Genomic DNA, 72,089 nt, shown 5'->3' with positions numbered 1-72,089 from the left:
CAAAAATGAAAAAAGGAGAGAGAGAGAGAGTCCTAAGAACTCTGAAACATGTGCTTTTGAGGTCACAGATTTGTGCACCTGGGAAGGTCCAAAATGTTCTCTACGTCTTGTGGTATGAAATGGTGGTAGAAGGGCCTTTCCTTTGTGGATGTGGGGGATAAGAGGTTCTCCCAGCATATGTTGTTCTCCTTGTTGCCTTGTGGCATGGAATGAGGAGGAAAGGCTCTTTTCCTTGGAGGTGGTAAAGTGAAAGGGGATCCCAGTGAGCAGAGTTACCAGAGGAAGAGGGAATCAGGAGACACCTAGGATGTGGCACTATCCTTGAACATGGTGCTACTGTGTTCTCCATCCCAGTAGGGTTCTCCATCATCCCCAGCAGGTGTTCCTAACAAGTCCTGGCCTTCTCTCACTCCTCTTTATCAGGCTTAATGAAACTTACTCTCCTCTCCCTGATCTTTTTATCCCACTTCTGGATTGTGGATGCTAGGTTGGTAAACACTTCATCTCTTGACTTCCTTTTCCTCTTGCATAGATTGGACAGGCTTTCACTCAGTATTAGCACACCTGTCCATGTTTGCTGAAATGTGTCAGGTGCTATGGGGGAGAAGGGGAGAGGAAGAGAAAAAGAAAAAGTAGTTATTGTCCAAATTCTAGTCTTTTTGCCAACAATGTTTTTTCCTTGATTTTTGGAATATCATTCTCATAGGCTCTTCCCAGTCTTGGGTGAGCCTGGAGATGGTAAGACACTTTCTAAAGCTCTTCCCTGTTTGTAGAGGAACTCTGGGTCTGTGGTGGGATGGAGGCAGGCATTGGGGCACCTGAATGGATTGTTAATAATTCCATGAGCAGGCTACAGGTGGCTGATGGGTGGGAGGAGGAAGGGTGACCAGCAGAAACAGGCCTTTAGTTGCATGTGTAATTTCAGGTTGACAGTGGGATGGGTGTTGATGGTGGGTGGGCAGCAGAGGCAGGCTAGTAACTGCATGTCCTCCTCTGTGGGCCATTGTTATGTCAGAGGATGTTATCCTGAAGTACATCCCCAAAAGGCAGAGAAGGATTGGCAATGGGCAAATTGGGAAGATATGCCACATTTCCATTTGCCAGGGTGGTGCCCCCAGAGCTGGTGCAGGAGTGGAAGGGAACCACAAACTATACAGGTAGTGCCAAGAGAGCTGCATTGCTGTGCAATCTTCATGCCCAATTAGAACACTATCTTTGGCTTAAGTTCTCTTGTTTTAACACTGGTGGGTTAGCATGAAATGCACAGTAAAATAAATAGAATTCTGCAGTAACCTGAAAGGGAGAGTGAATGCTTTAAAATCTCTTTGCTATTTGAAATGTTGCTGTCAGTTGAGATGGGTGATTTTTTTACCTCATAATAACTGGATTGGCTCAAAGCTGAGGTCATTAATGCAACTGTGAGCCGAAAATATCTAGAGCTTTTTCTTTCTCTATTTACTGCTACACTAAATGTGCCTTCCATTCAATCCATCTAATGTTTAACCCATATGGTTCCACCATCTTGAACAGGAGGAGGCTTGGGCCACGTGGTCGACCGGCAGGAAAAGAAGCAATAAGCACTATGGTAGAAGGGTTATGAGTGGCACATGGCACGTTTCAGCTGGAGGTAGACATAAATGGGACTGATATATTTAAACTGTCCAGCACAGCTGCCATTTTAAGCAAAGGTGTGGAGTATTAAAAGCAGAGGAGGTGGAGGGAGGGCAGACCAACATGGCGGTGCCCTGACGATACTCAGAACTGTGTTGTTCATTTTCCCCTCCCACAGTTTTAAGGTAACAAATAATACCTCCTGGAAGAAGTCCCCTCCACTGTTTGGTCCTCTGCCTGTGATTTGGGAGAGTCTGGGGTCTCCAGCACTGTGTCTGCCTCAGACTTCAGTAAGTTGTGCAGGTCTACAAGATCCTGGGTTTCAGGATCAACCTTCTTTGGCTCGGTCCTGGTTGGCATCTATGGAGGTGTCCTTGGTTGTGTCCACAAAATACCATGATTTAGTGGTGACATCTCTGCCAAAAATAGAGTCCAGCTTCTCCTCATAGTGAAGACCATGCTGAGAAAAACATGACTACCACTTTCTCTGTAGTTAACAGTTCCTGGAGCCTCATTTCTCCTGTTTCCTTGTTCCCCTTTCTTGACACCCTTTAACTGCAACCCTGGGTAAACACGTACAGCTCTACTGACTTTAGTGGAATAATGTTTGCATATACAAGGGCTGATTTAGGTCCTGTTTTTGGACATTGAATGTAAAAGATGGACAAATGACTTATATACATGAGTATAATCCATTTATGCATTCAGCATCAAGGCAGAAGGTTTTCACAGTTCTCCATGATGTCCCTAAGTGCTGGAGGTTTCATTTGGATCTCTGATGTAGTGGAAAGATGTATAAAATCACATGTCTGGCGGCAACTCCCTATTGACAATGCATTTGAGGAGACTTTTTGTCAATTTTTTATTTCATGATGCATATGGAATACGATACACTCAAGAAATTTGGAGTCTGAAGGTTCTGGTTTGTGATAGCAGACTCTGAACATTTGGGATGTATGATTAAGGTTGCTCATGTGAAGTCAAACACATTATTTGGGGTGGATCTTTAATTATTCTAATGTACAATTTTTAGGAGTTGAGGACCCCTCAGTTGAGTGTGTTCATCTGTATGGCTCTTTCAAAACACTGATTATTCCACTTTCTGTTGATATCCATGTGCATATCCAAACCCAGGATTTGAACTGATAAATAAATACTTGACTATTTAACGTAATATGCTTTTATAGTCTTTAAAAATGGAATACCGCCATATATACTCGATCATAAGCCGGTTCATTTATAAGCCGACCTCCCCGAAGATGGATAAGTAAAAATGGAAAATTTTTATGACACATTCATAAGCCGACCCTATAATTCAGGGATCAGCAAACTTTGGCTCCCGGGCCATCAGGATAAGCCGCTGGTGGGCCGAGATGGTTTGTTTACCTCGAGCGTCCGCAGGCACGGAGGTAAACCTAAGTAAACAAAGTGTCCAGGTGCACCAGCTGCTTACCCTAATGAGTGGGGACAGCAACTGGTGGGGAAATTTTTTTGGGGGGAAAAGCTGGGGGTCAGGGGAGTAACCCCTGTGACCACCCCCCACATGACCCCACCCTAGCCTGGGACTCCCACACTCTCCCCATCCAATCCCTTCCCACCTTATCTGGGGAGGGCCAGGGGAGGATGTTTCTGGCCTGGGTGGAGCTGCTATGGCAGGCTGGGCAGCGCGGCTGCAGCCTGCTTCGGCAGGCCAGACCGGGCGGCGCAGCCGCAGCATGTTCCAGTGGGCTGGGCCGGTGCGGCCATGCCTGCTCTGGGGGGCAGGGCCGAGCAGCACTGCTGCAGCCTGTCAGCCCCGGCGCTGCAGCTGCTTCGGAGGCTGGGGGGAGAGCAGTGCGGCCAGAAGCGGAGAGACTCTGGCCCCGCCTCTTCCCTTCTGTCTGCTGGCTGTGCTGCCTCTCCTTGCTCCCTCTGTTGGGGGGAGGGGCTGTGTCCCACCTCTCCCTCTCTATACCCGTTCATAAGCCGACCCCCTTCTCTGGTGCTTCCCTTTTTTACTAAAAAAATTTGGCTTATGAACGAGTATATACGGTATATTGATTTTATTTTTTATAATTTCAATGAATATTGATGTTTATTTTTAGCTTTTTTTCAATTTGTATTGATTTAAATGTTCACAGTTGCAGGAAATTAGAACATAAGAATGACCATACTGGGTCAGACCAATGGTCCATCTAGCCAGTATCCCATCTCTGACAGTGGCCAGCGCCAGATGCTTCAGAGGGAATGAACAGAACAGGGCAATTTCAAATAATCCATCTCCTGTTGTCCAGTCTCAGCTCCTGGCAGTTGGACGTTTAGGGACACCTGAAGCATGGGGTTGCATCTTGGCTAATAGCCATTGATGACCTATCTTTTAAATTATGGGGAGTCAGATAATGGAGGGGTGGGCAGCGGAGCTCAGACAATAATTATTTAATAACTGCAGATGTTGAGATGGAAAAAAGTCAAAGCTTTATAATGGTTAAACCACAAATTGTTAACCTCACATGTCAAATACATACAATCCTTAAATCAAACTCTAATTTCTTAAGCAGCATTTTTCTTACTTTGCCTATATGTAATTTTTGACCTATCAATGGACATATTTTTTTATCTGTTTGTTTGCGTACAGTGAAATCAACCTTTATCAACACTTACCAATAAAAATAGAATTAAATCCTGTGAACATGGACTGCATATGTTATGGTGAATCAGATGATGAAATGTGACATCATATTTGTTGTTCCTACCTTTTCATCTGAGAAATAGAAGCTTCTGTTCTTTTCTGTGGTTTGGATCAGATGTCTTTTTCAAATTTATATTGATTCCAGAATAGAGTGTTTGAAAATAATTATTATTGATAATACTTTTTAGCTTTATATAGTGAAATTCAGAGGGATGCATTATTGGTTGTGATAACAATGAAGTTGGTCCAATAAAAGATATTACCTCACCTACCCGGTTATGACAAGTCAAGCAATAGATGTTTTTGACATATTAATATAGAGCCAGATTCACCCCTGGACTACACCAACTTTAGCCTCTAATTGTGGAGTTCCTACGAACACAGTTTGAAGCTTCTATCCTGTAACCCTACAGGGTAAAAACCTTGAGGGAGGGCAGTAGTGCAAATGTTATCTGTCCTCCCCTCGTGGTGAATTCTTGATGTGAAGTGATATTAGTAGCAGATGATGTAATTTGCACTGATCTGTGCCCAGAGGGGTGACTAGAGCCCATAGAGTATGCCTCCAGTGATTATTCCCCCCTCCAAACACTAATATCAAGACTTGCCACTGGCAACTAAGTCAGGAAACAGACACCAGGCAGGCTAGGTAAATTCCTGAGAACAGTTAGTGGATTTAAAATTATTTTTTCCTTGAAATTATTTTTTCCAACAAACTCAGGCAGTTTTCTAAGAACAGGACCCTCCATTGCCAGAAAATCCCCAGGACAAACAACAACTATGCACCCCTTGAATGCTTCTGTTGTTTGTTTATTTGTTTTTATTATGAAGTCCTCCACTATATTTGTCTGTATTCATTCATTCACCTCCAGGCCATCTTTGTTCTGCTTTGAGGATGCCTTTATATTTTCTTGCTTATGGGTTGTGTTGAGACATTTCAGTGTTGCTGTGAAGCACAAAGCTCTGTCACATCCCAGAGACAAGTGCAAGTGTCTGCAGGCAATTGAATGAAACAGACAAAAACATTGACTGTACTGAGCACTCAGCGAATTGCACTCCTGGTGACTGTGCAGTTTACCCTCCCCTGAGCTGACCTTTTCTATAGGCCCTCCATTCAGATTCATTGCATTTGCAGGACATACCTGGTCATGTTTCAGAGTAGCAGCTGTGTTAGTCTGTATCCGCAAAAAGAACAGGAGTACTTGTGGCACCTTTGAGACTAACATATTTATTTGAGCATAAGCTTTCATGGGCTACAGCCCACTTCATCAGATGCATAGACTGGAACATATAGGAAGAAGATATATATATATATATATATATATATATATATATATATATATATATATATATATATATATATAAAATACAGAGAACATGAAAAGGTGGAAGTTGCCATACCCACTCTAAGAGGCTAATTAATTAAGATGAGCTATTATCAGCAGGAGAAAAAAAACCTTTTGTAGTGATAATCAAGATGGCCCATTTCAGACAGTTGAGAAAAAGGTGTGAATATACTTAACATGGGGAAACAGATTCAATTTGTGTAATGACCCAGCCACTCCCAGTCTCTATTCAAGCCAAAGTTAATGGTATCTAGTTTGCATATTAATTCAAATTCAGCAGCTTCTTGTTGGAGTCTGTTTTTGAAGCTTTTCTGTTGCTACCTTTAAGTCTGTTACTGAGGGTATGTCTACACTATGAAATTAGGTCGAATTTATAGAAGCTGGTTTTATAAAAATCGTTTTTATACAGTCAATTGTGTGTGTCCCCACATAAAATGCTCTAAGTGCATTAAGTCGGCGGACCGCGTCCACAGTACCGAGGCTAGCGTCGACTTCCGGAGTGTTGCACTGTGGGTAGCTATCCTACAGTTCCCGCAGTCTCCGCCGCCCATTGGAATTCTGGGTTGAGATCCCAATGCCTGATGATGCAAAAACAGTGTCGCGGGGGGTTCTGGGTACATGTTGTCAGGCCCCTCCCCCTCTGTCAGAGCAACAGCAGACAATCGATTCGCGCCTCTTTACCTGGGTTACCTGTGCAGACGACGTACCACGGCAAGCATGGAGCCCGCTCAGCTCAGCTCACCGTCACCATATGTCATCTGGGTGCCGGCAGACGTGGTACTGCATTGCTACACAGCAGCAGCTCCTTGCCTTTTGGCAGTAGATGGTGTATTACGATTGGTATCCATCATCATCGTATTCCTCAGTGAGTTCGGTCAGAGGCACCTGGGCAGACATGTTTTGTCTCCTGGAGACTCAGTCCTGCCGGCAGTCCTATTGAACCGTCTTGATGATGATGGCTAGCAGTCGTAATGCAGCATTTTCTGCCAAGCACCCAGAAGATGCCGATGGCTATCGGTCATGCTGCACCGTCTGCTGCCAGCCTAAGATGTAAAAGATAGATGGACCAGATTTGTTCTGTATTCATTTGCTTCCCCCTCCCTCTGTGAAATCAACGGCCTGCTAAACCCAGGGTTTTGAGTTCAATCTTTGGGGGGGGGGGCATTCTGTGTGACAGTTGTTTGTGTTTCTCCCTGATGCACATCCACCTTTGATTTTAATTCCCTGTAAGCCATGTTGTCACTCACCCCTCCCTCCCTCCGTCAGACAATAGTTTCGCACCTTTTTTCAGCCCAGACGCCATAGCACTGGGATCATGGAGCCCGCTCAGATCACCGCGGCAATTATGAGCACTATGAACACCACGCGCATTGTCCTGGAGTATATGCAGAGCCAGAACATGCCAAAGCAAAACCAGGCGAGGAGGCGATTGCAGTGCGGCGACGAGAGTGATGAAGAAATTGACATGGACATAGACCTCTCACAAAGTACAGGCCCCAGCAATGTGCAAATCATGGTGTTACTGGGGCAGGTTCATGCCGTGGAACGCCGATTCTGGGCCCGGGAAACAAGCACAGACTGGTGGGACCGCATCGTGTTGCAGGTGTGGGATGATTCCCAGTGGCTGCGACACTTTCGCATGCGTAAGGGCACTTTCATGGAACTTTGTGACTTGCTTTCCCCTGCCCTGAAGCACCAGAATACCAGGATGAGAGCAGCCCTCACAGTTGAGAAGCGAGTGGCGATAGCCCTGTGGAAGCTTGCAACGCCAGACAGCTACTGGTCAGTCGGGAATCAATTTGGAGTGGGCAAATCTACTGTGGGGGCTGCTGTGATCCAAGTAGCCAACGCAATCAAAGACCTGCTGATATCAAGGGTAGTGACTCTGGGAAACGTGCAGGTCATTGTGGATGGCTTTGCTGCAATGGGATTCCCAAACTGTGGTGGGGCGATAGATGGAACCCATATCCCTATCTTGTCACCGGAGCACCAAGCCACCGAGTACATAAACCGCAAGGGGTACTTTTCAATGCTGCTGCAAGCCCTGGTGGATCACAAGGGACGTTTCACTAACATCAACGTGGGATGGCCGGGAAAGGTACATGATGCTCGCGTCTTCAGGAACTCTGGTCTGTTTCAAAAGCTGGAGGAAGGGACTTTCTTCCCGGACCAGAAAATAACCGTTGGGGATGTTGAAATGCCTATCGTTATCCTTGATGAACCCTCCTCCCCCCCCCCCAGTTCACTCTACTTCCCTGTAAGCTAACCACCCTCCCCTCCCCTCCCCCCTTCGAGCACCGCTTGCAGAGGCAATAAAGTCATTGTTACTTCACATTCATGCATTCTTTATTAATTCATCACACAACTAGGGGGATAACTGCCAAGGTAGCCCGGGAGGGGTGGGGGAGGAGGGAAGGACAAGGACACACTGCAGTTTAAAACTTTAAAACTTTAACTCTTATTGAAGGCCAGCCTTCTGATGCTTGGGCAATCATCTGGGGTGGAGTGGCCGGAGGCCCCCCCACCGTATTCTTGGGCGTCTGGGTGAGGAAGCTATGGAACTTGGGGAGGAGGGCTGTTGGTTACACAGGGGCTGTAGTGGCGGTCTCTGCTCCTGCTGCCTTTCCTGCAGCTCAACCATACGCTAGAGCATATCAGTTTGATGCTCCAGCAGACAGAGCATCGACTCTTGCCTTCTGTCTGCAAGCTGACGCCACCTATCCTCTTCAGCCCGCCACTTGCTCTGTTCATCCCGCGATTCAGCCCACACCTCTCCTCTCGTTCATATTGTGCTTTTTTGCACTCTGACATTGACTGCCTCCACGCATTCTGCTGTGCTGTCAGCGTGGGAGGACATCTGGAGCTCCGAGAATATATCATCCCGAGTCCTCCGTTTTCTCCTTCTAATCTTCAGTAGCCTCTGCGAAGGAGAAACATTTGCAGCTGGTGGAGGAGAAGGGAGAGGTGGTTAAAAAAGACACATTTTAGAGAACAATGGGTACACTCTTTCACGTTAAATTTTGCTGTTCACATTACACAGCACATGTGCTTTCATTACAAGGTCGCATTTTTCCTCTTATATTGAGGGCCTGCCGGTTTGGTGTGAGAGATCACTCAGGCAGTGCCAGGCAACAGAATTCGGCTTGCAGGCAGCCATGGTAAGCCACAGTCTTTTGGCTTTTTTAACCTTCATAACATGTGGGAATGGTTTCAAACAGCAGCGCCCTCATTTCCCATACCAAGCACCCGTTGGGTTGACCATTTAAAATGGGTTTGCAATGTAAAAGGAGGGGCTGCGGTTTCCGGGTTAACATGCAGCACAAACCCAACTACTCCCCCCATCCAATTCTCTGGGATGATCACTTCACCCCTCCCCCCACCGCGTGGCTAACAGCGGGGAACATTTCTGTTCAGCCGAGCAGGAACGGGCACCTCTGAATGTCCCCTTAATAAAATCACCCCATTTCAACCAGGTGAACTTGAATGATATCACTCTCCTGAGGATAACAGAGAGAGAAAAGGAATGGATGTTGTCTGCATGCCAGCAAACACCGGGACCATACGCTGCCATGCTTTGTTATGCAATGATTCCAGACTACGTGCTACTGGCCTGGCGTGGTAAAAGTGTCCTACCATGGCGGATGGGATAAGGCAGCCCTCCCCAGAAACCTTTTGCAAAGGCTTTGGGAGTACATCAAGGAGAGTTTTCTGGAGATGTCCCTGGAGGATTTCCGCTCCATCCCCATACACGTTAACAGACTTTTCCAGTAGCTGTACTGGCCGCGATTGCCAGGGCAAATTAATCATTAATCATTAAACATGCTTGCCTTTAAACCATGTGTAATATTGACAAAGGTACACTCACCAGAGGTCCCTTGTGCGCCCTCAGGGTCTGGGAGCACGCCTTGGGTGAGTTCGGGGGTTACTGGTTCCAGGTCCAGGGTGATAAACATATCCTGGCTGTTTGGGGAAACCCGTTTCTCCGCTTCCTTGCTGTGAGCTATCTTCATTGTCTTCATCATCATCTTCCTCGTACCCCGAACCCGCTTCCCTGTTGCGTGATTCTCCATTGATGGAGTCAAAGCACAGGGTTGGGGTAGTGGTGGCTGCACCCCCTAGCATGGCATGCAGCTCCGTGTAGAAGCGGCATGTCTGCGGTTCTGCCCCGGACCTTCCGTTTGCCTCTCTGGCTTTGTGGTAGGCTTGCCTTAGCTCCTTAATTTTCACGCGGCAGTGCTGTGCGTCCCTGTTATGGCCTCTGTCCTTCATGGCCTTTGAGACTTTTTCTAATATTTTGCCATTTCGTTTACTGCTACGGAGTTCAGCTAGCACTGATTCGTCTCCCCATATGGCGAGCAGATCCCGTACCTCCCGTTCGGTCCATGCTGGAGCTCTTTTGCGATCCTGGGACTCCATCATGGTTACCTGTGCTGATGAGCTCTGCGTGGTCACCTGTGCTCTCCACGCTGGGCAAACAGGAAATGAAATTCAAAAGTTCGCGGGGCTTTTCCTGTCTACCTGGTCAGTGCATCTGAGTTGAGAGTGCTGTCCAGAGCGGTCACAATGAAGCATTGTGGGATAGCTCCCGGAGGCCAATAATGTCGAATTCCGTCCACACTACCCCAAATCCGACCCGGAAAGGCTGATTTCAGCACTAATCCCCTCATCGGAGGTGGAGTAAAGAAACCGGTTTAAAGGGCCCTTTAAGTCCAAAAAAAGGGCTTTGTCGTGTGGACGTGTCCAGGCTTAATTCGATTTAACGCTGCTAAATTCGACCTAAACTCGTAGTGTAGACCAGGCCTGAGTGACCAGAGAGGTTGAAGTGTTCTTCTACTGGTTTTTGAATATGATTCCTGATGTCAGATTTGTGTCCATTTATTCTTTTGCATAGAGACTGTCCGGTTTGGCCAATGTACATGGCAGAGGGGCATTGCTGGCATACCTGGTCATACCTGGTCATGTGGCACCAAAGCTGTTACTCTTAGAGACGTATAGTTATGGAAATGTGAGCACATCTGACAAAGCTGGTGCAATTTAAGTAAACACACCATACTTCTTGAAAAGTACAGACAGTGTAAAGAGAACAGACAATGACTTTAAAAAATAGTCTAGATCTCTTGCCTTTTCCACTTGTGAGGCAGCCATTGCATATAACAGCTCAAATACATCCCTGGCAAAGTGCCTCTGATTTACATCAAGGAAGAATTTAATGTAGAATCTCTCTTGGGGTTAGAGCATTTCTGGAATACTGTAACTGTTCAGAAAACAGCTGATAGTCTTTATTGTTCAGTGAAGCAGTTTATTGAACAGTTATGCCCCGTACTCTAGTCCACTTAGCTTTCAATGATACTGTTATGAGCTGGGTGAAACCTTGTAATGGGATTGATTTAAGATTGGCAGGTGTGAACATATTCTTCAATTAACATAACTCTAAGTATAAGCCCCACCTAAAACAAAAGGGTGTGTGAACACACACAGGAGTTTTTGGATGAGTATTGTTTTCAGTAGGTGTGTATGTGTGTGTGTGAAGAGATCTCACAGAAACTGAGGTCAGACAAGAACAGACGAAGTGAGAGAGACAGCCGGAAGGAACAGCTAAAAGCAGGTGGCTGACTCTGGAAGAAACCTGGGGAGAGGGTTTTTTTGAGTCAGGGGTTCAAGCTGAAAAGAGTGTTTTTGGTGCTGTGAGCAAAATAAACTGTTTCCTGCTACTTTATTCCTTCTGTGTTCAGTGAATACATTCTTTGTAAATAAACAAAATTGCATCAAAGAACTACCTGACTACCACCAATTTGTACTCCCAACTGGAATACCACCTACAGGTCCCCAAACTTTGACTAGGCCTCCAGTAAAAAGGGGCAACAATACATTTCATATTGACGTGGGTATCCTATTTTAAATGGGTTAAAGCATTGTGTAAGAAAAAGGCAAGAAAGGAAAAGTTGGGAAGATAGAATGGATCACAGTGCTTACAGATTTGTTAAGTCTTGTAAAATCAGTTTTCAAAGACATTGTTTGGGTGAATGACATTGAATTGGTGACAGTAGGTCTTCTGAATTTCTTCAGAGAGCTATATTTAAAATTTTTATTGACCAAAACATGGGGCACCTTCTTTTTCTTCCATTGACTTTTTTTCATTCCAGATATGTGTAGCTGTTGGTTAATTCATTTGTGTTGAATTTGAATTTTTGGCATGTGCTTAGTAGACTTGGGGGCAGTCTACTTATTGATTATAATGTGAATTTTAATCTTTTGTAAAGGCACTTTGATGGGCTTCTGTTATTGTTAACTAAAATAATAAAATAAGCCTACAAAACTTTCAGTGTTTCCAGTTTACCTCTGTGCCAATTAGAAGATTGTTTATGGATTGACTGCTCTGAGGAGGCCTAAATGTTGCATAGCAGGAATGTTGTAGGTCAGGATTGAAGTGTATCGTCAGGGCTGTCTGAGGAAAGCTTGCACAGTGTGGAGGTGGACACTGGATGAAATCCTGCTTCCTTTACTCACTTGTGGAGTCCCACTGCAGTGGGACTATGTGCTAGGTAAGGTAAGCTGGATTTGACCTCCTTATGAGCCAGATTCTCTAGTCCACCTCCAAGTTCACTTTGCGTCATTGGCCGGAAATCCACACAGGAGAATTCCCCCATGTATTGGGAATCTCTGCCTCAGCTGCTGCTCTACCCCTGGTGTAAGGAGAGGCCTGGGGTGGAGTAGGAGGGGGCAGTAGTAGAGCCAAGGTCTACCAAGCCTTATCTGCAAATGGCAGAGTAGCTCCCATTCTACTTGAGTGCCCACCTGGGCGAGGCAGCTGGGAACCAGGGAGCCACAACCAGCTCCCTGGGGCTGCAATTCTCTACTACATCTGAGCCCAGCTCAGACATAGAGGAGAATCAGGACTGGTGTGTTTACAGTTGCTAGTGCTACTTGTCTGTCACTTTGCCAAATTTTGACCATCTTTAAAATTAATAAATAATCTGTTAACTCCATGACCCACATTGAGTCTCATTAACCTCTTTTCTATTTCATTCATACGCAGTGCAAATCCAGCGTCACAGCCCCCTTAGAGCTAGTTGGAAATCTGACCCTGGAAAAGATGAACAACCATTTCTGTCTTGCAATCCCAAACCTAAAATATTCCCCCTCTTCTTTTCCCCTTCTAGTTCCTATTTCCAGCCACATATTTCACTATAGGTACCAAAAAAATTGGAAATTCTGCATGGTACTGAAGTGAATAACATTGTGCTTCATAGCGTATGGTAAGAGTGTAATACTGTGAAGATACAGCTGCAGTAGAAGTGTCTGTGTATCTGTGTAAACATATGTTGTAATTCTTTATATATTGGGTTAAGATCTAAAATGTAGAACTAAGTAACAGGTAGGTAGTTCTTGATCCACTATCACAGTTCCAGTGACTCACTGACACAGCAATTACAGAACGGCGTATTATAGATTCTGACTCAGAGAGGTGTTTTGTTCCAAAGGCTTCCGGCAATGGCTATAGTTCTAGCTCTACCGTTATGAGGAACTCATTGTTTATATATGGAGATATACCTATCTCATAGAACTGGAAGGGACCTTGAAAGGTCATCAAGTCCAGTCCCCTGCCTTTACTAGCAAGACCAAGTACTGTCCTTGACAGGTTTTTTTTGTTTGTTTGTTTTTTGTGCCCCAGATCCCTAAATGGCCCCCTCAAGGACTGATCTCGCAACCCTGGGTTTAGCAGGCTACAGGGCCGGCTCCAGGCACCAGCCGAGCAAGCTGGTGCTTGGGGCGGCAGATTGTTCGAGGCGGCATTCTGCCCAATCCTAGGGCGGCACGGCCGCTTTTTTTGTTTTTGTTTTTGTTTTGTTTGTTTGTTGTGCTGCTCTGGCCGCCCTGTAGGGGGCGGCGGCACGGAGGTCGGGAGTGCCCTGCAGCAAGCCTGGCAGGGCAGTCCGCGTCCTTCCCTCCCAGACGACCGGAGCGGTGCGGAGCCTCCCGGCAGGTGGCGCACCGGTCGGGTCCGCGTGGTAGCGCCCCGCTGAAGCCCTGGCCGCCCCCCTTCTCTATCTCTCCCCCCCCCGTTTCCTTCCCCCCCCCCGCTAGCCGGGGCACGTCCGCAGCGCAGGGAGTCCCCCTGCACCCTGGCTCCGGCCGCGCCACAGTTTTTTTTTTTTTTTTTTTGCTTTGCCGTTCTGGCCGCCCCGGGTTTTTTTTTTTTTTTTTTTTTTGCTTGGGGCGGCCAAAAAGCCAGAGCCGGCCCTGGCAGGCTAATGCTCAAACCACTGAGCTATATTGTTATGGATGGCATGGTAGCATAAAGAGACTGAGCTAAGGATAATGGAATGAGGATTGGACTTAGTGAACCTTTAAAGGAGAGCTTTGCTTTGGATAAGCACCCAGAAGTCTGGATGCATGAACCTTAGCCCCTTGCTTGGGTCTGCAAAATTGGGCCCCAAATCTAACAAGAAAGACTCTTTTTATGGTATTTCAGGACGTCACTGCCAGACACAACCAGGAAGTATAGAGGAGTCTAGAAATTAAAAATAATTTATAAAATAACCTAGACTTTTTATATCTGCAAAAAGGTTTTGAATGGGCTCAGTTCCATTTTTCTGGAGAAAAATATATTTTTTTCTCATTCACACATGCACACATGAATACTGGACCTGATTCTCCATTACCATAGTGATTTACACCTGTGTAAAGTGAGTGCATAATGCTGTCATTCTGATTTGCCAAAGTTTTACCACTGCTTTTCTCTGGTGAAAATGACTACATACATTGCAGGCCAACAGAGAATCAGGCATCTAGTGCTGGGAACACTCTCTAATGTGTACTGTGGATAGTCCTGCACCCAGGGTTGTATAACAAATCAGTTCAGAACTCTGAATAGATTCCAGACCGTCTGACTCTCTGTCCTGCGCTTTCATCGCTGCACCCCATTTTTTCTGTTTAGGAAATGGTAAGAAGCTCTGAATAAAATCGGTATATTTACTTTCCACCATTTCACATTTCAGAATTTGAAATGCTCCATTTAAGTTAACGTGAGGATCATGAAACAGAATAGTCAAATGAAATTATCCCCAGTATTGTGCAGTATTTTTTAAATGCCCCAGTCAGAAAACAAGCACAGAAGAAGGTTTTTGATCAACATCTAGCAGTTCAACCGACAAGGGTTTTCATCCAGATATACAATACACAACTCTAAAATGAATTAGGAACTACAGGTAGGTTAGAGGAAGCTCACTTAACCAAACCTCTTAGATAGCTTTACATTGGATTATTATGTAAACTTTTTTGCTACTGGCATTGCTTTTGGGGAGTTTCAGCTGTTTTCTTTCTGCAGGTTGACTGGACCAGAGTAAGATATTAATGAACGGATGGACTCTGCTGGTAAGATCGGCCATCATACCATGACAGCTGACATGTCAGAAGCTGGGGGATTGTCTCTGGAACCTCTAGTCACTTGCAAGCTATGTCTCTGTGAACATTCTCTTGATAAGATGACTGCTCTTCAAGAATGCAGCTGCATCTTCTGTACAGCGGTAAGCAGAGGCAGCACCTTAGCCAAGAAATAGAGTAATAGACTGTGGAGGTACAAGGGACCTATTATATTGTTATGTCAGGAGTCAGGCAATGATGTCATTTAAGCCCATCCATGCCAATACAGGATAGTGTCCTGGAGTATTCTTGCTACTGCTTTGTCCAGTCTTTCTTAAAAGAATGTTGACATTAATGAGGCTTTCATCAGCTTGGAATTCTAACAAAGATACACTCATAGCCAATAAAATGCATATTGGTGGAATCATAAATTACAGTAGGCCACCTTCTCTTTTTATGGTTAGCTGAGCAAGTAAACAATGCATATTCAATCAGCATCTTTATTTTTCCTGAAGAAAAATATTAATACCACCATAGAGTTCTCTTTTTTTAAATGCTTCTTCCCCATAAATATTTTATAGATGGTGTAAAGAAAATAGGCCTCAAACTCTTCAGGTGCAGTCATATGTGGAGGTCCCAGGTAGCATTTTTTGTCAATTAAGTGTTGTTGTTTTAAAAATCTAATTTGTCAGTAAGGCTGATTGAGGTATAAGAACATAAGGTTAAGTGGTTAAGAGGTACAAGATTAAGTGACTTGATAAAGGTCATACAGTGGCCCACCCAAAATTAGACCTCAGTATTCTACTGGCTTCTTTGCCAATAGGCTAAACAAGACCTTTTATACATGTATAAACTGTAGAGCATGCGTAGAGACCATTGGACGATATTTTTTTAACAAATGTCTTTATTGATTTAAAATCAAAGATACAAATCTGTTCAGAAGAATAACTAATTATGGGTAATTACGAAAGAAACACTTTACTAAAATAAAGATCTGTACTACTATATCATTTCACCGCATAAACCAGATTCTGATCTCTGTTTTGTTGTATGAATCCAGAATAACTCTAGTAATTTCAACTGAGCTAGTCTACATTTATGTCAGGGTAAATAAGATCAGCATGTTTTATAATGGACAGTATTCAATGGACTGAAATAGAATCTGTGAATGTGGTTTTTAATTACCAAAAGTCCAACTGCACTGGGCTCATAAGGAACTATAGAAACTTCTAAAAATGACCATTGCTGTATCTCAAAATGTTACTGCAAATTCCAATGTCAGATGTTTCAAGGACTAGAAATGATTTCCATGTCCAGTTGGGAATGTGGGATTGCCCCTTCCCAGGGCTATAAAACTCCTGTGTCTAGTCCTGCAGGGATATGAGATACCAGATTTCAAAATGGAGTTTTCTCTTTTAGATGTAGAAAAGCTGCTAGTAGCCAAGTACCAACAAAGTCATCCTACAATGCTACACATAAAACCTATTTTGGAATTGTATTAGAATTCTAAACATTTTAGTGAGCCAGTTGGAGGAGTGGGTGACAAAGACTATTTTATTAAAAGGGTTTGAAGCCAGGCTGCCTTTGAACAATGACTAAAATTACCCAATATAGCTTTTCTCTCTATTAACCCTTTCAAGAGGTATATTTTATAAAGAGCACCGTGTGTACCAAGTTTGGCTATCTGGAAACAGCCGAAGCCTTACAGAAAATTATGGAAGAGTTTGTAGCCTAGTAGTGGTCTTGGAGATGGGTTTTTTCTCTGCTATCTGGTAAGGTCCATGTTGCACTGGTGGAAATGATGACAGCTGAAAGCAATTACTGTTGGGGAGGATGCAGGCTTTGTGGGGGATCTAATAAGCAGTGGTGCAAGTAGAAATCATTTCTTGCCGGTATTGCACTCATGGGAGGGACACAAGGGGGGGAGCACGTGACCTCCCCATGTGACGCTCCATGTGACTCCTCCCCACCCCGCCTTCAGCCCAGGGTCCCCACGCTCTCCCTGTCCCCTCCGACTCCCCCCTTTGTATATACAAATATCAACATGCTTAACTTCTCACTTCCCCCCACATATGTAGTATTCAGTCTGTTTATATGGAATATGGGAGTTGGGTGAGGAGCCATTTCAGCATATGTATGACTTATTAAAAGACAAATTTTAAGTAGAACTGTATCCTAAACTGCTTTATGGTATTGTACCCAAACAGTGCATTTCAATGGGGGATTCAACTTCCTTTATAGGAAGAGACTCCTGAAACTCTTACCAGTCCACAAAAGTGGTCCATAGTCATGCAAATAGTCCCATTGTCTTCAATGGGATTGATCAAATGATTATGGGTTTGCAGGATTAGGTTCCAAGTTTGTAAATTGTTCTGGATGAAACTGACAATGCCTGAGCTGTCCTATTAGAAGGAGCTTCATTTGAATAAAGGTGGGCAGATGTGTGATAAGTCTTAGTTCCGCTGCTAAGATGAGGAACATATTTTCAGCAAAGTTCTTGGCAGATTCCTGAGGCAGCTGGTTTAAGGCCATCAGTGTCCAGCATTATAATCTTCACTTATAGTTCTCTCACCCACAAAGATGGAAAATGAGGCACTTGTTTTCTTTGTTTTGCTGCTCCAGTTAACAAAATGCATGTTAGACTAGGTTGGGTGCAAAGAAGAATTCTGTGTACACTGAGGACAATACCTGATTCTTGTAAGGCTGCAGAACAGGGCTGACATCAGAATCCAAACATCCTCTGGTCAGTGCAAGCAGAGGCATTCCTCTAATGATTTGGACTTGATGTGATGCAGTATGGATGTCATGGATAATTCAGACCAATGGGGAGAAACCGAATAAAAAACATGGTTTAAACACCTTCCGCCCCCCCACCTCTTCCCTCTTGAGGACTCCTGACCAACATAACAGCACAATACATATGCTAACAAACTTAAACAAAGCCTTTGTTTAAGTTTGTTAGCATATGTATTGTGCTGTTAAAACCATTTAAAGAATGAATGCCCTCCCTAGCAGCGTTCTGCTCCTTTAAGGAGCAGATTGCAGTCCCACCCCCGCTACAGAGGATGGGGGGTGGGGGGGGGACTAGCCCCGAGTCTTTCCAGTACCCTGTACCCACTAAAAATCTCTTGCCGGTAATGCATACTGGTAGGTACCACTGTACTTGCACTCCTGCTAATAAGAATGTCACAATATCAATGCCAAATCCTGCTCCAATCCCCTCTTCAACTTTTTTTCCAAATACTCTGATCTTCGGTATTATATAAGTGAGTTTAACTGCAAATGACATGCCTGCTAAAGTCACCAACCAGCTATTAATTTCAAGTTGTATGCTACTTACCAGAACAAGGTTTTGAGCTGTCTAATATGCACAATAACAGACCAATCTTGCAAAAACAAAAGATAATTTCACATCCTAGCTTCTGGGTGTTGGCACATGTTTATGCAGCAATGGTATGACTCATCGTTCATGTGATCTTATGTTTTTGAGAAGTGTGTGAATTAACTAAAATGGAAAATGAGAGAAACAACTGCTACTATAACAATCCATGTGTCATCACACACACACTGGTACAATAGTTCTGTGTAAAGGAGAATAAGATTTCCCCTTCTAAGGTCTGGGGGACTTTAATAGACAATGACCATGCAAGTGAGAGTACATTTAACCTCTCATCTTTTTTGAACTATGGTGAGAAGAATCTTCTACTTTGGGTTTCATTTCAAAGGGTGTCGTGAGAGCCCAGCTTGAGATGGGCCCTGAAGCCATTCTATCCTGTTGTCTTTCCCCGATCTCAGTTTCCTCCACTATACTGCTGCTGTGCGCCACTGAGCGTGTGCGAGTTACTGCAGAGTCAAAGGGGCTAGTCATTTTCCCAGGACTCAGCCCACAGACATGGAGACATCTTGATTTATGAAACACTCTGTGCATCTGTTGCTTGATCTGCAGGTGTTTGAGAGAGGAGAATTTTCTGCTGTAGCTAGTGCATCCCGGGCAGCACTGAGCAGCACAATGGAGGAAACGGATGTGAAAAGACAGCTGTGTGTGTGTGTGTGTGTGTGTGTGTGAGAGAGAGAGAGAGAGAGCAGAGTGGGAGAGAGACAACTTAAAAACAGGCGAGAGACAACCAAAAGGTGGAGGTGGAAAATGAAGAGGAGGAAAGAGACAACACAGGGCGAGGGAAGATTTCTACCTGGACCAGTGTTGACCCTGAGTCACACTCTCTTTTCCACACATTGTTTCTCTTTCACACAAGAAAATAATGGCCCATCTCCAAAATCCACACACCTGTGCCCCAGTGAGATAATAGTTTTCAGTTCATAGCAGTAGTTAAGGGTCTGATTTCCTCTTGCACCAGTGTAAATCTGGAATAATTCCATTAAAGTTAATGGAGTTTACATGATGTAAAACCAGTGTAAGATGCAAATTAGATAAAAAAAATCCAAATATTAAAGGCCATCCTCTTTCCTCTTGCTAATTTCAAGCAAAGATTCATTCCTTCTCCCCACGCACCACTTTCTTATACTCCTCTCTTTAGGTATAGGCAGATCAAACATTCAGTCCCTGTGCCACAATGCCCCAATGATTTTAAATAAAGCTCACCTCAGATTGTTTTCCATGTCTAACCAGCAACTGTCATGTTGTGGCATTTGGGTTTCTTTCCAAGCTTGAAATGCCTCTGAACTAGTACATAAAAAACGTGATAAAATTGGCATATATAAAATAATACTTAGCACATGTTCAAAGCACTTTATATGTTCAAAGAACTTCGCATAACATCCCTTTGAAGTAGGTATTATCCATTTTATAGATGGTGAAACTGAGACAGAGACATAAGTAAATTGCCCAATACCCAGCAGTAAATCAGTAGAGGAGCCAGGCCTAATAGAACATAGGTGTCTGGACTCAGTTCTTAGTCCAGAAAACACTGGGACCAGCTCTAATATGACATGTCACTTTGTTCATGACCTCAGGTATATTCACTCTCTGGTGCTTAATGATAGCGATCCCACCACATTTGGGGTACCAGAAGCCAATATGTATTTTTACAGTATGGCTCTCCAGACTTTGATAGCATAAACAAATCAATTTAAAATTGCATGTAAGAATGGTGGTTACTATAAGCAGATCCAATGAAGGAACAAATCCCAATAACTGCATTTATCATGTTGTGTGTAAGAAAGAGCCACTAAACGAAATACTTGTTACGGAATGATGAGCTAGAAAGCAGCATATACTGCCCTGTGGTCACACTTGCCTGTTGACACTCAATTGCTTTCAACATTGGTGTGCCATTTGTGGCCAGATGGTCACCAAAAAAATGTACACAGCCACTGATTTTTCTGACCACAAGACCACAATGTGCTCATCAAACTATAAAAGGATTTTTCACTCTTTTTGCATGTGTCTTACTCTGTAAGAGTCTCTTATAGGGCCTCATCCATTGTCCACTGGTGTCAATGGAAATGTTACCAGCAACTTGAATGAGCATTGCATCAGGCCCTTAAATGTTAAGCTACAGAGGTGGAAAATGAAATGGTGCTGATTTTTTAACCACAGTTGTTAAATCTATCTTGACAAATACTTTAAATTGTGTATTTTATAATAGCTGACCATATATATACCAGGCACTTGAATAACATGATGACAAGCACATTATAAAACCTTAGATAAATATACCTATTATTCCACACACTGCAAGTACTTTTGAATGTAAGTGTATATGCACTGGCACTGACCAGGCACATCTGGTGCCAGGCTGCAAATCCTTACTCACTGTAGTGAATATTCATAGAGCTCATATGAGTAGACCCATTGACGTCAATTGCATTGCACATGGGTATGCATTGAACAACTGGGTTCTTTATGAATGGAAAGAATTAAAGAAATAAGCATTATATCCTACATGATAAAAATAGATAGTGAGTACAATGGAGCCTTGCTCCCTGATTAAAGCCACTGCATGCTACCACAATACAAATAGTAAATAAATTGTAACTTGTGGAGCTGGTTGGGAAGTTACTCCCCCCCCCCCCCTTTTTTTTTTTGTTTTGTTGAAAACTTTCTTTGACTTTTTTTGGTTTTAATCAAAAGACTAAAAACTAAAATAATAATACAGTTTTTGGCATATAAACATTGAAACATTTTAGTTTAAAATGAAAAATGTCAGTTTTGTGGGTTTTTGATGAAAAATTGATATTTTTTTCATGAAAATGTAAGTTTAATTGAAAAATCATTTTCGGTCTAAATTGTTCTGGCAGAGCATGTTCAGTGAGTTCTCCTAATTTTTTTTGCATTTCCACTACCTTACTGTAATGTTAAGCACTGATCATACCGTGATCCCAATCACAATCTTTTAAATGATATAATAATTGCAGTGAAATTTTGTAAAATTACATAGTCCAAACTCACTACCCAATGTTAACTAGACACAGGGGTCAACAGTACTGCCTATAGGACATGATATTGAAAAGGCTGTACTGATTTCCTTCCCACCCTCATCCTTTAACTGACTGTCTCCTTTATTTTCCTTAATCCAAAACTAGATATTAAAATTTGTCACGTCAGGTTTGTGGTTTCCTTTCCTGTTTTCTATCAAAAGCGATAAAGGTTACAATTAGTGAGCTGGAAAGCTTTGTACAAATTGGAGTAGAGAAAGTTAATAAAACACATTGAATGTGCTTGATGTACTTGAAAAAGCAATATGCAGTAATGACTGGGCCCAGTCTTTTGTCTGTGGCAAGGAGAAGATTATTTGAAAGTGGCCTTGAATAGAAATATGGATTTGTAGTGAGGGGCGTACAAGTGCCCTTGTCATGTCATTGCCTAGCAACATGAGATTTAAATACATTGCCTGAACTAATTTAAAAATCTAGAGGTAAAAATGTGCAACTGTGCTAATGCCCTATATAGACTAAAGCCCACACTAAAAACCTTTATCTCTGGAAATATTTTGTTTAATCATGAAGCTAGAACAGTTCCTATGGGAAGTGCTGTACTTATTCATAGTTACTGTATAAGCACCTATTTCCAGAGGTAGACTGAGAATGTTATCATAACAACGCCCTCTAGGCTGAAGTTTGCATGAAATGTTTTACTGCAAATGAAATTTTGTATGTTGTTAGTCCAGGTTATAGGACAGATCTTTCCAGTGCATCTCTTAACAGTTTCTTCGTTTCTTAAAATAAATGTCATATTGTCTCCACTTGAGCTGTATGTGTATATAATGAGTATGTATCTCCTATGTATCTATATGCTCCCTCTCTCTCCTTATATTTATGTATATATATAATAGAATATAGTGGAGTGTTTATATTAGACATATATACCATAATATAATCTCTCTCTCTCTCTCTCTCTCTCTCTCTCTCTCTCTCTCTGTATATATGTACATAAAACAATATGTTTAATCAAAGCACTCTTATAAACTTTAACTAATTAAGCCTCACAACATCCTGGGAGGTAGGTAAGTATTTATTATCCCCATTTTATAGATAAAAAATCTGAGGGAATGAGAGGCTGAAATGCACCTATGGGCAGAAGAGTGGTTCTGCAAAAATGGCACATCTTGCTCAACAGATTTGCTTGGTCTTTGTGTGTCTTTTGAGCCATAGCTGCTTGCTTTAATGAGAAAATATTTTGTCCCCTTCTTTTTTGGGAAAGATTTTTCCAAAGCACTAAGCATTGGCCTAACTCTGTTTCCACTGAACTTAATGGAAGTGCCTCTGACTTCAGTGGGAGCAGTTAGGTTAGCAGCAAACTCTTTCAATAATCCCCCTCTTAAAATGTATCTTACTTCTGTCACCACTGCAAAATTATGGGAGAGGGAACTAGATTTTATTCTAGCTCATGTATCATGAACATACATCTCTAAATTCCATTTTCTGATGATAATATGCAAGTCAGGAAGAACACAACTTGACCAGGGTGAATTTGCAGGTCTGGCAGTTCACATTTTTTCATTAAATTGTCTCTTGCTGAGAAACAATGCTATTCTTAGGAAGTTACTTTCAGAATAGAGGGTAAACATGTTTTGTGACTTGCTAATGTCACACACAGGGAGAAAGTGGCAGAGCCATGAATACAACCCAGAACTCTTGACTACCTGTCATGTGCACATGTCTAACCACTGCTTCCTGTGTTTCTGCAATGATCCTATCTTTAAAGAACTGTATTTACTTGTACACGTGTGCTCTCTCTCTCTCTCTCTCTCTCTCTGTAAGATGCCTTAAAGGGTTCTAATTTTCAAAAGGGGTTGGATGTCCACTGTCCACTTCTGAAAATCTTGGCCATAGTTTCCATACACAGGAAATTGTATGTTTAATGTATATGTATCAATAGATTTTCATAATTGTGGTGTTTGTCTAAGCAAAAAGTACAAATTTTCAATGCTTTTGTCAACTTTTGATGTGTTTCTGGGGTGTGGAAATGTTTGTATGATGCTGCAAATGCAAATACGTATTTTACTGTATAAATTTATAATTCTCTTTGCCCTGTCTTCACCACAGTCATGGCTTGCATCAGTGCTTCATTTTCAGCTACTTTATAATTAAACTAAATTAGCGGTTGAGTTTTTAAATAAATAATAATAAAAGCTTAAAGCAGTTCTGCTGTGCTAAAAGTTACAGTACATTTTAAAAATTTTCTTTACTGCTAATTTTGGGAAGAGGAGAGGTGAGGTTCTATTCCTGGTTCCCAGACAGACTGATGTGTGATCTCTAGGCAAGTCACTTAAGGCTTTGTACTGGAATGTGCTGGGTGCCACCTGGGTAGCACTCAGCACCTTCAACTCCCCATAGCAACTGACTGGATCGGGCCCATGGTCCCTCAGCCTCAGTTCTGTGATCTGTAAAAGATTTAATGTTTGTAAAAGTTATGTCACAGGGCTGTTATTTGTAAAGTACTTTTGAGATCCTCCGCTATTGGCTTTGGATCCAAAGCCTGTTGAACTCAGTCTGTGAAACTACACAGACACACTAAGCCTTGGTTGACCTAATCTGGATTTGAACCAGCAAACTAGAGGAGAAAGATTTCATATCATGTTATCAAGCTTTTGAACTATCTAGTCCCTTGAAGGTGTATCCCTAAAGGTATATTGTGTACAGAAATGAAATACAAAGTCTATACATGTATAGAACTGTTGCCCAGCTACATAAGAGCTGCATGCACATTCTTCCACAGGAAAATAATTGTTAGTGCTGAGGTCAACTGGCCCTAGCAGTCTAAATTAAGAAAAAGCCGTTGGGCTTCCATGAGTCCTGCAGTAACTTCTCAGCCTTTGTCCTCTCTCCTTTATGGGGTGGCCTGAACTGACCCTAGAATCTGAGTCTACTGTATCTTACTGTCAAGGTAAATTACTAAACATAGTCACCCATCCCAGAAGGGACAGGAGCCGGGGTTACAGTCAAAGAAAAGGATTGTTTTCCAACACTAACTGAGAGACACACTGAGGAGAGTTCAACTCCTACCCTGAAAGGGGAAAGATGAAAATCTACACTCCCCAAAGCTCTGAACAATGGGAGCAGGATGCAGGGAGCATGTGCTGGGCCCATGGGCACCAGGGCCGGCTCTGGTTTTTTGACCGCCCCAAGCAAAACAAACAAACAAACGAACAAAAAAACGGGGCAGCCAGAACGGCAAAGCAAAAAAAACACAAAAAAAACCCTGCGGCGCAGCCGGAACGCGGATTCAGGGGGACCGGCTGGGGGGGGAGGGGGAGGGAGCGGGCGAGAGAGAGAGAGAGAGAGAGAGAAGGGGGCGGCCAGGGCTACAGCAGGGGCGCTGCCACGTGGCCCCTCCTGCTGCACCGCCGCCTGCCGCGAGGGCTCCGCTCTGGTCGGTGGGGAGGGAAGGAAGAGGACTGCCCTGCAGGGCGCTCTGGTTCTCCGCACCGCCGCCCCCTACAGGGGGTTTCTGTACACAACCCCCCCCCCCCAAAAAAAACGGCCGTGCCGCCCTAGGATTGGGCAGAATGCTGCCTCCAACAATCTGCCGCTCCAAGCACCAGCTTGCTCAGCTTGCTCAGCCCCACCCCCACTCCACCTCTTCCCCCAATGTCCTACGCTGCCCTGCCTCTTCCTGCCCAGTTCCGGCCCCTCCCCTGAGCACGCCCCATCCCTGCTCCTCTCCTTCCCCCCAGCACCTCCTGCACGCTGTGGAACAGCTAATCCACGGCAGGTGGGAGGCGCTGGGAGGGGGAGGAGTTGATCGGCGGGGCCATCGGCAGGTCGGAGGTGTTGGGGGAGAGGTGGGGAGCTGGCTGCAGGTGGATGCTAAGCACCCACTAATTTTTTTCCGTGGGTGCTCCAGGGCTGGAGCACCCACGGAGTTGGCACCTATTGCTGGGCCGTCCTATCCTCATGAGCTATGCAGCCTTCCTCCACCTCACTGCATGTGGATTTTTGGGGGCAGACTTTGAAGTAGAGAGTTTCCTGTTGGGGTCAATGATGACTATGTTACTTCCTCTGTTTCCATCTTCTTTTCTATGCAGATGGGAGGTGTCTTTTGTAGCTAGGCCATTAAACCCACTTTATGTTTCAATTACTGACTCTTTATGGTGTTGTTTCTAGGTGCCTTTTGGCAAGGAGCATTAACTATATTATTTGAATGAATAAAGGGACAGTGTCTGGTTAAGTCTAATTAAATTCCTCGTGTTACTAATAACACTTTAAGTTATTAAAATTGTTAGAATTGTTATATTGCTTATTTACTTTTTGTCCTTTGCTCACCTTGGAGTGTGAAAATAGACTAGACAGTTCTATTCTTATATCTACTAGTATCACTTTCTAGTTCTCATGCAGGGGACTGTTTAAATTTAAACAAATAAAAGTTGATTGAAATTTAAAACAAAAGTCATAAACATATGGGGCTGGATTGAAACCCGGGAGCAGGGCAGAAACCAGAGTGTGTCTCCCAGGGTCACATCTAGTCCCTTCTTCCCCCTTGATCGGGGGGCAACCTATTGGTGGCACAGATTACTTCATCCTCTGTGCCCGCTCAGTTGTGCTTACCAGCGCATTGGGGAGGGGGAGAGCTAAGACTCCCACCTGATGGGCGGGGCAGTAACAGTCCAGTGGCAGCCTAAACTTCAGGCTCTGGAAATGCAGGTAATCCATGCAGGGACTTAAAGGGGCTCCTTATACCTTATTAGACTCCTGCAGGGGTTATAATTTGACCCGTTGCTATTAAAATTAGGCTTTTGAAACTCTTAAAAAATTAAATCCCTAAATTCTGGTAATAAATTACCTGATGCTCTCCCTTTAAATACAAATTAAAAAGAAAATTAAACATCTCATTGGAAATCAGATGTTATTTTAAATGCCATGCCATTTGGTGGAAGATCTATTCATTTTCATTTAAAATAAACTGTTTAAGTGACTACAAGGATTTGGCAAGTGTACATTTTGCTGGCATGCAGGGTAGAGTTGAAATTGCATCATTTTGAAGTATACATTGTTACATCACTTTTACCTGGAACATTGGTCAATGTTTTTTTACAGCACATTTTGGGTTCGCTACTTCCTGTGTATTTTGGAATTAGAAAACTCTGTTACACCAGTTTCATACTGGTTTAAATTCTTTGACTTCAGAGCAGTTGCACTGGCATAAAACTAGTGTAACGGACTGGAGAATAGGGCCCTTAAAATCCAAATTGGATATGTCATAATGGGAACAAAACAGTCATGATCTGCTCTTCCTCATCCTAAGAAAAAATACCACACAATTATTTTTGTGCAGCGAAGTGATGTGGACACATGCAGGATGGCCTCTCTGTTGGAAACGGACTTTGAACACTTGCTCAGTAGGCCAGTGGTTGATGGCAATTTATGGAAATGACATAATCTATTTAGAGGAAAGTTGATAGCCTCACTATTTCCAGATCCGTGCTCTGCTAGCCAATCTATAAGCTGCCTTCATTGCAGATTGCTGAGAAAGCAACTCTCCTGCTTGTAAATGAGGCCCTATAATGGTGGCCACTAGGTGAGAGACTGAATTAAGAATACATGAAAGGAAAATAGAAGACCAAACCTGTTTTAATTAGAGTGAAATATAGCCTGTTCTTTTCCAAGTCTAGGCTTAATATAGAGAAAATGTATTAGCACAGAAGGACTTGACTTGCTGACTTGAGTAAACTCAATATGCGATGGATGAAGTCATACATAATTAATTGTGCTTTGCTGCATTCTTCCCAAAGTAATGGTTCTTAGCATTCACACGTATGATAATTTATGTTTTCTCTATACTAGTGCTCTAGGACAGCCAATTAAGGAAGCGGAGGTGGCACCTGTGTAGTGCAGTGTTAACATCTACGTGTTACTATCATGTGGGTTGCAACTTTCCATCATTTTTTTTTTCTTTTCTCCTTTCTAGTGCCTAAAGCAGTATATGCAGCTGGCAATTCGAGAAGGCTGTGGTTCTCCCATCACTTGTCCAGACATGGTGTGCTTGAACCATGGGACCCTACAAGAACCAGAGGTAGTGACACTTGTCTTCTCTCCTCTTTTTATTTCCACCTTCATTTACATAATAAATACAATATTATTCGGTTTCCTCCTCTTAATTACCTTTCATGAGTCTGTGGCAGGAAGCCTGCCTGATCGTAGGAACTAGAGACAAATAGATGTTTTTATTTTCTTTTCTGTCTTGAGGAAATGCTTACTTGGGATCCAGACAATTTCTGAATTACCCATGCAGGTGATTTAACCAAAAATATCCTGCATCCAGGAACCACTAAACATTCACTAGCAATGACTGTTGGAACGGCTTTGATATGGATACCTACTGTGGGTGAAATCCTGTCTCCACTGAACCAAATGGCAAATCTCCTACTGGTTTAAGTGGGGTAAGGATTTAACCCAGTGTGTTTATATTGGGGTGAAGCAGAAAAAATGAGGACACTTTCTTGTGTGTCAGTCTTTCTATAAATTGTGAGGGAAAGCTGGGTGGGAGTTGGATTTGACAAATGAGAAGAGTGAACAGAGAACTTTCCAAGAGATGAGACTTTGGGAGCCCTGAGGCTAAACAAGGAGGTTACACTAGTGTGTGCACACACATACACACGTGTGTGTGTATACACCCACAAATACGTATAACACACATGCAGAGGAACATGCATATACACTTCTAAGGTTTGAGATAAAGAAACCGAGGTAGCATCCAATTCTCAGTTATATGATGTCTCCTTTATGCCATTCTGTCTGTGTAAAGTGGTCAGAAATGGCTCCTGGTCAAATGGCCTGCTTGGCTATTATAGAAATGATGTAAGGTTCCTAGACTGGCCCCACTCCCAATCCATGGCACAAGAGATGGGTCGGTAGTATGGCTGGAGTGTACTACACTGCAGTAATTCTCTGCTTCCCAGAGGCCATGGGAAACAGTGTCAGAAAGAGCAGCCCCAAGGCTGTTCTTGCTTATATGGCGAATACAGGGAATGCAAACGTGGCTAAAAGCTTTAAAACACCTTTGCTCACACCATCCCCATCCCTTCCCCAAGTGCAGGAATGGAATAAATGAGACGCAAGCCCTGAATTTTCTTCCCCTGAATTGCACAAAAGCAAATACTTATTTGTTATCCTGTGGGCATCCTACAGCCCTATATGCAAAGATGGCATAGCTGTGCTCGCTGTAACCCAGCTCCAACATGGGCATTGCCAGCGGAATTCTGTCGTGGATCCCCCAGTGAATGTGACCCGTGAGTGCCTTTGTTCACAGCGTTTGCACTGTACAATAGCCAAGGTAGTGAACCCTGCTTCGTAAGCTAAGCCATTTTGACATCTGTTTTAAATGTGGTTTATTGTGTAATGTAGACAAGGCATTAAAGTAAACTTCACTTCACCTGTGGTAAAATGTCATTCTCCAGTAAGCTGCTATTCTAGACCTCTTGGAATGCAGAAACTATAACTTAGTATGAGAATGGCAGTGGCACCCTCCCCCCGCACCTATTTGGAGTGAGCAAAGGAAGCAGAAGAGAAGGCTTGGGACTATGGGGCAATATGAAGAAGACCCAACTCTTTGATGCTGCTTCCCTGATGAGGGAGGTGTGGAGAGCATAGGCGTGCGCAGCACATTTCATTAGGGTGTGCACCCAGGGAGCCCCGCCCTAGCCCTGCCCCTGCCCTGCCCCCAGCCACTCCCTCCTACTTCCCGCCCCCCTGACTGACCCCCTCAGAACCCCCAACCCCCCCTGCTCCTTGTCCCCTGACTACCCCCTCCTGGGACCCCTGCCCCTAACTGCCCCCAGGACCCCACCCCCTATCTAAGCCTCCCTGCTCCTTGTCCCCTGACTGCCCTCCTAGGACCCTACCCCCTACCCACGGCCAGCTCCAGGGTTTTTGCCGCCCCAAGTGGCAGAAAAAAAAAAAAAGCCGCGATCGCGATCGGTGGCAGCTCCACTGCGCCGCTTTCTTCTTCAGCGGCAATTCGGCGGCAGGTCCTTCCCTCCGAGAGGGACCGAGGGACCCGCCGCCAAAGAGCCCGACGTGCCGCTCCTTCCCCTTGGCCGCTCCAAGCACCTGCTTGCTGAGCTGGTGCCTGGAGCTGGCCCTGCCCCTACCTGTCCCCTGACTGTCCCGACCCTTATCTACACCCCCACCCCCAGACAGGCCCCCGGGACTTCCACGCCTATCCAACCGCTCCCCGCCCCCTGACAGGACCCCCAGAACTCCCGACCCATACAACCCCCCCGCTCCCTACCTGCCCCAACCCCTCTCCACACCCCTGCCTCCTGACAGGCTCCCCCTTGAACTCCTGACTCATCCAACCCCCCCCAGCTCCTTGTCCCCTGACCCCCCCCTCCAGAGACCCCCCCCACCCTAACTGCCCCCCCAGGACCCTTCTTGCTCCCCGTCCCCTGACTGCCCTGACACCTAACCATCCCCCTGGGATCCCACCCCCTATCCAACCCACCCTGCTCCCTGTCCCCTGACTACCCCCACCCTTTATCCAATCTCTCCCCCGAAGCCCCGGACCCCTTACCATGAGGCTCCTAGCAGCATGTTTTGCTCCGCGCAGAGCCAGACACTCTGCCCCAGCCCTGTGGGTGGCAGGTTTGTAGAAATTTTGGTGGTGCCCAGAACCCGCCTCCCCAACTCCACCCCCCACCTGCCTAAGGCTCTGGGAGGGAGTTTGGGTGGGGGAGAGGAGGTCTGGGGTGCAGGTCATGGGCTGGGGATTAGGGTGCAGGAGGGGTGCAGGGTGCAGGCTCTGGGATAGAGTTTGGGTGCTGGGTGCAGGCTCTGGCCTGGGGCAGGGGGTGGGTGTGCAGGAGGGGGTGAGGGGTGCAGGCTCTGGGACGGAGTTTGGGTGCAGGCTCTGGGCTGGGGGTGGGGCGTAGGAGGGGGTAAGGGGTGCAGGCTCTGGGAGGGAGTTTGGGGGCAGGAGGGGTGCAGGGGTGAGGGCTGTGGGGCTGAGGATGAGGGGTTCATGATGCAGGAGGGGGCTCAGAGCTGGGGCAGAGGATTAGGGTGGGGGGGATGAGAGCTCTGGCTGGGGATGAGGGGTTTGGGGTGTGGGAGGGGTCCCAGGGCTAGGGCAGAGGGTTGGGGTGCAGGGGGACGAGGGGTTCATGATGCAGGAGGGGGCTCAGGGCTGGGGCAGAGGATTAGGGTGTGGGGGGATGAGGGGTTCATGATGCAGGGGGGCTCAGGGCTGGGGCAGAGGATTAGGGTGCGGGGGGATGAGGGCTCTGGCTGGGGTTGAGAGGTTTGGGGTGTTGGAGAGGCTCAGGGCTAGGGCGGAAGGGCAGGGTAAGGGCAGCCTGCCCTGCCATTAGGGGTTGGGGGGCACTAGGACCCTGGGGCAGCAGACAGCAGTTGCTGCCGGGAGCCTCTCCACATAGGAATGTGTTACACCGGCAGCACAAGCAGGCATGGGAGAGGTGCGCGCCGCTTTCTTCCAGGCAGGGACGTGGCAGGGAGGCGGGGGGAGAGCCGCAGGGGGTAGTGGTGGCAGGTGGGAGCTGGGGGAGAGACCCAGCTCCAGATATTGGTGGAGCAGGGCCCCCAGCCCTGAATATTCCTGGATCATGGCTCCAGGGGAGGGGGAAGCCGGGGGAGGGGCTGGCGACTTGCTGCGCCGGGAGAGTGGAGCCATTTGCCCACCCCTGCATTAGGGTGTGCCTGGGCACACCCGGCACACCCCGTGCGCATGCCTATGGTGGAGAGGAGCCTGCACCCAGTAGATGAGAGAAAAGGAGCTGTGCTCACAGCTGAGGAGTGAAGAAAAGACCCAGGGGGTGTTGTTCTCCCATAACTCATCCTCACTCATCCTATAGGAAATGAGGATGAGCCAACCTAGTTCTGTGACTGCCCTCTCCTACTAGCAGACTGGAGATGGTATCCCAGGGCTGCTTTCCTCTCCTTTGAAAAGCCAGCATGTGCATATTGTAATAGGAGCATGTTGCAAGGCCCCAGTTCAGCAAAGCACTTAAGCACCTGGTTAAGTCCCAGTACATGCTTAAATTAAGCATGTGCTTAAGTGCTTTGCTGAACTGGGGCCTGAGAACCACATCTGGGGTTCTTACAGCATATGGGCATATGATGGAGTTGTTCTTTACCTTCCACAATAGCTGGGAGCAGCCAATCAGCATCTTCTCTTCTCCTCCTTTCCTCTGCATGGAAATAGGTGGGAAACTAGTGGGCCTTCTCTCATCTTGGGAAGTAGGCAGCCAGCCTTGAACAGAAAAGAATGTTTGCTTTAAAGTTGTATCAAAACACTTAACAAATGTTACAAAGAGTTTTATTCTATTAAGCTATGTTTGTGGAGCTGCAGAAATTCTAAAGACTTATTTCCCATTAGCTAATCAAGAGGCCACTCCAGGGCATGCATTAACGGCCATTAACGTATTCCTTGGGCGCTTTGTGCGGCTAAAGGCTGAGTGACTAAACAACCCAAGAAGTGCATTAATGATCCATGAATGACAGAATGATCTGAAACTCCCTGTTGGCATTGCTATTAGAAAAATGAACCTTTTGCATTTTAAAAGTCTGTTAAAATGAAATGTTTTATGGGTTTCATTGAATAGATCTTTCTGCTATGAAAAATAGTTCATAACAGATAGGAGAAAATAGTAAAACCATTCTCCTGTTTTCTTTAGTGATCTAAAAAGTTATTTTGTAAAACTTGTAGGTTATATGTGGAACCTTTTATTTCTGTTTTTCTTTCTCATCTACAGTGACTGCACCACTTAACTATTTTATATATTTTTTTAAAGTTAATTTGGATAGTATAGAATGCTTTTATTCCAAACTGCATGCTATCATAGAATATCAGGGTTGGAAGGGACCTCAGAAGGTCATCTAGTCCAACCCCCTGCTCAAAGCAGGACCAATCCCCAACTAAATCATCCCAGCCAGGGCTTTGTCAAGCCTGACCTTAAAAACGTCTAAGGAAGGAGATTCTACCACCTCCCTAGGTAACCCATTCCAGTGCTTCACCACCCTCCTAGTGAAAAAGTTTTTCCTAATATCCAACCTAAACCTCCCCCTCTGCAACTTGAGACCATTACTCCTTGTTCTGTCATCAGGTACCACTGAGAACAGCCCAGCTCTATCCTCTTTGGAACCCCCTTTCAGGTAGTTGAAAGCAGCTATCAAATCCCCCCTCATTCTTCTCTTCTGCAGACTAAACAATCCCAGTTCCCTCAGCCTCTCCTCATAAGTCATGTGCTCCAGCCCCCTAATCATTTTTGTTGCCCTCGGCTGGACTCTTTCCAATTTTTCCACATCCTTCTTGTAGTGTGGGGCCCAAAACTGGACACAGTACTCTAGGTGAGGCCTCACCAATGTCGAATAGAGGGGAATGATCACGTCCCTCGATCTGCTGGCAATGCCCCTACTTATACAACCCAAAATGCCGTTAGCCTTCTTGGCAACAAAGGCACACTGTTGACTCATATCCAGCTTCTCGTCCACTGTAACCCCTAAGTCCTTTTCTGCAGAACTGCTTCCTAGCCATTCGGTCCCTAGTCTGTAACAGTGAATGGGATTCTTCCGTCCTAAGTGCAGGACTCTGCACTTGTCCTTGTTGAACCTCATCAGATTTCTTTTGGCCCAATCCTCTAATTTGTCTAGGTCCCTCTGTATCCTATCCCTACCCTCCAGCGTATCTACCACTCCTCCCAGTTTAGTGTCATCTGCAAACTTGCTGAGAGTGCAGTCCATGCCATCCTCCAGATCATTAATGAAGATATTGAACAAAACCGGCCCCAGGACCGACCCTTGGGGCACTCCGCTTGAAACCGGCTGCCAACTAGACATGGAGCCATTGATCACTACCTGTTGAGCCCGACAATCTAGCCAGCTTTCTATCCAAAATAGATGACAGTACAAGCGCATTGTACAAACAAGAATATTGAAGGTGTTTGGCATGGAAATATGAATCAAACATTACACATGATTCAATACAGGATCTAAAATGCAAGTTCCCATTTCAGGCAGAAAAATGATAACATCCATGAATTCACAAAGTGGAATATTCTAGACAGTTGATCTCCAACTTTTGCCTATAAAGACTCAACCCTGACATAACTTCATTATGTGAGACCATGTGACTCAGTTGGCCACACCCTCTCTGCCATTGGTGGAATAGACCTTAATATGATTTATTTCTCATTTGAGTATATGCTTCTTTAAAAGCACCAATAAAAGACAAATGAAAACAAAACATATTTTTATTTTATTGAACACTTGAATAGCCTTTGTCTAAACCAGGAAAAAGGATTTAAAACAAATCATGTTAGTGGACATTTGAAACACCATTTAATACCTAATCTAAACACAGTTTTAACCTCACAATCATCTAACATGGTTTTAAACATGTTAAACTGTGTCTACACTAGAGGCTAAGTGAGATTTCTATAGCTAACAATTAACCCCCCACCTTTTATTATAGACAAGGTCATGGGGTGAATTTAGGACTCAATCCAAAGCCAACTGAAAAATTGATGGGAGTCTTTCCATTGACTTCAGTGAGCGTTGAATGAAGCCCTGAATGCTCATGAAATGGAGGGACTCCATAAAACAAGCTATAACTTGGCATAATGCAGGCTAGTGTTATGAATGTGTCCCACACCCCTCTGTCAAGGTACTTTATCTTCTTGGTGTGCAGCATTTATTCCACTCCATAGCCTATTCTGTTTTCAGTATAAATAAGATATCTGTTTTATATTTCAGTAAAACTCTCCAGGGTGTGTAACTGTATTTTTAGATGCATTTACAGCCTTAATCTTTGTTCTGAGCTGCATTCTGAAGCCTACGCCCTGTTGTGTTTTGTTGCTTTCTATTCCGGCAAAAGCTAAAAGTTGCATTCAAGTAAAGCGTTAAACAATGTTGCATTACTTGTTGCTCAAGGACTGTATATGTGCCATACTAGCTTAAAAACAAACAAATGAAAATAGGAACATGTCTTTTTTTTAAAGCACAGCTGAGCACTTCAGGTATGTTAGAATGTTCCCAGCCTGAGGGAGGTGTTGGGAATTAGATGTAGAGTGAAATGGAGCTCATTGGGAGGACATCAGGGAAGAGTAGTTTTCATACAGGAAGGAGGTGTAGCCGTGAGGATTCATTACAGATCCATCCCCACCTCCCCTTTGACCAAAAGCCTTATTTCTTCTCTGACACAGCATCCCCTATTGCCCCAAATCTGGAAATTCACCTAATAATCCTCAGTATTAACTGCTTTCCAAAGGGTTGATATCAATATAGGGTTTACAGTTAATTGATATGCTGACAAAAATGTTCAGATTTCCTAGAGAATGATTTTTATTCATTCCAGCCTGAGTGGCATGGGAAGTATGCAGTTTATAGAAATTATAGCAAGCACTGTTTTGCTGATGGGTCAGGGATACTAAATCCAAAACGGAGCGGAAGTGAATCATTTTGCAAGATAAATAGTGTTGTGTGACTTGTTACTCTGGATGAATACTTAAAAAGATTGTTCAAAAGTTTTACCAGTAGTTTATCACACAAGAAGGCCATTGGCAGCCTGGAATTACAGGCCACAGAATCCAAAGAATAATCCTGATGGCTATTTAATATGTTGTCATACTATAGTCAGCAAGCAGGACACTTGCAATTTGAAATCTTACTTTTAGGCAGCTTGCTCCCTGCTCTCATTGGTATAATGGTGGTTGTAGTAGTGGTGGTGGAACTGGTGCTCTGGAAAAAACAACTTTAATTTTCTTAGCCAAATAACCAATTTTCACCAAGACATAAAGTATATAAATAGTTGGCCATATTTTGTCATAAGGTATGTCCTAGGTATATCTGTGCTGGAACAGGACTTTTCATCCATGGAAAAATGTCAAGACATTTGAGTTTTGTTTGTTTTGATTTGGAAACTTGAAATTTTCTGCAAAACAAAATTTTAAAATGTTTTTTGTTTTGGGTTGATTGGAACATTCTGATTCAATAAAATAGAAATACTTCAGTCTGACTTTCTAAAAAACTTTGAAATGAAAAGTTACTTCAAAATAAAAAATTGATATGTTTAGTTTTGACCTTATTTAACCCCTTTTAAAAAGATTTCCCCCCCCCCAAATTAATATTCATGTAAATCAACACATTCTCTCATCAAGTTTTGATTTTGATGAAATGGCACATTCTGACAGAATAGAATAATGTTCTGTTGGAAAATTTTCTACCAGCTCTAGTCCTAGGTCAGATCCTGGGTATTGTATTAAGTCAACAGTTGCTTGTAGTGTATCCATTTTAAAAGCATATATAGATAAAAAAGCAATATTTGATAAAGGAAGGGTCTGTTTCAAAATAAATAAAAATCATTTTAAAAAGCAAACCAGTTATCTTCTAAAACAAGATGTTTTATTCTTTAAGCACCAATTTCGAAAACTGCTTGGATTCATAGGTGTTAGAGATGGAAAGGACCTAGTATGTATCCAAATCTTCTCTCTGATGATGCAGAATTGTCCCAGACAGGATGGCCTCGTCTATGCTGGGGATTTGCCCTGAAATACACCAGTGAGTGACTGAACTGTATTAGTGCACAACCTCCAGTGTAGACATGATAAGCCACAGTTTGCGTTTGTGCAGCTTACTCCGGTTTCAAACAAAGGTAAATTCTGATGGTGCTGATCACAGCTTGCACTGATGACCAGAATCAGAGCAAATCCCCAGGGCAGGCAAGGCCTATATTTTCTAGTGCAGGAGCTCTCCAATAGAGTGTCTGGGGGACAGTCCCTCTCCCCTCCCAGCCCCTCGCCCTGCTGCCTTCTCTTCCATTTGTGCTCATGTAGCATTCCTCTGCCAACGACAGCAATCACTTATGCTGAAAAGTAATATTAGGATAGTACTTATGGTATCATTAGCTGTCTTTTAATGCAGTTTAGCAGCTGGAAACAAGGAGGTGAGCCAGCATCATAGGACCAGCTAGCTCTGCACAGACTGCTAGTGAGTGGTCAACGGGCCACGATTAGTCCATAGTCTACAGTGTGAGACCCTCTGTTCATGATTTGCCTGTTACTTCTGATTCCTATATAGTATGAAGTTTGTAGAACTTGGTATCTGTAGGCCTCATGTATATATGATTATATCTGTAAGTGTCCTGTTTTCACTGCGGACATAAATATAAATCTGGCCTGACTCGCCTCTCATTCACTCCAGTTTTGCACCACAATCGCTCCATTGATTTCAGTAGAGTTATTTCTGATTTACATGATTGACACCAGTATAACTGAGAGCTGACTCAGGCCCATCATCTATCTTCTTGTAAAGAGATGCAGGGATGGGCTGAATGATTTTTACTAACATTGGCCCAAATCTTTAAAGTTCTTATTGATCACATATCAGTTCTTATTTGGGCAAAAATCCAATTAGCATCCACTTAAAAAAGGTTAATTATTTTCTTTCATTTTAATTTGGAAACTGTTTTGTCATTCACCAGCCGTGAAGTGTAAGAAGGTAGGGAACCACTGCCATCAGATCTTTGTTTTCCAGCATCCAAATTATTTTATTTTCCGCTTTGTCATCCACTGGTGCTTTCAATAAACCCAAAGGGAGCAAGTGAGCAAGTCCTGTTTGAAATGAGAGAGCTTGTTAATGGAGAAGATTAATATTTTATGATGAAACTAGTGTACACGGCATCTGGTGGGGGGAGGAGTGAGGTTAGTCTCAGACACTGAGGAGACTGAAACCTGCCTCTGCCCATGAAAACCCAACCCAAGCTACGCTGCTTGGTCTTGACTTATCAAAGTGTTTCCTGTAGCTGTGGTGTCAATAATGTTCTGCCATAAATGCTAGGCCATACAATGTGTGCTTTTAAATATTTAAGGTGTGGCCTTTTTAGGTGAATTCTCTGTAGAAGTGACGTTTGCAGGCTGGAAGGCTATGAGGAATTATTTTGAACTTCTCTCCTATACAAAAGTATATGTTGCCTCCAGGCATGGATTTAGGGGTTTTGGCAGAGGAGGTTACTTGCTGGTACAGCTCCCTGTCGTAGCCTGGTTCACGGTGTTTGTGGTGGTGTTCTCACTTATTCAAACATCCATTTTACTAGAACATCATCTGTTGTGAGGAACCTCTCTCTCTATGGGCAAGATTGTGGCATGGTCCACATGGCTGCTCAGGGACATAAATGGAAGTAAGATCCATTCCCCTCTGTGACCTCCCTGAGTCTCCATTGCAAGGACGAGGGTTTAAGCAGCGGCTGTGTGTCCGGTACACTTCCTATCCGGGGCATCTCTTGGGAGAGTAGATGGAGCTTTGGCTCTGCCTCCTCCAATGTGCTAGCCCACTGGAGTAGTGGGTGGGGAAGTGGGGGAGGGCACAAGAAAGGACTAATTCCCAGCTGTTTCCATGTGCTGCCCTGTGCTCAGAGCTGTAAATAAATGGACAGTCTAGCCTTGTGTGCATTGAATCTCATTCCTTTCATCCTCCTTTCTTCGTTTCTTTGCCTCAGGGACCTTTGGGGTCTCCCAGTTACTGTAACCTTTATAGAACTCATTAAGAATCCTATTGTTGGACACTGTGCAAGGGTGTCACTGGGCGTTTTGAGTTACAGCATCTCCATGTGTTTACTGAGATTTCCTATAAATCTTTCTGCTTTGTGAGAAAGGCACTATCCCAACTACAGTTGTATTTTTATAACAGTATCGTATAAGTGCACAAGAGCCTAATATGTGTAGAAAATCTAAAACTTACTTAAAAGCCAGAACGTATGATAAATCTCAAATGTAATGCTTGACAGCTTTTCAGAGGAGAAGAGCATTTGGCCTCTTGTTATCCATTTACATTTTCACTAGACCTTTAACATAATTAAAAACAGCCCTGAAATATTTCCTTTGGCATTTCTCAACCAGCCTCCTTAAATTGGACAATTTCTTAGCCTGGAACAAGCTTTGGTGTTTTCCTTTCTGTCACATACCTGCTATCCTTCCTTTGTCACTTTTTAATCAAACTTATTACAGCTTTGATTCCCAATGGCTTTGGAAGCTCTGAGTGTGTATAGATGTGCATGAGTGTGGTGTTTGGATGTAGTGGATGGGCTTATTGGGAGAGTGGGGGGGTGTAGAAATGTAACAGACATGTAAGGGAGCAGTTAAAAGTCAGCCTGAAAAAATGCCAGGATAGGAGGAGATGAACATTTCATCTCACAATGATCCCATCCAATGCTTGTCATCTTTGCTTTATTAAATGTAACTGAGTTAAAAAACTTCTTGTGTCAGGGATGTGCCACTTTTATTTCCCTATGAAGTGCCAAGGGCTGAATAAATAATAATTATGATTTCATTACTCTCTTTTTAATTCACAGCACGAGCAGCTATTAAGGTGTCATATACACCAGCAATGATGATATTTCTTAAAAGAATCTATTTGGGTGTTTCTTAAAGGCACCTGGAAATCTGAGGAAATTGTGGGATAGATCCTTGGTCCTATTTTGCCAGCTTTGTGCTCCAGTGGTGCATAGGCGCCAGAAACTTGGTGGGTCTGTCCGAGTGAGGATTCCCATGGAATGGGGAATTGGCTGTATGCCACCTTCTTTCCAGGCCAGTCCTGAAATCCCCAGTTGCTAGAAAGGCCCATTGAACTAGTTAGCTGGATGTAATTAAGTTATCTGAAGGGCTGGGCTGGAACTAACCAGCCCCAGGGTCAGGGTGTTATAAAGTAGATATAAAGACACCCTTGCTACTCCCCTGCCTGTTAAATGTATCTTAGTCACAGCTGAGGATCTAGCTCTGTTTACATAACCAATAGGATTGTGGTTTTGGTTGCAAAGTAAAGAGTGAATTTTTCTTATGTATGGAAATTTCCAAAGGTCAATGTGCAGAAACTTTTTTATTTTGTACTTCTATATCACATGTCATTTAAATGCATTTTACAAACACTGAGTCTCACAAGACTCCTGAGAAAATAATATTATCTCCATTTTAAAGATGACAAAACTGGTAGAGGTTACGTGAGTTGCCCAAGATCTGAGTGAGCCAGTGACAGAGCTGGAAATGGAACTCAGGCTTTCTGACTCCTTAACCCATCATCTAGCTACAAGATTTCTCTCTCTTCCCCTCTCATAACATAGGGCAGGAGTCAAACCCATTGAAACCAATAGGATCAGGCCCGCATTGTAATTTTTCTCTGAATTTACTCTATAAAGAAATTTCTTGTACTTTGTATTTTCTACAGGATGAACCTTTTAACTATAGTATCTGTTAAAGTTTTAACACATTTTCTTCTCAGAGTTAGGATTTTTTTTCAAAAGAGCAAATATTTATGTATTACATGGAAGGAGTAAAGTCTACAATGAACTTTGGCCCATTGTGCACTTCACTGTATATTCATTAACTTTAAGTAGAGCTATTAAAACAGCTTTTTTTTTTGGTTCACAGAGGTTCTTGTGAATGGGGGCAGCTGGTCTTTAAGGCTAGTAGGGATAATCCCCTCAAATATCGCCATCCCTATCAGCTGTAGATATTGAGTTGTGTAGCTGATGCAATACCATCTGCTGCCATCGGGGGACTCCTGGGGCTAATGCTGCTGGAGTAGGCAGAACCCGCCCTGCATTGCCACTGGTGTCTTCTAGACCTGCAATCCTGGAAATCCCTGCAGCATATAGACTGCAGGCAGCAGAGGGAGGAGGCACAAAACCAGGATTACAGGCTTGTATGGGGCTATTTCCTGCTAACTCCATAGAGGCAGATGAGGTTCCCTGAATACATTCCCTGAAGTCATCATCTGTCCTGGTTACCTCTGCTCCTACTTCTCCAGGACCAGCAATATATGAGCTTAGTGGTGGTAGATATCAGAGATGAGGGGGAAGGGTTAGCCATGGTTCTTTAGCTCAGACTGTAGCAGTTCATGTCTTTCCTACCTCACAGGGGTGTATTGAGGACAAATACATAGAAAGACTGTGAGCTGCTCAGATACTGTGACAACAGGGGTCATATTAGTACCTAAGATCTGAAGGATTCCAAGCCTGGAGATGAGTTTTCAAAGTCCTGACGGATTTGTGTGTACAGGGGTGTGTGCTACTAGGGGTTCTGAGCTGGGAAGTGATGGGAGGGAGAGATTTCAGAGCTGAGAGAGGTGGTTCTGAGCCATGGAGAGGTTAGGTAGGAAAAGACAGGCTGATTAGATGGAAGTGAGGCAGGCTGTGTTTCTGGGTGCATATATTTAAACTGTCAGCTCTCAGCTTTGATGTAACTCTGCTCCTGCTGAAATCAGCGGTAAAATTCTCATTGATTTCAACGGATGCAGCGTTAGGCCAATGTTGAACGCATTTGAAAATCCCAACCTCAATAAAATTGCGCACTCAAGAAACTATTTGTCAAAAATCCTCAGTGCTAGTGTAGTAAAGGCCATGTTTAGGAATCACCGATTAATGCATTAGTGATGGCACACATTTTAAAATACAGTAGTTGTCAGAGCCCGAATGACTAGAGAAGAGCAGCTGGACTAACACTTAATTTCTCCAAACTCTGTTCAGATTTCAAGGCAACCAGGAGGAATATGGACAATGCTGAAATTGCACCTTTCTTTTTTCACTCTTTGGCTTCATTCTTTACTGAAATTCCTCAGCTACATTTTTTTTTTAGTTCGAGCTAGTTATGTTGTGTTCCTAAGAATGTTTCAGCTAATTTTTAGTGAACAGATGAAAAATGTCTTGGGAAGCTCATATTACCCTAGAGAGCTGTCAGAGGAAAAAGGTTTGTCCCTTGAAAAGACAGTGTATATTAATTTCTGTTCAATCAATCTCTGAATTAGAAAGAAAAAATATTTTGAACCTTAAGACTGTGACTGATTAAGCTAAGAATGTGTCCTGTAAAAACTTGCTAATGTTTCTAAGTCTGACATCAAATCCTTTGATTTCCTCGGTTTTAAATCTTTTAAGCATCTTTAAAACACTTAAATCCTGATGTCAGTGGCATTATTTTTTGTATAACATGGGTTAGATCAAATAAGTGATCCAAACATCTGCCTTTGAAATGCAACTTTATATTTATTCCAGACTGATTGATTCGTACCTTGAGTAAAAAGACAATTGTTATGTACAAATGAACACATTCTTTGCTCCTTCCCAGTGGCAAAAACAATCCACATTACAACCAGGATAACTTGTATTGTATTTTTGTCTGTATTATATTGCTTTTCACACTGTTGCAACAGAGGGCAAAGCAACCCAAGAGTTTGTTACTGCTTCAGTGAGGACAGGAGAGGGCTCACTGCTAGATTCTGGGGGGGTAATGCTGTAGGGCCTCATGTGACGTGCAGAGAGCCTTCAACTCCCTCTGAAGCTGTTCATTTGTATCAGTGGGAGCTGAGGCACCTCAGAAATCAGGTCCTAATTTAACAGGAAAATTAAGGAAGGTGGGTTTATTCTCAGGAGAAAAGAGAAGACACTGAGGTGGACTAATACAATTTTTCAGAATGATGGAAGACAATTTATAGTGGTGGATAAATACAGCTGATGGGTTCAAAATCTAAGATCCAAAGGCCATATCCTCAGCTGGTATAAATCAATGTAACTTCATTGACGCAAATGAACCATGCTGATTTGGATCCAGTTGAGGATCTGGCTAATAATCTTAAAAATTATGGTGACTGAATGTCTTTATAGGGGTTAATAATGGAGGATACAGCCCTTCACTTCTAGGTCACCAGTTCAAATCCAGTCATGGTTGGTAGTGACTCAGACATGCTAGCTAACGTCTATGTAGTTGCCTATATGAAATTTCAGTCCAGTTCCCAGTGGACAAGGGTGCACATCACAACATCCAGCAATACTGTTGTCATCAATCTTAGCCCAAATGACAACGAATGGAGACTAAACTCCCCTCTCAGTACCCTAGAGGTGACTCCTGTCACCAAGATTGAAGGACACTGGCAGAGGGAAGCTTCCATTGTTGTTGTACTTCTGTACATAAATAAAACAGGGCTGGCAATCTATCACCTTTTATTAATAATAAATCCACATGAAATAAATGGGGAAGCTAGAAGTAAATAAAGCACCCATGAAGAACTATTTCTTGTGAAGGGTAATAAACATATGGACTACGTTACTGGAATGTATGACCTGAAATACAGTTGGTCTAGAATTACCTAGACTTACATCTGGAGAAGGAAGGGATTGAGGAAAATGGTGGGGGGGAAAAAACTAGTAAAGGAAGGTTGGTTGAGATCAGACTCAAAAGAGCAGGCATGTGGGGCTGGCTGGCTTTTTCTTTTCCTAACATTTCTTCTATTCTTATGTTTCATTTCAGATTGCCTCTTTGGTACCTGTTGATCAGTTTCAGTTATACCAGCGACTGAAATTTGAACGAGGTGTGAACCATTTATTTTATATTTATCTTACCATGGCTTAAAATATGGGGCGATGGGGTTCTACTGATTACTAGAAGGCTATCCCGTAGGGCGGGAAAGGGCCTTCATTTTGACATAATTTAACTATAAGGAGTCGGCTGGATTCTACTCCTACTCAAGTCAGTAACAAAACTCCCATGGACATCAACAGGAGCAGGACCAACAGGGCAATTTTTTTGATTACACTTATTAGTGAAAATATTCAAACTTGTGTGCAAGAGATTGGATTATCTTTCTTGCAGAATCCCCCATCCTGGGTCCTCGGGACAGCTGCACCGAGGGGGCATCCATGATAGAATGGGTGCAGTGAAGCTGTGCTGCAAGGGACCAGGTTGCATTTGCATTAGGTTAGGACTCCAGGGGCTGCGGTTGGTATGGAGGCATGGAGCGTCCAAGTGGATGTCCTTGGCCTTCCATTGATCCTAGAGGATCTGCAATGCTTGGGCTTTTCATTGTGAGCAAACCCAGTTTGTATGATAGGACAATAAAGGGAAGGTGGGGAAATCTCTGCAACGGAACTCTCACAAAGATTTTCTCCCCTGGTTTTTACCATGGGAGGGGATCTGGCTCATTATTATTGACTACAGCAGAGGTCCCCAAACTGTGGGGCACACCTCCCTAGGGGGGTGCAGAAGAACATTTGGGGGGCCTGGGTAGGGCCTGGGCCAGTCCCTGTGGGGGGTGGGGTGGGAGTGCCACCCAGCTCCGCTGCTGGCCCTGGCTGTCAGCCCCATGCCTGGGCCCCGGCTGCTGGCCTCGGCCCCCGGCTGCGGGCCTCGGCCCCCAGCCTCGGTTCTGCTCCCACCCCCAGCTTTGGTCCCATCCTCAGCTCCCTTAACCCTGTCTGCACACCCCCCACTCCCGGAGCCATGACCCCGCTCCTGGCCCCAGCTCGGGGAGGAGCAGACAGGGGTAAGGGGGGGCACAAGGTAAAAAGTTTTGGGACCACAGGACTACAGCTTTGTCATAAAGCCGATGACATTAAGAACATAAGAATGACATACTGGGTGAGACCCGTGGTCCATCTAGCCTACTATCCTGTCTCCCAATAGTGGCAGTGCCAGGTGCCCCAGAGGGAATAGATAGTACAGGGCAATTGTCAAGTGATCCATCCCCTGTCATCCAGTCCCAGGTTCTGTCAGTTGGTGGTTTAGAGACACCTGGAGCTAAGGGGCTAATAGCCATTGATGGACCTATCCTCCATGGTTTCTTGAACGCTGTTATACTTTTGGCCTTCACAACATCCCCTAGCAATGAGCTCTGCAGGTTGACTGTGCATTGTGTTAAGAAGTACTTCCTTATGTTTGTTTTAAATCTGCTGCCTATTAATTTCATTGGGTGACCCCTGGTTTGTGTGTTATATGAAGGGGTAAATAATACATCCCTATTCACTTTCTCTATACCATAATTTTATAGACCACTATAATATCTCCCCTCAGTCATCTCTTTTCTAAACTGAACAGTTCCAGCCTTTTTAATCTCTTCCTGTACAGAATCTGTTCCATACCCCAAATCATTTTGTTGCCCTTCTCTGTACCTTTTCCAATTCTAATATATCTTTTTTGAGATGAGGCAACCAGATCTGCGTGCAGTATTCAAGATGTGGGTGTACCACAGATTTATGTAGTGGCATTATTTTATTATCTATCCTTTTCCTAATGGATCCTAACATTGTTAGCTTTTTTGACTGCCGCTGCACATTGAGCAATTGCTTTCAGAGAACAATGACTCCAAGATCTTTCTTGAGTGGTAACAGCTAATTTAGACCCCATCATTTTGTATGTATAGTCAAGATTATAGTCTCAAATGTGTACGACTTTGCAGTGATCAACACTGAATTTCATCTGCCGTGATGTTGCCCCGGGTTTACCTGTACCACAGGATAAAGGCCAACTGAATTTTTGGGAGATCTTTTTGTGCTTTCTTTTATCACTTAACCAAGGAGGAGAATAGTTCAGGTAATCATTCCCAAACTAGTTAATTTTAACCTCATCTATTCTGTATCCTCTGAAACAATAGGGACTTGTTTTCACAACCAGGGAGATCGATGCTGCTGCAATCGATGCAGCGGGTGTCGATTTAGCGGGTCTAGTGAAGACCCACTAAATCTAGTAAAGACTCCGGTACTCCACCGGACTGAGTAGAGTAAGGGAAGTCGACCAGAGAGCGTCTCCTGTCGATGCAGCACAGTGAAGACACTGGGGTAAGTTGACCTAAGCTACATCGACTCCAGCTACGTTATTCATGTAGCTGGAGTAGCATAACTTAGGTCGACTTACTCCAGTAGTGAAGAAAAGCCCTCCATTCCCCAGATATTCTTAACTGCCCACCAGTTTTTAAATGCTACCAACACACATTCTTGTAGATCTAGGTTACAGTCTTTTATCCACAGATCTGATCGTAAAGATTAAAGTATACAATGCTGCTCTCTCAGTATGTAAATCTGTTGTCACAAATGAGCCAGAGTCTCTGCCCTTTCTGTAGGAATATTTTTGAAAATACTATTAGTCAAAACTCCTACGCCAGAACCACTGCACTGCACTGATTACGTGCAGGGAGCAGGCAGGAAATCCAGTCCTCTTTTCAGCTTTGTAGCTACTGAAGATGCACAATTTTGCACAGTTAAACAATTTTCTTTAGAGTCTAAACTCTTGCCGTATCTGCCATTGGCTGCCCAGAGTGATATGTAAATCAAAGAAAGATTATTTTATTTCAGAAATGTCTAAACATTTTATCAGTAAGCTTTCCCAATCTTATACATTGATCACAACCAGGGGCAGTGTCTGATGAAAAGATTGTGTTTGATTCTGTAGATACATTTGAAATCTACCAAGATTTTCAAGGAGAATTCAAAAGTCTGGCCAAGTAATTGTCCTGTGAAAACCATCCTGGGTCTGATTCCTGTCGGGCACCAGTCTTTGTATAAGAGTTGGAACATAGTCCCAAAGGGCTTAGACCAGAAGCAGGCTGGGCACCAAACTCCATTTCCACTGAAGATAATGTCCACGCCCCCCCACCCCTCCCCAAGTCCATCCTTTCCCCTGGGCAGCGGGGTTATAAAGTCTGTAGTTTTAGAATGAGCAAAGGAACAGGTAGGAGCAATTGTGGTAGAGGCAGAGGTGCTGCATAACCAAGATTTATGGGATTGCTGACGTGCTGATGGGTTTTAACCGTTGCTAGGAAATTTAGTTAATTCAGCCCAGCTCCTTCTGCCCTCAAGCCACTCTTTCAGCCTATGACCTTTTGCTGTAACCAGATTTGCTCATGAGTAAGGATACAATTTAGTCACGGATTCCATGACTTTAACACTCCGCCGTGACTTCTTCGGATTCAGTCCCTGCAGCTGCGGCTGGAATCCCACCCCCAGGCAGCGGGCCTCGGGCTTCACCCCCCACTCACCTTCCCATGGGGCTCTGGTTTCAGTCTTCTGCAGAGGTCAGCTCACCCCCAGTTATTTTTAGTAAAAGTCATAGACAGGTTGCGGGCTTCCGTGACTTTTTGTTTATTGCCCACAACCTGTCCGTGACTTTTACTAAATATAACCGTGATAAAATCTTAACCTTACTCATGAGCAGTCACCCATCACCTAGGCTCCTACCCTTATACCAGGCATAAACACTTTAACTCCCACACTCCCAATCAAATCTGTATCTCTCCAACCAGGAACAAACAGATCCTCTGCTGCCACCAGCAGGACCCAGGCTCAGAGAAGAGGAACCACCATCTTGCCCTGAGGACTGCATCCCATTCCTCTGGCACAAGGACCCACAACCTCCTTCTGGGGGCCCACTTCACTGCTCAGTGGGCCCAGGAGCTCACAGGCACCGGTCCTGTGCAATCTGCCAGTGCCACTCCACTGGTCCTGTCCAGGGGCTCTTCTCTCCCATTGGTTGCACCAAGCAGGGGTCTGGCTCCCTTCATGGCACCAGGAAGCTTCCCTCCTCATTGGACCTGCTCCCAGTGCCGCTGTTGCCTCAGTTTCATCCCTTCCCAGGTTGCAGCCATGCTCTCCAAGCTCCTTCTCTGCAACAGCCAAGGATCTGAGTTACTTAAGGCTGCCCCATGCTGCTGCCTCCTTCTTGCGCTGCTCCTATTTCTGGTGCTGGTTCTGCTTTATATGAATATCATATTTTTGATTGTATCCCTATCACTCTACTCTTCCTCCTAGATTGTCTTCTTATATTGTAAGGTTTTCATGGCCATGATCAGGTCTTCATATATATTTGTACAACACCTAGCAGAGTGGGCTCCCAGTCTTGATCCAGGCTCTACTAAATATTTAATAATATATGGAGATATACCTATCTCATAGAACTGGAAAGGACCCCAAAAGGTCATTGAGTCCAGCCCCCTGCCTTCACTAGCAGGACCAAGTACTGATTTTTGCCCCAGATCCCTAAGTGGCCCCCTCAAGGATTGAACTCACAACCCTGAGTTTAGCAGGCTAATGCTCAAACCACTGAGCTATCCCCCCCCCCAATAATGATGTTAAAAAAACAAATCCACCGCTTGAGTGCAGCCGCCTTTGCAGTGAAAGCTGCTATTTTATAGTGCATAGTAACACTATGCAACAGCTTAGGACATGAATTAAAGAATATTGTATCCCAACTGAGGTAGGCAGAATGCAATTGGCTGAATGGAATTTGGCCAGGACAAATGGGTTATGCTTCTATTTCTGTGAAAACTGCCATGGGATCTTTAATGACCACAAGTGACCAGAACCTCCATTTTATGTCTAATCCAAAGCATGGGATTTTAACAGTACACTGTCCCCTAACACCATGTGAAAGGCATTGGTTTAGTACCAATTCAAAGGAAAAAGTATTACCCACAGAATCAAAAACACCATTCTGCATTTTCGTAGGCTGTCTTCCAGATCACAGCTAACTGTTCGTATTGTGAGAACTGACCAGAGCACAGCCTCTGGTGGTATGGCTGGTATGCGGTTTAGGGAAACCTCCCTGCTTAGAGTTGAATCTAGTTGGCTGCCTAGGTTGTGGCAAGTCAGAGGAAAGGTGGAGGAGACCAGGAGAGGAACCACTACCTCACTAGAAGTATTCAACAACTTTTTAGAGTTGTGTTTGCTTCATATTTTTAGCTGCAACTTTCTAGGCTTGGTGGGCTTTTCTGGTTTCGTTGTGCTCTGTGCTCAAGCAAATAGCACACCACAGCAATGACTGCAAAGTACCATCTGTATGTTCTTTGTATACTGGGTGGGCAGGGAGTTTCATTTCATGCATCATTTATATCTTGCTGCAAAGATTCCACAATTCCAATAAGCTTTAAAAACAGCAAATGCCAAAGACAGACATTCTTCTATCTCTTTCTCCCATCTTATTTTTGAAAGAACTCAAGTTTCCAGAGCTGGGCATATTAGACACTGCAACTTGTTTTGCTTTCTCTGCACTACAGTGCTAGAAGAAAACACTTTTGTGTTACATTTCTGTAGTTGCAAAGGCTAGACACATTGGACAATAGGCTAGTATCTACTGGGGACTGATCTTATCCTGTGCTGAGCCCCTCTTATGAAGTGCTGAGCACTCAGCTGCCAACACAGACTGCAAGTTGCCCACCACTGTATCAGAAGCTCCCAGTGGGACAGGAATTGCAGGTGACTGGCAGGTTACCTGCTCCTAATAGACTTTTTGCATCGATTTTGGTGGTTTGCAGCCTGGCTTCCTCCAGTTTGTGCTGGAAAGCAGTGAAATCAAATCAAAGCTATCACAGAGTGAAACTCTGTCATCATGGTCATATTTTAGCTGGGTTCTCATTGAAATGTCTCTAGGCAACACAGGGGCACAGTAGCAAAAGTTAACATTTGTCACTCATTACCAAATGATAGTGTGTATAAGATACCACATCGATGCCCGGGGGATAATGGCGATATCACCGAAGCTATTGTGTGGTAACAGCTGACCAATGTTGTTTTTTTAATGATGACCACTTAGGGAGGAGAATAAGTATCACTATTCTTAGTTTATAGATGGGGAAAATGAGGCCCAGAGAAGTGACTTTACTCAGACTTGAGTGGAGCTACTCCTGATATAAGTGCAAGATCATAATTGCTTATATTTTTAGAGGGATATTAGGTATATATTCATGTTGACATTGTGTAAAAATGTCCCGCTTTTAACAGACCTATTAGCTAGCTGTATTTATTCCTATTTTTGTAATTCAGTCCTGTTGCCTAAGACTTCAAGGACATGTCTAACAAGCAGTTTAAATTTAGAATTGCAGCAGTACAAATGTAGCTAAGTATTTATTTTTTGAAGGAGTATCATTCCAGCCCTTAAGGAAGAACAGTTTTTCATTTAATTTGCTTTTCCAGAGTGTACCTTAAATGGATAAGCCAGCTATGCAGCAGGGCCTGTAACAGTGCAACAGAGACAAATGTTGTTCTAGGCAGAGATGTGCATGCTCTTCTAGAGAGAGATGGGGAGACTATCTAACATTCACTCATTAACTTATCACCAACTTCTCATGGTGAAAGACTGAAGTTTGTCTGATGGTGTCTGACAAATTCTCATCATCTTAATTATGTGTTCAGTGCAACACTGTTTGCACTGTGGCCATAGTCTTAGCAATACAGAATCCTTTAAAGAACTAAGTGGGCATCGGCTCAGGCCTTGTATGACTAGAGAAATGGTAATTGGAGTGAAAAAAGGAGTATATAATGAATGCAGATTTAAACAGTTTTGTTTCCATATTTATGTTTCAGAAGTCCACTTGGACCCATGCAGAACATGGTGCCCTGCTGCTGACTGCCAGACCATGTGCCATGTTGAACTGAGTGACTCAGGACAACCAGTGCCTGTGGAATGCCCAGCTTGTCATCTGAAATTCTGTTCATCCTGCAAAGAAGTATGGCACCCAGAGCGCTTGTGCCAGGAAAACCAACCCATTGTAATACCAACTGAGCAGGGGTAAGAGCAGAATTCAGCTAGGCTGTGCCATCTTTCAGCTCTGCTAGTGGTACAAAATGGAGGTCCAGTGCCACATATACTTCATGGACCTGCCTTCTCCATATTTTAGACTTATTTCTAATACATCATTACAGATGTGGTTTCTAAATATAATTCACATGCTGCTGTTACTCCTGCATTAAGCAGCTACTTATGGAGTTGGAAGTTCCATGGTCCTCAGTCTGGGTTATCCAGTGCTTTGCACCTTTGTGTGTGTCATTCAGACCTTGTCTACACACACAAATTATACCGCTTTAACTATATCAGTGTAGTTCAAGTGATGCAACCTCCCTAGTGTGGGTGCAGTTACTGTATACCAATATAGCTATTTCCACAGGGAAGGGGGTCACAACTCCGCTCACCACTAGTGCGCCTCCTCCTGGTCACTCTGGGGATTAACTGATTCCAGGTCCAATGCCTCCTTTTCACCTCTCATTGCACATCCTACCTTCTCTTCCTAGCTCTCAGTGAGGCAAGATGCTCTGTGTTCATCGCTTAGTCTTCCAGCCAAGTCATGTGTGTCAGGCAGTCTTCCCATTCACTGCCTAGCTAGTGCCACTTCCCCAGTGGCTGGAACCTGGGCCCACCCTCTACTCAAAGTGCCACCTCAGGGACCCTCTGATCAGTAGCTAAGGTCTATTTCACTTCAGGTTTTACTGCCTTTCCCCTCAGCCTTTCCTAACCTTCTGGCTCCCCCACTTCTCTGGGTTTGCCCACCCCAAAAGTCCCTTCTCTCAGAAAGCAACTGCAGTTACTCTTCTCTATTGCCAACTTCTTGCCTTTATAAAACCCTGCCCAGCTCATTCCTCTTCAGCTGGGCTCCTTCGTTATTCAGTCAAGGGATTACTTAAGCCACCTGATTCCCCTCAGCTGTGGCCTGTCTGGTTAATTGGCCCCCTTCTTAGCCTACAGTAACCCCTTCAGGGCCAGTGTTGGGGTGAACAACCCATCACAAAGGGGAATAAACTATACTATCATAAGTCACCTTTAAAATGACATAACTGCGTCTATACTAGGTATTACACCAATTTAACTCTTTTTTGGTTAAGGTGACCAGATGTCCCAATTTTATAGGGACAGTCCCGATATTTGGGCTTTTTTTAAATATGGGCTCCTATTACCCCCCACCCCCTGTCCCGATTTTTCACACTTGCTATCTGGTCACCCTACTTTTGGTAGAGAAATCATACCTCTTAACCATAATAGTTGAACTGGTATAAAAACTGTACATAGACTAGGCCTAACTCTTGTGCTAAGTAGGTGCCAAATTCTTCCACTGGTGTGAGTGGAGAATTCTGATTTGGTAGCCCTTTATACTCACTTTGCACAGATGCAAATGACTGCACTAGCTGTGTTCTTATAGCAGTCTATTAGTGAGGATGCATAGTTCTGGCAATGGCTGAATGTCTCTGAATTCTGTAAATACTCTTATGTTTACATTATACCAGGCTAACCTGTACTCACAGAAACAGAACAGCATTCACTGGCATGCACAGAGTAATCTTTAAACTCTCTGTTGTGCTCTGTAGTTTCCACCACTATGAATATTTTTGCAAGAGTTGAAAGAGTTAAAACTAAGCATTCTGGTCAGCAGGGGGTTTCATCAAACAGGAATTGCCTGTGAGATCTTCATATGATTTTTGAACTTCAAGCTAGATCTTTGGCTTTGCTTGAGGTTAAAGCTGTCATGCAGAAGCAAGGACAGTACTTTGAGTTACACAGTCCAGTCATCTTAACAAAATACAGAAGCTCTTTTCCACATTGTCCAGTACCGTTCTTTTAATGTTATATCTGGTACATGCATGGCTGTAGTGAGTCTTTACTTTGTACATTATGAAAAATCAGTGGAATTGAACGTTTAATTTGTCTCTATGCTGCATGAGCAGTTTTCTTTTTTTTTTTTTTTTTTTTGCTCTTAGTATATGTTTTAATGCATTCCCTTGAATACGAGATTTTACACTTCCAGTACATTAAGAAGCTAACATCAGGCAATCTTGAAATTCATGGCGCATGCCAGACCATGGAGTTGAGTGTGAACTAGGGGCCCTAAAGAACATAGTGATGCATAAACGACTTGACATTAGTACTCCAGTCAGACAGCCACAGGTTTTGCACTGAAATTTCATCTTTCATATATTTCCTTACCCTTCTAGAGCACTTACCAGGATTGACACAGAGGCTCCAATTAAACAGTGCCCAGTGTGCCGGATCTATATTGAACGAAATGAAGGCTGCGCTCAAATGATGTGTAAGAACTGCAAGCATACATTTTGCTGGTACTGCCTACAGAACTTGGATGTAAGTGCCATGGGACGAAGGTTCTAGAGCAAGGCTAGTTAAGGATTTGGGGGATAAGTCCCATATGTCATAACCGGAATCATGTATGTTCTAGTTCTGTCCCTTTATGCTAAGGATAAAAGGATCTTTACTTGAGTGAATGCCATTATATTTAAATGGAGCCTCATGGTGGCCAAAGCTTAAAAGTTACTTCTGCCTCCAATGAGCCTCAAAGAGATTTCTTTCTTTTTTTCCTAAATTAAAGTGGATTGTAGCCAAATCTCTTGGTCCAATGCTAATTCTCTTGGGGAAGATGGATTTTCCAATACTATTGCTAAAGATAGGTGGGTTGAGAGCTATTTAGTTGTGTTCCCCCTTCCTTTCCCCTCCCCCCAATTAATTGGATTCCAACCTGTTAAAAATGTTCAGATTTGGTCTGGTACAGATAAAGGCTACAGTTTCAAATTGGGGTCAATTCAGAGCTCATTTAAACTAGGTCACTTCTCCATAGTCAGTCTCTAGTGCTGTTATAGCAGACGAGAATGATCCAGTTAATAAGTTTGAGGATGAAAGTGTTTTAGAAACTACTTTTCATGTTCAGAATCTTATTAGGGATACAAAGAGCTCAAGAGGAGGGAAGAACAGGAAGTCTGAACTTGGAGGACACTATCATCATAAAAAGTGCCCAAATCTGCAAGTTGCCAAGCATTGCCACCAAAACATCAAATATTCTCCACTTGCACTGACTTTGAATTCTAAAGGAAGGTCCCAAAGAAGGAACATACGGGTGTACAATGATAACATCAGTTTTTGGCACAGTCAGTAGTAATATTTGTGGGAGGTGAGGAAAAGAACTCTTTGTTCCAGCACTTGAGGTAAAATAAAGTTAAATAGGTTTTTGCTACACAGTTTGGAAATGATGAAACTTCCTTGTTCCTCTTTATTCTCTATATGTTAAACAGGGTGTGCTCAACTTTCTATCCAGACTGTTTATGGGTGCCGTTTTTTCAAGTCTGTTTTGGAGTATGTAGTGTACACAATCATTGTGTAACACTATGAAAAATTGGAGCGGTGTCAAGTTTCCATAATAGTCTAAACACGTGAAGCTGTGATAGTTGTCTGTAGATATGCCTTTAGCTGATTTTAATCAGTTAAAGATAAGTCAATTAAATGATTTCTTTGACAAGGTGTAGTCATTGCATGGTTACAATATAGCTCTTATAAACCCACTAAGGTTTCAGGTATTCAAAATTTACTGCAAGGTAATACTTGTATAACAATAAAGTTAGGTTGAAGAATGAATGGAAAAAGCAGGGCTCAAGCTACAGGGTAACTGTCGGGGGAGGGTGTTTGGAAACTGAGTGCCACTCATCTTGTTGAGATAAAGTAATTAGTTTGATGGGGGAGAAAAGGAAAGTGGGGACTTTCCATTTTAAAGAGCAGCCTGTTAAGCCCATGGAAGAACTGACTAGAGAACAGAGAAATATTAGGAATACAGAAGATAAATATTAGGGATATGAAATATCTTAGACAGTGTGTCTTATAGATCTAAAGTTTCCCATTTAATTTCTCAAAGTAATTAAGTAACAGGCAGGCAAACTTCTCTGCCAGAACAGTTAATTTTACTGCACTGTCAGGAATGTGATAGTTCTACTCCTGTCTTGTTAATCTCCCCACATTAACGTGACCTGCTCAGTACAGTTTTTCTTTTATCTTTCAGAATGATATCTTCTTAAGACATTATGACAAAGGCCCCTGCAGAAACAAACTGGGCCATTCTCGAGCCTCGGTTATGTGGAACAGAACACAGGTATGCTGATAACCAGCTCAAACAGAGCAATGACAAACATCACACACACACACACACACACACACACACACACACACACACACACACACACACACACACACTCTTTATTTTCTTGTTGGTTAATTTTTCTTTTCTTTAAACTTTGCAGGTTGTGGGGATCCTGGTGGGACTGGGTATCATAGCACTGGTGACTTCTCCCTTGCTGCTTGTGGCATCTCCATGCATCATCTGCTGTGTCTGCAAATCCTGCAGGGGCAAAAAGAAAAAGCATGACCCACCGACAACCTAAAACTCTGTGTCTGTTTCTGCCTCTGTCTATACAGTAGATGTATGTGAGAAAGCACAAAGATTGGGTTTTGGTGTCATACCTACCAAATAATTCTCCCTCTACTTGCCAACTTTGAGGATAAGTGCCTATTGTTTTCAGGCCACTATATTGCTTGCAAGTCACAGTTCAGGAAATGACTGAGGGATTGTAGTGTGTATATATAATTAAAAAAGGTCACTGTCAAGTAATTCAGCCACAAATATGATCCACCTTTAAAACTGTTAGAATCTTGTAGAGAGAGGGATCTTCCAGAACCTGAACATGTATTTATCCTGCAATATTGTTCTTCTGCTTCTGCAGAACCAGTCATGCAGCCAGTGGAGGGAGTACAGGTAAATGAACAAGCCCACTTCTTAGTACTCTGCTGATTATAAAGTAAAAGAAGAAGCAGCAGCATGTTGCTATTATCTGCTGGCTTGTGACCTATTAAAAATAACAAATATATATTTACATATATTTGATAATTTCCCTTCAACCAGATGCCACAGCATTTTGTGTTGAAGGGGTAAGGTGGGGGAGGGGAATACTAGAGAAATAATGAAGAGGATATTTACCAAGAATGGATTCTGGTAATTATCATTTTGTAACTATACCATTGTGTTGAATTGTATGGATTGTACTTCAGTGAACACACGCACAGTCACTTATACCACACTAGTGATTTTTGGTGTATGACACCATTACCAATGATCTACACCACACTATAAACTATGTTTAAATTATATTATTTAGGTGTATTACCTAACAACTGTGAAAATACTATGTGCATCTCACAGTCGGCACAAATATAATACCAGATGGTATAGCTATTGCAAACTCTGATCTGAATTGGATATTCATTACTATGAAAAACAGGGCCAAACTAGCTGCTGTTGATGTCAGTGGTATTTTTACTATTGATCTCAGTGGGAGCAGTAGCAACCAATAAAATATTCTTTCCTATAAAAAAAATCTCATTTGCCAATGCCTCAGTGGAAATCACTGTCTTGTATATGCTGTGTTAAAAGGTGATGTTACAAGTCAACCATGGCACATCTTTTTTGAAATGTTAGGTTTATATACGTGGCTGCTACATTCTTGGGCTGACCGCTCTACCTACTTGTGGCTCCATTTCCCTCTGCCTTTTGTGAGTACCGTGGATGTTGTAAACTCGTGGAAACAAATCTAATGTTTTAGTGAAGGCCATGCTACATCTCCCATAGAATATCCAGTAAACCATATAAAACGCATGTATGTATATGTATGGTGTGTGTATGTATGTACCCATACAAAGTACATAATATTTAATATATTTTGTGTATATATACACACTCAGAGAGTTCTTTATACATTTTTAACAGTTTATACAGGGTAGCAACAAGAACCTTGTAAAAATTACTCAGTACAGGTTAGAGATGTGGCCAACGCATCCCACCAAGTAACCCTTTTAGAATTGTGGCAACTAACACAAATTCCTGGATAAAAATTAGCTGTATTCATTGGTAATTATTATTTCTATCCCCCAAAAGGGTAAAGAGCCCTGTTATTAACCATTTATTGGTAGTTACTTTATGTCTCTAAACGGCTGTCATTTAATGCTCTAGTTTAATTTGGTTCTTCACTGCAAGCATGATTCAGATCCTGATCTCGACTATGCCAATGTAAATTCAGAATAACTCTTCTGAAGCTAATGGACTTCACTCTGGATTTGCATGGGAATAACTGAGATCAAATTCTGATCCATGGTGTTTATACTACCATTAGTTGGTGCTTACTTGTGTTCTGGGCTCCTGTTTGTGCATTTGATATTTGTGGGAATTTACATGAGTTTTCTCTACAATCAGTAGTAATTCCAACCCCAGTTGGCAAGGGCTGTAAGGAGAATGAAATGTGGTGCAAAGTCAGAAAAAGATATCAGGCATCCAGTCCTCTAGCCTACCCTCCCTTCCAGGCCACAAAGAGAAAACTAAAGTGAACATCAATTTTATTTTGTTTGGCTAAGCCTCAGGAACTTTGCCTTCTTGGCAGCTGTAAATGTGACCTTTTCGTTCAACTTCTCTCTCTGGCTGCTGAAACAGTAGTAAACATCTTATTTTAAGGAAGCATACTCTGCAGAGCAGACTAACAGGGACAAAGGCCTTAAATAATAGTGTCTGCTTCTCTTTGAACAAAATTAATGTTGAATGAATTTGCTACCAGTAATGACTGGAAGGTAGACAGTGTACTAGTCTGAAAGACTGTATTTATTCTCCATCCAGAGCTTCTAAGTGAAGCAGGAAGGTGGTCAGTACATTCTAAATATAGAGTACAATGCAGGCCAATGTGATTTATGATAAGCTGAGAGTATTTTATGTATGTGTTTTCTTTAGGAGTGGTAATAGTCGTGTTGGGGGTTACTCATGACAAATTAAAATGTTCGGCCTTTGGCCTTGCACTGTTTTTCTACCTACACTTTTACAGCACCACTGTCATTTCCAGTTTATCCATGATCTTCTAGTAGAGAAACTCACTTGAACAAACTCCCAAGGACAAATTGCTGTAAAGTCTTTTTAATCAGTGCTATGATATTCAATATCCCTCACCTATTAAACCTCATGGTGTTTTTCATATTTTGTATGTATTCATTCTGTCCAAACAACTGTCCACTCAGTGGGATTGGTACAATTCTTCCCCTCTTGTTATGCTGGAAGTCAGTGTTGCCTAACAAATGAGGAAGTTCCTTTCTTAATTACAAAAGTTTTGTCATTAACGCTGCAGTTACAAACCAGGGGCTAAATTCTGCTCTCAGTTATACAGTAACTGAGGGCAGAATTTTGCCCAATGTACATTGATGGCTATAAGGTAATTGCATTCCTCAATTATGTTAACAGAATGCAAATTCTGTCCCTTTTCAGTATTATAGAATTATCTAAATTTAATGTGAATCTCTGGTTATTTAACAAACATCAGATTTTTATAAAATGGTTCAGAATCTGAAGTTTGATTTCCTTATGATGCAAATTCAGAATACTAGTTTTGTTAATTTAAATAAACACACACACGTGCCACAGCACTGAAAAAACAGATGATAGAATATCCTTTTACTTTGGGTCTATTAATTTAGAATCAAGGTTGTTTATTTCTGAAGCAATATTTTACACAGTACTCTAATTACTCTAGAACAGCATTTTCAAACTTAAAACTATGAACCTTACCAGCCTGGTTTCCCTTAAAAAGGGTGTGTGTGCTGCATCAACCTATCTTGGTTTTTGAAAGCAGTTTATCTGAGGCTGTGGAACAACCTAAGCACTGATTCTGTTAGCCCATGTGCTAACTTTGCGTGAGTAAAGTTACATGAATGCTTAAGTACTGGTAGCATTGGGGCTCTTTTGCTTGATGTAGCTGTTGCTTAGTTATTCTGCACACTGGCCAGATAATCAAGCAGTCACAGTGAATCTGTTCTGGGATTCCAAAGAAATAACTTTAGGCAGATTTTTAAAGTGTTTGTTTATGAATAAGCATACACTAAATGGCAAATACAGCAAGTTATATAAGCAAGATAGTAGTGCCAAAAGTCCAAAGGGTCCTGGGACACAGGGTACATATGACTTCTTTAAGTAATGCCACCGTGAATCTCTTACAACCTCTTACAACTCCAAAAACTCTCAATGAGTGTTGGACACCAGAACCAGATTTGATTCATACTGTGCCAGAATTTACTTCTCCTATTATTGCCAATCTACAGTTTTCCCCCAGTGCTTTTGATCTTGTAGTGACTAACATGAAGGCTAGCATATTCAGAGGCATTATGGATTAGAAGACTGAGCCTTGGATTTATGGGATGAGCTTTTCTACATTCAAATCTCAACTCTAACACTGACTTGCTTTGTGGCCTTGGGAAAATCAGTGTAGTTTACAGTGTAATTTCACTTAAAATGACTTGTCAGTTCTGAGAACATAGGCCCTGGAGCCTCGTTTTCAAAGGTGCCAACCATGGAGTTTGGTTTAAATTTTGGTTGCTCAGCATCTCTGAAATTAGGCTCTAGATGTCTGAAGAGTGGCACCTAAAATTAGAGGCCACTTTCAGAGAATTGGCTCTTAACTTCAATGGGCCAAATCTTCAGCTCATGTAAATTTTCATAGTTCCACTGCAGTCAATCGAGCTATGCCAAATACCCCAGATGAGAATCTGCCCCTGTGTCTCTCAGGTCCCAATTATAAAATGAGGATAATGCCTGCTTACAATGAGCACCGTTAAATGGTAAATATTTACCATGTTTATGGTATAAATGCTTCTTTGCAGTATCTATTTTAACTTTAGAAGATACATAGTCAATGCTGCAGTAACTGATTTATTTTTAATGGTGCATGTTTTATTTACCTCACAGAAGGGGATGAGGATTAACAGTAGTTAGTTAGTATAGTGCTTTGAGGACGTTAAGTGCTATGTACTGCTATTTGTCCAGTAACATAACATAAAATAAGAAGTCCAAAGAAAATCTAAAGTGTACATAATGTTTACATGATTAAATTAAAATGAATGTTAAACCATATTTTCTTATTGTATGTGAAAATATGTAAATTAGCAAAGATCAGTTTCACCTCTCAGTTGTCACAAAGAGGTGGTGATAATATGAACATTTGGCTGACGTATTTGGGTATCAGTGGGTGATTGCATGGTAGTGTCTGCTACTTTTTGTTAAGCTTGAGTTCCAGCTTCCATTGTACTCCTTCCTTTTCAGTTGCTCTTATCTTTCTCAGACAGATTTCTTTTTCATGTTTTTCACACTTTGAGGCCAGATATTTTAGAACAATATAAGTGGAGCTGTTTAGCTACATGAGGATGAAAACCCCCAGCATGTTATCGTAATTTATAATCAGAACTTCTATATTCAGGTAATGATTGAAGCTAGAAATTTCATACTTGGGTTGTTTTGTAAATCTTATTAAGACTTAAAATTTGGTAATGGAATGCATAGACTAACTGCTGTGGTAGAGATATCAGGGCTAGAAGCCCCTGGCGCTTATGAGCTTCAGATGAGAGACAGTTGTCTTTAGTCTTTGGGGATTATGATGAAAAAAATCCAGATAGATAGATATTCATGTTAAATACATGCAAACATGATTATACTCCACTGCTGAACATCCTAGGATTCCAATTCCCTATAAATGTACTTGGAGTCCTGGTACACTTACACAGAAGATTGAAGTCTGAGCCTGCATACACTCACACCTGCAAGTGACATTACTCACAAGTAGCACTATAAAATACTTTAATAACTCGGTGTCTTATTAGAATTTTAAAAATAAGCAGCTTGTGACGGACATAAAAATACCTCTCTTGGAAGTGTCAGCTCTCACACCATTCCAAACACTGCTCTATGATAAACTTACTGCTAAGATTTTGGAGAACTTCAGTATACATTTAATTTTTAAATAACTCCAGTCTTTAATCAGCAAAATATTTAGGCATATGCTTAAGTGCTTTGCGGAACAGGGATAGACTGCTGAATTGAGGCCTCTAAGATTTATTGAATTATGGCATGGAGCTCAGTTATTCATGATGAACACAAACTAAAGGTCTGATTCCACAAACACTTACACTCATAATAATCTCATACATACATCATACAGCAAGTTCCTTACTCTAATCGATCATCATGGGACAACTATTTTATTTTCTGTGTAAATGGTCTTTAACTTGGGTACATTTAGCAACAAGTTAAAATACAGTAGCATGTAAACATGTTTTGTTTAGGGCTGTCAAGCTATTAAAAAATTAATCGCAATTAATCGCGCCATTAAAAAAATTGAGATTAATCATGCTGTTAAACAATAATAGAATACCATTTATTTAATTATTTTTGGATGTTTTCTACATTTTCAAATATATTGATTTCAATTACAACACAGAACACAGTGTACAGTGCTCACTTTATTTTTGATTACAAATATTTGCACTGAAAAATGATAAACAAAAGAAATTGTATTTTTCAATTCACCTAATACAGGTACTGTAGTGCAATATCTTTATCATGAAAGTTGAACCTACAAATGTAGAATTATGTACAAAAAATAACTGCATTCAAAAATAAAACAATGTAAAACTTTAGAGCCTACAAGTTCACTCAGTCCTACTTCTTGTTCAGCCAATTGCTCAGACAAACAAGTTTGTTTACATTTGCAGGAGATAATGCTGCACCCTTCTTATTTACAATGTCACCTGAAAGTAAGAACAGGCGTTTGCATGGCACTGTTATAGCCGGCGTCGCAAGATATTTATGTGCAGATGTGCTAAAGATTCACATGTCCATTCATGCTTCAGTCACCATTCCAGAGGACATGCATCCATGCTGATGATGGGTTCTGCTTGATAACAATCCAAAGCTGTATGGACTGATGCATGTTCATTTTCATCATCTGAGTCAGATGCCACCAACAGAAGGTTGATTTTCTTTTTTTGGTGGTTCGGGTTCTGTAGTTTCTGCATTGGAGTGTTGCTCTTTTAAGACGTCTGAAAGCATGCTCCAGTCTTTGTCCCTCTCAGATTTTGGAAGGCACTTCAGATTCTTAAACCTTGGGTTGAGTGCTGTAGCTATCTTTAGAAATCTCACATTGGTACCTTCTTTGCTGGGTCATCATCCAAGACTGCTATAACATGAAATATATGGCAGAATGCGGGTAAAACAGAGCAGGGGCATACAATTCTCCCCCAAGGAGTTCAGTCTCAAATTTAATTAACGCATTCTTTTTTTAACAAGCATCATCAGCATGGAAGCATGTCCTTTGGAACGGTGGCCGAAGTATGAAGGGGCATATGAATGTTTAGCATATCTGGCACGTAAATACCTTGCAATGCCAGCTACAAAAGTGCTACATGAACGCATGTTCTCATTTTCAGGTGACATTGTAAATAAGAAGCGGGCAGCATTATCTCCCATAAATGTAAACTAACTTGTTTATCTTACCAATTGGCTGAACAAGAGGTAGATCTGAGTGGACTTGTAGGCTCTAAAGTTTTGCATTGTTTTGTTTTTGAGTGCAGATATGTAACAAATAAACTCTATATTTGTAAATTGCACTTTCACGACAAAGAGATTGCACTACAGTACTTGTATGAGGTGAATTGAAAAAGACTATTTCTTTTATCATTTTTACAGTGCAAATATTTGTAAGAAACAAAGTATAAAGTGAGCACTGTACACTGTATTCTGTGTTGTAATTGATATCAATATATTTGAAAATGTATAAAAACATCTAAATATTTAATAAATTTCTATTGGTATTCTATTGTTTAACAGTATGATTAAACTGCGATTAATCACGATTAATTTTTTTAATCGTGATTAATTTTTTTTGCGTTAATCATGTGAGTTAACTGCGATTAATCATCAGCCCTAGTTTTGTTGTATTCCCCAAAGTCGGTGTGCAGCAAGCCAACATCACTGACTTCAATAGTTAGACAAATTTACTTTCTTATCAATAACTTTTTTGCCAGCCACAAAATCTGACTATTCGTGATACAGTTGGCTCATGCAGTGCCAGCAGCTTTTAAGCAGAACTTTGAGTAGATTTCAATAGGGAGTTCTGCTTAAAAACCAGTGGCATCATTTAACTCTCTTGGCCCCTTCCATAAGAAATGAGAGAGCCAAAGTTCACAGCAAAGTATCTTATCCCTTCACTTTGAATTCTACTGATGGCTACTGGCCCATTCGCTTAAAAAAACCCAACAGATTCAATTATTTGAAATGTGAATAGTTGTTTAAGCATGCTATATTTTAAATGAACAAATTAGAAAGAAAAAAGTATACAAAGCAGTTATTAGCATTGCAAATACCAAGCATGACATTTATACTGTGAGAACTGTTATTGAGATGCCCCATAGTATTTGGTATCTTTTTTTTTAAATAAAGATTTTATTTTAAATGTGTAATTAAATTAAACATACAAATAAAAAAAGGGTGTAGCTCTACCAGTAATGTGAATTGACACCAGTCATGTGTCCCAGTCCTGCAATGATTTATGCATGTAATTAACTTTAGACAATGTGAATAGTATCATTGACTTTGACGGGGCTGTTCACAATGCATAAAGCTAATTCTGCAAAACTCTTTGCAGGATTGAGGTCTCATATTGGGACATAAGGCACAACACTTTATTTTCATATCCATCGTCATGTAAATTAAAACATCTTAAAAATCTGTTGGATAAGGGTAGGAAATGGGGCACTGAATTATTGTATCTGATAAATAGTATGTTAAAGAGGAGGAGTAGTTTCAGAAATTAGGGGTAAAATTCAGCCCTTTGCAGAGGGCCAACAGTAGCCCACCCACTACTTAAGTCCACTGAAGTCTTAGCCTTTTGCTGGCCTTCTGCCTAGGGCTGAATTTCACCTAAGATGACTAGATATTGTTTCTTTGGTATCTGTTTGAAGTTGTATTTTGTTTTTGTTTTTCTAATTAATACACTTTCTTCACCATCCTTAACCTGGTGAAGGGCGAATGGCTTTGATCTTTGTAAGATTCACTAAACTATTTTTATGTTTAAAAGAAGGTCGAAATGTATAAAGGAATTATAAATGCTTTTGTAAATTTTGTTTATGATTCAGCATTTAAACGTTTTACAAATGCAATTTGCTGCACTCTGTGCATATATTCATACAGTCTGTATTTATTTTCTGCCTCTGAGGCTTACTTCTTTGTTTCCTCACCTCCTTCTAATGTCATAAAATGCAACATTAAAAATGTAATGTACAGACATTTGGCTCACTTTGTTTGACTCCTCAGCTAACTGTTTTTTAACAGATTCTATGAACGTTTGGTAAAAAAAATGGAAACAGTTTAAACACATCTGTGGTATTTAATGGGCATTGTGGGGATGTGGATAACAGACTATGGATAAAAGAGGGAGGCTCAGATATAGCCTCATAGATTCATAGAATCTATTTTCTTTGGAAAATCATGGGAGACGGGAGAGATTCCAGAAGACTGGAAAAGGGCAAATATAGTGCCCATCTATAAAAAGGGAAATAAAAACAACCCAGGAAACTACAGACCAGTTAGTTTAACTTCTGTGCCAGGGAAGATAATGGAGCAAGTAATTAAGGAAATCATCTGCAAACACTTGGAAGGTGGTAAGGTGATAGGGAACAGCCAGCATGGATTTGTAAAGAACAAATCATGTCAAACCAATCTGATAGCTTTCTTTGATAGGATAACGAGTCTTGTGGATAAGGGAGAAGCTGTGGATGTGGTATACCTAGACTTTAGTAAGGCATTTGATACGGTCTCGCATGATATTCTTATCGACAAACTAGGCAAATACAATTTAGATGGGGCTACTATAAGGTGGGTGCATAACTGGCTGGATAACCGTACTCAGAGAGTTGTTATTAATGGTTCCCAATCCTGCTGGAAAGGCATAACGAGTGGGGTTCCGCAGGGGTCTGTTTTGGGACCGGCTCTGTTCAATATCTTCATTAACGACTTAGATATTGGCATAGAAAGTACGCTTATTAAGTTTGCGGATGATACCAAACTGGGAGGGATTGCAACTGCTTTGGAGGACAGGGTCATAATTCAAAATGATCTGGACAAATTGGAGAAATGGTCTGAGTTAAACAGGATGAAGTTTAACAAAGACAAATGCAAAGTGCTCCACTTAGGAAGAAAAAATCAGTTTCACACATACAGAATGGGAAGAGACTGTCTAGGAAGGAGTACGGCAGAAAGGGATCTAGGGGTTATAGTTGACCACAAGCTAAATATGAGTCAACAGTGTGATGCTGTTGCAAAAAAAGCAAACATGATTCTGGGATGTATTAACAGGTGTGTTGTGAGCAAGACACGAGAAGTCATTCTTCCGCTCTACTCTGCTCTGGTTAGGCCTCAGCTGGAGTATTGTGTCCAGTTCTGGGCACCGCATTTCAAGAAAGATGTGGAGAAATTGGAAAGGGTCCAGAGAAGAGCAACAAGAATGATTAAAGGTCTTGAGAACATGACCTATGAAGGAAGGCTGAAAGAATTGGGTTTGTTTAGTTTGGAAAAGAGAAGACTGAGAGGGGACATGATAGCAGTTTTCAGGTATCTAAAAGGGTGTCATAAGGAGGAGGGAGAAAACTTGTTCACCTTAGCCTCTGAGGATAGAACAAGAAGCAATGGGCTTAAACTGCAGCAAGGGAGGTCTAGGTTGGACATTAGGAAAAAGTTCCTAACTGTCAGGGTGGTTAAACACTGGAATAAATTGCCTAGGGAGGTTGTGGAATCTCCATCTCTGGAGATATTTAAGAGTAGGTTAGATAAATGTCTATCAGGGATGGTCTAGACAGTATTTGGTCCTGCCATGCGGGCAGGGGACTGGACTCTATGACCTCTCGAGGTCCCTTCCAGTCCTAGAATCTATGAATCTATGAAAATAGTTCTTGAATCTTAGCTGGCTTCTTTAACAGAAAATAAAAAAAAATATATGCATTACCACCGAGTCTTCTACTGGACTTTGATATAACAAACTCTATAACAGAAAAGGGCAGGTTCTGTTTCCTATACATGTTGCAGTGGTGTACAAAACTGGGGACTATGGCGCAAGAATTCCCTGTACAGGCAGAGCATAGACTTGCAGGGGGTTTGCTGGGGCAGGGACATATCAGGAGCCGAGGTGATGATTCTGGGTTACTCCAGACAGTGGAGCAGCTCAAGGAGTCCATGGGAGGTTGCTATAAATTAGCACAACAACTGGTTTAAATCCATGTTTACACCCACTTCTCCTGGAGCTGCATACTGTGGCTCCTGGAGGCACAGTAAGCACTTCAACCAATCTGTGTCAAGGGAGGACCTTACTTGCACCGGGCTATGTAATCTCAAGTCTATGTGTCTGTGACAGTGAGAGTGGCCTTAGGCTAACTCATCACTCTGTGTACTTTGGAAGTCTCCCCACATGAGGTAAATTGCTGAGGTAATAGTTTAAGTATTAGGTGATTAACCAATTAACAAGGTGGCTCAGCTCATCGGCTGAGGACAGCTAAAAGAGGGACAGGAGGAGGAGGAGGAGGAGAGGATGGGTAGTTTGGAAGAAGGGACTAGTGAAGATCTGGATTTCAGAGAGATGATACTCCCGCCACCCCCCTGGGAGAATGTAACTGTGGGGAACTGCTATTATAGTCACACTTGGTATTAAGTTTGTCGTGAGGATTGTGCAGTAAGGAATCCAGGGAGTCCTGCCTTGTGACAGTGCCTTTTAACTCAGATCTCATATAGCACAATGAGATATATGCCAGACTTTCAAAGTCATTCATAAATACGCTCATGATCAGACACTAGAACATATTCACTTTTATGCGTTTCTGTAACTATGGCTATACAAGTCTCTCCCAACATCACAACATAGGATTTGTCATAAAAGCTATTCAGCCTGGTGAAGTAAACTTGTAAATTCAACATGTTTGAGTCTTTTCCTCTCAGTGTGAAACCTGACAGGGCTTATGCTCAAATAAATTTGTTTGTTTCTAAGGTGCCACAAGTACTCCTGTTCTTTTCACGGATACAGACTAACACGGCTGCTACTCTGAAACCTGACAGGGCTTCTAGCTGTTGGAAACACATGCAACAAATCTGCCCCCTGTGTGTATTCAGCACCACATCTTAGTTTAGTGATAATATACATTTCACACAAAAAATGCTTAAAACAGTGGCAAAGTTGAGCACTCAAAAGTTATGAAGTGCCCAAATTAAGGTAATCCATGGATAGCTTCCCAAGAAGCCCATCTACAAGAGGATACTGAGGCAGCAGGCACAGCTCCATGTTGCAAGTGGAAGAGAGCTGTTATAGAAAGGATTAGGAAACCTTAACTATTGGCATTGCATCAGCTTTGCATATACTTTTAATTCTGTTAGCAGTGCAGAGGAAACTGCTATGAGAAAGTGAGGGATATTTTATTCCTTCTTACTAGGGCAAACAAACAAAAATGCCTTCTTTTGTAATGGGAAAATGTTTTTTGAAGTTTGTGTTTTTTTACACAAACAAAACACAAACAACAACAAAAAAGAACCCAAAACCTCCAAAACATTCGGGCTTTTGAAAAACTGAAATCAACTGAAAACCAAATTTTTTTTTTCTGTGAATACTTTAAAAAAAAATTGTCATAAAAAAAAAAACTCATAGAAAATACTTACTAGTTCTACATCTCACACATCAACAGCATTGTTAACTATCACAGGACTGAATTCTATCCTCACTTACTTGCATAACCCCATTGAAGACAATTTATTACACCTACACAGCCCAACTGAATGCAATGGGTGAAACAGAGCATAATTTTAAGTACTGGGGTTGCACAGATGTAATTAAAAGCAAAATTAGGCCTACAGCACCTTTACTACGGTTGCTGATGTAGGACAAGGAAAGATCCTCCCCTCACATCTTGACTTTGCTAGTTTGAGTTTTGGCAGGGCTAGCAATTAGGATAGGGTTTTGTTTGTTTGTTTTTGGTAAGTAAGCAGATATGATTGACTATATACAGGTAGCTGATCTGATGAGTAAAAATCCTATTTTTACTTCTACCCATAGATATGTGTCCTTATTTTATCTCAAAGGTGAAAACATTAGTAATTCTGCCTTCTAAAACTCACCCTTCAGATTGCTTTTTCTGGACAGGGATTAAGTGAAACCTCTTAGCAAAAGTATTTGCCCTTTTCACCCTCTGCAGAAGATTTCATTTTCCTTAATACTGTCATGTAATCCTTAAAGAAAAACTCATTCTTTATGCCAAATTCATGTACAATCAATACCAGGAGTGCGGCTCCTTGGCAGGCATACAACGATTTGGCAGTCTCACTCTCTGACATCCAGGGAGTGACAAAACACGAGACTTGGGGAAAGCTTTGAGAACTGGTCAATTAGAGAGCAATACAATAAATATCTCAAAGTAGGGTGCATGGGCCTGTGTAACAATGTGTGCTGGCCTTTTAAAGCTAGGCCTAGTGTTTTACTTTACCTCATTGCTGCAGCAGGGCATCCTGGAAACTAGTTCCAAGGGATGCTTAGGAGTTCTAGGCCTCACACAAGGAAGTATTTCAAGGTACCCCTTCGTGCAGATGACTGGTGGACCAGGATTTGCAGGTGAGGCTCACCACGAAGGACTGTGGATAGTGTTTGTAGAGACACCAAAGAAGAAAAAATCCCGGCAAGGAAATGTGGTTCATTTTTGGACTTTGTTTAGGAATAGAGTTGGCTGAAAAATGGGAACATGTGTTTTAAAATGTCTTTTTTCCCCCCATTGAAAAATGCTGAATTTCAAAAATTTCTGATCAGCTCTATTTGGGAACCCCAGCAAGGGGGAAATACATCTAGGTGAGGTCAGGGACCTTACCTGGGGAAACTGTGGGCTGAAAGGGTTGTCAATTGCTTCCTTTCAGGGGCCCAAGGTTGGAGCCTCTAGAAGAGGCTAGGTTGAAACTCTTTCATCTGCTTCCTCCACTGCAGCAGGAAGGGAGTTCATTAAACCTCTTGGTGGAGAGCCTAGGTCAGCTGGCTACAGACAGACCCTGGTCTTACCTGCGTCTTTAGATGTTTTGTTTATGTTGGAACCTTGTTGCCCTGGGAGGGGCAGAGTTTCCGATGAGCTGGAAAGCGTAACCCTTCAATAACCTGGGGGAACTTAGGCAGCAGCTCCATTCCCAAGATAGAAAGTTTAAACCTCTGCTACAGGATCATTTGGATTTTTTGAATCTTATAGTCAAAATGAAAGGAAATCTACTGGCTTTGCTCAAATCAGGAATACGAATACTTAAAATGTAAGAAATACTGGGACTTTTAGCTTATGACACCTAAGCTTTAATTGGGCATGACCCTATAATAGAATATGTATTTATTCTGAATCTTTAATAATCCTACACTCGTGGAATATTTAATAACTTTTTAAAGAAAGTGATTACTTTTCACTAGGCATAAACTCTGTGAAAATGGAGTTTTCAATTACAGTGAATATTTCAGCGCTTAGAGCCAGAGGTGGCCATCTCACTAAAATGTTAAACCATTCAGAACCCTGGTAACCCAGTGGAAGAGCGAAGGCTGTTATCATGCCTTTGTGAGGTAAAATCCACAGGAGAGGGATAGAGGTCTAAGGGACCCTCTGGATTTACTCCATGGAATTGTCAGTCAATGCAAGAAAGGACCTTGGCCTTCAAACCCTGCTGATGCACAGGGAAAGGAAGCTCTGAGCCACAATGCTTTCACCAGGCTGAATGGTTCTTCCAGCTGTACAAAAACCAAGCAAATAAACCTCTCTCTGCTCCTTGGCCTACTTCCTCCCAGAACAGAGCCCCAGTTCCACAAAACCTGTATGGAGGGACTTCTGCAGGCTTCCAGAAAAAAGGGAACCATACATTAGAAGCTGTGCATTCCTTGCTTGCTGCCCTTATTGTAGTCTTGTTTGTTCCTCTTCCATTACATGAAGGGAGGGGAACATCTGATCTCTAGTGACTAAAGTAGATGGAGAGAGGTGTTAATTTTTTCCACAGGGCTCCCAGGCTCAGGGGCCCAAATGGCTTGACTTGTAATTTGCAAGTGACCTGAACCATAGGTCTCAGTTTTCTGAATCCTTTGATTTGGTGTTTTCTTCATTGTTTCATGTGGTCACTGTAAACTGCTAAGTGTATGTACACAATGTATAAGCCATCATTTAGCTTCCACCTCCCAAGTCCTTGATTAAAGTCAACCAGATAAACTCTTGCCACCAAAAAACCTGACACACAACTCTTCTCATCACCCAATTCACACCAGGAAAAGCCTGAGTAAAAACATTGACTCTTTCTGGATAATGTGGGAAGGGAATTCCTTCAAGGTCATTTCACTGACATCCTGCTTCCAATTCCCAATTAACTGGTTCATCTTGCTTCCTTCACTGAAGAGCTAAGGTGGTGCAGCTGCAGCGTTTTAAGTGTAGACCTGCTCTCAGTGTGCTCTCCAGTGGAGACTTTTGTTCTATTTCTTTAAAATTTAAAGTAATGGTCATTCCAACTGAACGTATAAGGCTGCTGTGTGTGTGTTAGGACATGTGACCATGAGACCAGCCTCTCTTGTAGTACTTCAGCAATTCTGGCTTGAACTGAAGAGGTGTAGGGTATGGTTTTGTTTTTGTTTTTTGTTTTCATAGTGTGCCTGCCTGCTGTAAGGCAAGCATGCCCCAAACTGGAAACATTAATAATGCTAATCAAAGAATTGTGTGAGGTGATGTTTTAAATGTACAGCAATATCACCCCTGATAGATAATACAAGAATAGTGTTAGACTGGCCATCTAAGATACTGAAAGATTATCTGAGGCTATGTTACAGAGTCAAAAACAATGGGGCACTCTGCATTAGCAGACTGAAAAAAAATGTTACAACTACAGTTTAAACTAGTCTTTTATAGAACAAAGAATCTAAGAGCTGAAGAAGAAACCTGGGGTGAAATCCTCGCCACAGTAAAATCAATGAGAGCTTTGCCATTGACTTTGCTGGGGCCAGAATTACAGCCTTAGAGCACAGGGGAGGCAGCTTGCACTTCTCTACTTAGGGATGGCCTCAGCGTGGGCACCCCTCAGATGCACCTCTCCTCCTATGTGGCTTCTCAGGGGCACCGGGCTTTACAGTTGTTTTAACCTTTGTTTGGGATCATACAGGAATGTGTTTTCGGCCACATTTACCTTGGTGTTCTCACACTGCTGAAAAAAATTAAACCTGCATCAATGTCTTCTTCCCTTCCAGTGTTCAGCTGGGCTAAGTTAGCCGTTAGGTGCTTTCAGAAGATGTACAGAGGCATTAAAACGGCATTGGTTGCACAAAAGGTGGACTGTTCATTTAGTGCTCCTTGGAAATGGCGTACTGCAGTGGTTCTCAACCAGGGGCTATGTGTGCCCCTGGGGGTACACTGAGGTCTTCCAGGCAGGGCCGGCTCCAGGGTTTTGGCCGCCCCAAGCAGCCCCCCCCCCCCCAAAAAAGCCGCGATCGTGATCTGTGGTGGCAATTTGGCGGGAGGTCCTTCACTCCGAGCCGGAGTGAGGGACCCTCCGCCGAATTGCCACCGAATAGCTGGATGTGCCGCCCCCCTCCGGAGTGGCCGCCCCAAGCACCTGCTTGTTAAGCTGGTGCCTGGAGCCGGCCCTGCTTCCAGGGGTACATCAATTCATCCAGATATTGCCTGGTTTTACAACAGGCAACATAAAAAGGTCTAGCAAAGTCAGTACAAACTAAAATTTCATACACACAATGATTTGTTTATACTGCTCTATATACTATACACTGAAATAAAGTACAATATTTATATTCCAATTGATTTATTTTATAATTATATGGTAAAAATGAGAAAGTCAGCAATTTTTCAGTAACAGTGTGCTGCGACACTTTTGTATTTTTTATGTCTGATTTTGTAAGCAAGTAGTTTTTAAGTGATGTGAAACTTGGGGGTATGTGAGACAAATCAGACTCCTGAAAGGGGTATAGTAGTCTGGAAAGGTTGAGAGCCACTGGCGTACTGCATTTCTGACTGGGCACAGTGCCCCATAAAGGTAGTCATGCAAGAGAGTTAGACTGCGTCAAGCTTGAGTACTAAGGGAAGGATTACCTGCAAAGCTTCCATGCCTCTGGTTAAGGAGACATGCCTGGGAGACTTCAGAGCTGAATTAATTTGGAAATAATTATAAAACTAGCTTTGCTGGCTTGCTACTGTACTTTTTTTTTTTTAAATCTCTGCTGAATCAGGAGCAGTTTCTCTTATGTGGGGGAGGTGACATGATAGGTAGAAACTGCATAATGAAGTTCTTTCTCCTTTTGGTTCTCAGTGGGAGGCACCCCCAGAACACTGTAGAAATAATACACAGCTGAGCTCTTGCGTAACAGCATGACCAAGTGTGGAAGGCATATTTACGACCTTTCGTGGTGCTTATGCAGATCGGACCTCTTAAGTAATGCACTAACTGGGCTGTGTGCCAAACCTAAATAATCTTGAAGTATTGCAAATCTGAAACTCTTCACAGATGGCATCTCTCCAGCCCCAATCACATTTAAGTTCAGTGCTCCCCTCCCCCTGACTTGCTTCCACAGAACATCAAAGGGCAGAATAATCCACAAATAGCTGAACAAGGGGTTGCTGGAGATGCTTTCTTTCTTTTCCCCCCCCCCCCCCCCTAAAAGATGAACATACCGAACCATGGCATTAACTTCATTACTCTGCATAAACACTCCTATCTGCAGATTTATTAAATGAATTTTGGTAGTCACAAAAAAGAAAAAGAAAAAGAAAAAAAAAGAACATCCCTATCTGCTCCTGTCTGTTTATGGAGTATACAGGTCTGTCTCATCTTACACGGGGGTTCCGTTCCGCGGTTAGCGCGTAAAGCAAAAACCACCTATAGCCAAAACCCCATGCGTAAAGTTGAAATTGCGCATGTTAAATGCGCGTAAGATGCGACAGACCTGTATATCTTTAATCCTGCTCTCAAAAAGCAATGAATTGAATTGAGAAATTTAAACTGGGGGAGAATGAGAGAGGTAGAATGATTAAAAATAATAGCGCAGGAGAATGTTTTGTAACAAACCGGCCTGAAACAACCCCAAACCTTGGGAGCACTGGAAATTTTAACAACGCTGATCTGTATGCGCTTGACCCATGAGGGTATGTCTACATTGAACTAAAACACCCACGGCTGGCCTGTGTCAGCTGACTCAGGCTTGTGGGGCTTGGGCTGCAGGGCTATACATTTGCAATGTAGACTTTCAGGTTTGGGCTGGAGCCTAGGCTCCAGGACTCTTCCCCCTTTGCAGGGTAGAACACACCAGCAGAGTGAACAGTGTGATGGCAGCAAACAGCATGTTAGTTCCAGGATTTCTGGGGGAAGGTTTTATGACATTGTCTCTTCCTTGTACCCTAAGTCCCGGACGTTGGTACTGTCATCATTTTCCCTTAAGGCAGCCATGGGAGCCCCACTGGCAGAGG

General features: G+C 42.7%; 1 protein-coding gene across 1 annotated transcript; it reads left to right on the top strand.

The window, feature by feature from the left end:
- The first annotated feature begins 14,984 nt into the window (after positions 1-14,984).
- RNF144B (ring finger protein 144B) lies at positions 14,985-54,124 on the top strand. The gene is made up of 7 exons (XM_065399684.1): positions 14,985-15,149; positions 27,353-27,457; positions 42,687-42,747; positions 49,505-49,709; positions 51,902-52,046; positions 53,746-53,835; positions 53,984-54,124. Exons 1-7 carry the CDS (start codon positions 14,985-14,987, stop codon positions 54,122-54,124), a joined length of 912 nt encoding a protein of 303 aa, XP_065255756.1.
- The last annotated feature ends 17,965 nt before the right edge of the window (positions 54,125-72,089 follow it).

This window comes from Emys orbicularis, chromosome 2, assembly GCF_028017835.1.
Source record: "Emys orbicularis isolate rEmyOrb1 chromosome 2, rEmyOrb1.hap1, whole genome shotgun sequence".
NCBI lineage: Eukaryota > Metazoa > Chordata > Testudines > Emydidae > Emys > Emys orbicularis.
This window is presented reverse-complemented; position numbering and strand designations above follow the sequence as displayed.

Bases quoted from the DNA above. Each gene is read 5' to 3' on its own strand.
- RNF144B (XM_065399684.1), top strand. From the start codon at position 14,985: ATGGACTCTGCTGGTAAGATCGGCCATCATACCATGACAGCTGACATG. The intron at 15,150-27,352 runs GTAAGCAGAGGC...TCTCCTTTCTAG, and splicing joins GCTGCATCTTCTGTACAGCG to TGCCTAAAGCAGTATATGCA. The intron at 49,710-51,901 runs GTAAGAGCAGAA...TTACCCTTCTAG, and splicing joins GTAATACCAACTGAGCAGGG to AGCACTTACCAGGATTGACA.